Source organism: Trachurus trachurus, assembly GCF_905171665.1.
Source record: "Trachurus trachurus genome assembly, chromosome: 8".
NCBI lineage: Eukaryota > Metazoa > Chordata > Actinopteri > Carangiformes > Carangidae > Trachurus > Trachurus trachurus.
The window spans coordinates 2680707-2752795 of NC_139905.1; the positions used below are offsets into that span (position 1 = coordinate 2680707).

The following is a 72089-nucleotide window of genomic DNA, read 5'->3' on the forward strand; positions in this document are numbered from 1 at the left end:
GGCGACGCCAAAACAGAAACGCTCCTCACCATCTTCTGATCTACGACTGGGACGCCATCGTTAGGACATGACCCCTGACGTCCTGCCTACTACATATTCAATGAGTATAATCTGCATACTGCTGCTTAATTAACATATCATTATGACATCATCAGTTTTGTGGTTCGTTAGGGGGTTACGAAAACAAACATCGTATTTTGAAGAGCCACAATGCATCATGGGAGTTCAGTCTGTCCTCTGTGACATCACTGGTGGGCGTTAGCGCTGTCAATCTGACCCAAAATCAGATTCTAATTTCTAATACTTGTTATGTTAAATATTCAAATTATATTTGATTTTTTAAACGATTTTTGTTTGTATAATGAATTAATTTTATGTTTACGTTTCCATGGTTTCGGTAGTCGTGGTAAATGCATGGATTTTTTTCTTTTTTTCAATGAAAATCTGTAAAACGCATGAATCATCACACCAGCTTTTAACAGTGGATATCACACAAATTGACATCCGTGTTAAAAGCCAGCGTTAATAGATCCATACGTTTATGACAACGACTGAAAACCATTGAAACAAAAACGTACAATTCCACCGGAAATGCAAAATCGGCTTCCGGTTTTTGACCATAGATGACGTTCGGAAACTTGTGGATAGCGAGGTTCGTTGTGACATCACTGGTGGGCGGGGCTTGTTGGCTTGTTGTGGTGAACTTCCCTCTGGTCGTTGTTGAACAGAAGCAGCTCAGCCTCGTCTCTGTTTGTGTTGAGCCTGAACCAGCTGTGTGAAACATCTGGCTGTTGTTGTTGGCAGCGTTCACACCTGTGTTGTTGTGTTGTTGTTGTTGTGTTGTTGTGGCCAAACCAACAGAGGTAAACACCTGTTCACCTGATTAACTTGATGAACTGAGGTTGTTAGAACACTGATCACCATCATCACCTGGTGGAAACACAGAGGAGGTTGTTTCAGATGAAGGAGATGTGAACTAGCAGAGATCTGTAGTTAAAGTCTCCACCTGCTCTGACTCCAGCTTCATTAAAGGGATAGTTCAACATTTTGAGCAAATTGGCCCATTGCCATAATCCCTATAGTCATAGCAGTAGGTTCGTTACCTTTAATTATTGTCGGTGCAAGCTGTTTTTAGAACGGCGGAGCAGAGCCGTGAGCTGCTCAGAGCTACGCTACGGAGGCTCATTATGGGATTTCTTGGTTTCCCTCATCAAACTCATCAAATACACAATCCAACAACTCCACAACGCTCTGGTGGACAAGTTGTGAGCTGCACATTCACCACGCTATGAGATAATAACACAACATTACCAGACAGAGTTGTTTAAGAGGGAAATACAGAGACTGTTGATGAAAAACTGTCCCTGAAGGCAACGTGCATCAGCGGTTTTGCATGAATTTCCCTCTAAAACAACTCTGTGTGGTAACGTTGTGTTATTATCTCATAGTGTGGTGAATGTGCAGCTCACAACTTGTCCACCAGAGCATTGTGGAGTTGTTGGATTGTGTATTTGATGAGTTTGATGAGGGAAACCAAGAAATCCCATAATGAGCCTCCATAGCGTAGCTCTGAGCAGCTCGCTGCTCTGCTCCGCCGTTCTAAAAACAGCTTGCACCGACAATTAAAGGTAACGAACCTACTTCTGTGACTATAGTGATTCAGCATTAGCTCTGTCTCTACTGTTCATATCACATTACTCACTGTTGCTTCATGTTTATTTAAATCTACTGATACATTTATGGTGCAAATAGAGAAAAACTCTGGATGTGATGTGAACCTGAGTTTGTACCCGGGGCTTTTCCCAGCATGCACTGGGCAGGGCAGCAGGTTGGTGATGGCGGGAACTCATTTCCCAGTGTTATATTCCTTGCCGTCCTGCTTCCCTCTCTGTCCTCACTGTGGTCGTGTCCCACAGATAATTAACCACATGTGTCACAGCAACAACAGCAACGAAAGCAACAACAACAAAAAAACATAATCCAATTTAATTTTCCATCCAAAATGTTCTCTCTCTTCTTCTCTGTGGGATTTAAAAAGCTGCGCTCCCTGAAGCAGCAGCACATTATAATTCATCCCCAGCAACGGCTGCATGTAAATCAATACAGGCCGAGTGCTGCTGACACAGAGCTGATGTTGGCGGCTGTTGTGAGCAGAATGAGAGCGGATGAGGCAACAGGACAGAAAGACTCACAGGAGAAATCACTGCTGCTCCTCTTCTTCCTCTTCTTCTTCCTCTTCTTCTTCACTTCCCTCCGTCCGTTATTACCCTGTGGTGACGGTGAATGAACTACACTCAGTCTGCGTTAAGCTGATGGAGCAGGATTTCTATTAGCAGTGGGAAAACTAACTTTGAGTAGCTCTGTTGGTCTAAGAGTTTTTTTTTAAGCCTCTTTTTTGTTGTTGTTCAATTCAATTCAAATTGTCCAGTGTTTCCAGCATGCAACATATTTGTCACTATATACTACAGTGGTGTAGTCTAATTTGGGTACAGTAGCCTATATTGCTTTTTAGGTGGGTAAACTGTTCATACTTGTATCACTGGTCAAGGACCCGAAATTGACACAAATTAGACCACGGACCGACATTGGACAAAACTTTGAAGCAACACCAGAAATACACAAACAATGTACGTTTAAATTAGGCATACATTTTTGTATGTATGGTACAATTTCTCCAAAAAAGTTGAAACATTTCAAGAAAAAAGTGGTAAGATAAAAAAAAAAAAAAAAAAAAGTTTAAAGGGACAACGAGGAGTTTCTATTCGGTTATAAAAAAGTCTCACGTTAATGTGGATGAATCTCCGCTACCCACACTTGTTGATGGCTCCATTTTCGATAAATCTATGGTTTTGTCTCTATCGTTATTTTGTTATTATTAGTGGTGGTGGAGATGCTGGGCGAGCCGACCAGCGTTTTTTACTTACGGTTTCGTGGCGAGTCATGAGAATAACGACGCTGAATCTCCGTTTATGGTGGGAACTACGACGGTATGTGATCGTCTTCCAACCTCTGACTTTAATTATTGATGAATGAAAACATGAGTCTGTCTTGCACCGGTCAAAAGAATTTCACGGTGCGGAGGCTCATAAATGTAGTGTGAAAACGCTTAGCTTTTCCAAAACTCCTCGTTGTCCCTTTAAGAATTTTTTTTGAAAAAAGTGGTAAAATTTGTAAAAAAAAAAAAAATTGTAAAAAGTTGTTTTTTTAAATAGTAAAATTTCTCAAAAGAATTCTAGAAAAAGTGGTATGATTTCGCAAAAGAAATTTAGAAAAAATGTGGTAAAATGTCTCAAAAAATTATAGAAAAATGTGGTAAAATTTCTCTCTCTCAAAAAAAGGGGCAAACAAAAATACAAAATTTCAACAACAAAAAAAAGAAAAATTAAAAAAGAAAAACTGAGAAGAACCTGGTAAAAATTTCTAAAAAAAAAAAAAAAAAAAGTCAAACAATTATTAAAAAAGTGATAAAATTTCAGAAAAAAAAAGTTGTGACCTGCACATTCACCACGCTATGAGATAATAATACAACGTATTACAACACAGAGTTGTTTTAGAGGGAAATGACTGTTGATGAAAAACTGTCCCTGAAGGCAACACGCATCAGCGGTTTTACATGAATTTCCCTCTAAAACAACCATTGTTTTTCTAACCTAACCCCCAGTTCTGCTCCAAGAAACTCTGACCTGTTTGTTGACACAGTTTGCATTAAAAAGGCAGTTTATTTAAGGTATATTATGCTATGCAATGCAATGCAGTGCTGGCGGTTAACCACCACCTGTCAGTCAGTAATCAACTATCAGGTCAGGTGTGAGCCGCCTGACACGAGAGGACACAGACACGAGACGCTGCAGACAGAGATGACAGCAACAAGCCACACAGAGGGAAGAAAGACGGCCGGGGTGAGTGACAGGTGAGATAGGACAGTGGAGAGGAGGAGAGGGGGAGGAGGGGGAGGAGGGGGAGAGGAGGATGCAGAGGGAGCAGCATTATCATACTCCTCTCTGTGCTTCTCCCACAGCTTAACTCTGCACCGCTGAGTTCCACCACTTCTCCCACTGCGTCTGAATATCTCTGGACGAGCACCAGATTTCTCTTTCATGTGGGAGAGAACGGTTGGGTTGATAAACGCTGCTTCTGCTTCTCCCCTGAATTAAACATGACGCCGACGAAGAAGCAGCAGCAGCAGCAGCCAAATCAAACACCCACCCAATAGATGCACATATACCTGCATCGCTGCGGAAAACTGGAGGAGAGACTAGAGCTTCACACAGTTATACAAACCACTGAATGTCCCTGAACGCAACTCAGCCAGATAAAACTAATGCCTTTGGTGTATTCACAGAAGATTTAAAAGTTCTGACTGTGATGAATATTACATTATAACAGAGTTTCAGAGGTTTAGAGTCGGTTTTACAGGATCATCGCCACATTTACAGCAGAGGAGATTAGAATAATAAGAAGATTCAAAGATAAATCGATGTTTTTAAATGTTTTCAACAAATTTACAGCTTCTTTCATTGTTGTTTTACTTTTTAAAATAAGACCTATGACTATGTTGTTTCTGTTGAAAGTCTGATTAAACTTTATTAAATTAAAACACCAGACACAACATGTTGTTTATCTCTCTATGTGTTTTATTTGTAATGATTGGTCACTATATCATGATCACATAAACATCCTCTAGTAGATAATATACAAAAATATACGTTTACAACAACTATAGGAAGATTTGTGATGGAAAACATCTTTACAAGTTTATTAAAAGCAGCGAACATAAAGTTAGTTCACACATACACAACTAATACACATTAGCATAAACAGTCTAGGCAAAGATCCAGCATTAATCTGATGGAAAAGAGAAAGGGAGAAACTGGAGATGAAAGAAGAAAAAATGGAGATGAAAACCAGACAAAAATGAGAGATCAGCATGAACACAGATCAAAGTGTTTTAATGATGTTGTTCAGTGGATTAAAACTAAAAACTAAAAACACACCTGGAACAACAAATATCTAATTAGACAAATAAGTGAAACCTCCAGATCAGCGTGTGGACGTAGAGATTCACATCCTGGGAAACTCGACTCAGACTGATGAACCCAACACATACTCTCACTGGTCTCTTACCATCCCATATTAACTCTTCAGTATCTTTTAATGCAAGTCTCTATCATACGTGTTCAAAGGACGGACTCAGACTGCAGGTTCCCTCTGTTAATACTGGATTTGGAAAAGTCCAGTTTTTCTTGCTGTTGCACCTGCAACTTGGAACAATCTACAAAACCATCTGAAACTCACCATGCTTTATCATTAGGACAATCTAAATCTATAACTGCATCTCATTTTACCTCCAACTGCTCCTGTTTTCTGTTTTCTATTTATCTTTGTCACTTTTACTTTTTGGTATTTTGGATTTTGGATATGCTTGTACGTCTCAAACGTTTTGTGTTGTGTCTTGTCCTCAAATGTTTTGTGTTTTGTCTCGGCTATGAGGTTGCTCCTCAATATATTTCCGAGTTTAAATAAAGGTTTAAACAAAATTAAAATATATAATATTCAGTCGTATAAATCAATATATGTACATTAAGTATGTTTTATGAACTGAACCTAAAACCTTTGTCCACTCAGCGAGGAGTTGTTAAAGAAACAGGAAGGATTGAATGAAAAGAGTTTTTACATCTGAAACATCCACAACTCAAAGACCCATAATTCAGCAGCTCTGCTCTGATTGGTCAATACTGTGTCAGAACAACAGACTGTGTTATTGTCTCTGCAGGCTGCAGCACCGGAGTGGTCGTTAATGCTCCCTCTCTCCTGCTTCCAGCCAACTGTTGCTGCAGTCGTTTATTTTCTTTACTAGAACCCGAGGAGACGATCGCTCACGTACCAACACACTCTCATTAAGTTTGTGCAAAGTATGAAACCGGCGAGTTCCCCAGACGGTTGATGAGCAGAACAGAAGTGATTGATGGTTTGGGTTTCTGCCTCCGCTGGTCCAGCTCGGTGCCTGGTGTGTTTGGGTTCGATCCCCAAATTTTTCCGAATTTTGCGAACTTGACATTGTTAAAGGTGTACAGAAAAGAAAATTGAATTTGAGCCCACTTTGGGTCATAAAATTAATGTGATAACTCATCTTTCAGACGTTGTAGGCCAAACTTTGTGCAAAATTCTATTTTTGAGTAAATCCGGGATGAAAGTGTGTATTTTTTTTCCGCATTGGATAATGCAGGCGCACGGATTATACGTCAGCCTGTACACGATTCACCAGCCACTGATATTGGATCCGTCATCCGTCATTCAACGTCTGAGACACGCACACACACACGGAGCTCGGGCTCGCCCCAAGCTTTGAATATCCCGCCCGCTCGATAACGACCAATCAAATTCGTTTTCCTCACTCGGGTAAACTCGTGTTGCAGCTCGTGACAACTCGGCGCGACAAACAGGACAAACGGCCATTTCTGTACACCTTTAAAGGGACAACGAGGAGTTTTGGAAAAGCGAAGCGTTTTCACACTACATTTATGAGCCTCCGCACCGTAAAATTCTTTTGACCGGCGCAAGACGGACTCATGTTTTCATTCATCAAGAATTAAAGTCAGAGGTTCAAAGAGGTTCACATACCGTCGTAGTTCCGACCATAAACGGCGATTCAGCTGCGTTATTCTCATGATTCGTTGCGAAACCGAAAGTAAAAAACGCTGGTCGGCTCGACCAGCATCTCCACCACCACTAATAATAACAAAATAACGATAGAGACCGAACGATATATTTATCGAAAATGGGCCCATTAACAAGTGTGGGTAGCGGAGATTCATCCACATTAACGTGAGACTTTTTTATAACCGAATAGAAACTCCTCGTTGTCCCTTTAATATATTTTTCACAACTCAGAGCTTGTTTTCTCTGAGTTAAAGCAGAAGTAAGTGGTCCGGTCGTTTTCGCTAATGCTGCGTTCCAGCCAGGCTTTTGAAATCGTAAATTGCAGCTTCAAGTCACAACTTACGACTTTGTAGCGTTCCAGGCAACCCACTCGTGTTTTTCCGACCTGTTTTACCGGTGAAAGTCACTATAACGGCCACTCGTAACTTCTGACCCGTGAACTCGTACCAGATCGAACTGGTACCACTTCACACGTCGGAAAAATACGAGTTTCCTTGAACGCACCATAACAGTCCTCGTCCCTACGTCGCCACATTCACGGCGTTCCTTGGCTGCACACACAGCCCTGCATGCCGTTCTCTCTCCTCATTGGATAAAAACTGTAGGATACGATAAATGTTTTCTCTTCGGCTCAGAGCAGAGCAGAGTGACTGACAGACCCGTGTTTCAGACCAAACACTCTATGTAAGTGATTGCTGTCGGAAGATATAACTATTTAAGACTTATATTAACACAAATATATCACTCACTTCTGCTTTAAGAGTTGTCTCGGACGCAACGAAAGAGAAAAAAATCACACCCTTCAGCCTGGTCCGCCACTTTATTGTGTCCCCAGAAACACTCTGATGAAGTTGTTTCAGACTTAGATAAATATTTTGTCAAATTGGCCCATTGCCATAATCCCTATAGTCATAGCAGTAGGTTCGGTACCTTTAATTGTCGGTGCAAGCTATTTTTAGAACAGCGGAGCAGAGCCGTGAGCTGCTCAGAGCTACGCTACGGAGGCTCATTATGGGATTTCTTGGTTTCCCTCATCAAACTCATCAAATAGATAGATAGATAGATCGATAGATAGATCGATAGATAGATAGATAGATAGATAGATAGATAGATAGATAGATAGATAGATAGATAGATAGATAGATAGATAGATAGATAGATGTTGTTAAACTGAGAGGAGTTGTATCTTGCGATGTTTATATTTTCTGTCTGGACACAGTGAAGCTGTTTTACATCACCCTGCTCTGTGTGTGTGTGTGTTTGTGTGTCTCTGTGTGTGTATTTTGTTGTGCCCACACACCTTTAAAGCTGCTGTGTTGTGGTGGTTAAACAGTCTGATGGTTTCTTTAGTTTCACACTGCGACAAAGCTGCTTTCTCTTTCTCTTTCTCTCTCTCTCTAATATTCAATTTCTTATTTTCCACGTGTCTCACACTCACACATAAACGCTGCTCATTAGATCCGTGTCTGTCGGTGACATGCGGCGGCTTCTGAAGACGCCGTCGGGGCCAAATTGTGTCGGACCTGGTAAATAGGCCCAGAAATAGCTCAGTGTTTCTGTCAGGGTCTGAAATCGAACGGTGGAGTCAGAGCAGCACAGATGACGAGGACCAACTGTTGCTGAGCTGCTCTGCAGAGTCAGACATGAGGCTGAGAGCTGTGAAGAGTCTGTCAGCTCCCAGGCTCATGGTCAGAGTCTATCTTTAACTTCTCCACTCAAAAACCGAAAAAAAGGTGACGAGCAGCGTCTGTGGATCAGAGACGTCTCATTCATGTGAGAGACAGAGAGAGAGAGAGTTTAAATGATGGAGATGACACAGCAGAAATCACCTGCATCCACACTGACACATTAAAACACTGGTTTCTATTAAAGCTCCATACGGTATAAAGGTAGATGTTTGTGTTAAAGCTCCATAGAGTATAAAGGTAGATGTTTGTGTTAAAGCTCCATAGAGTATAAAGGTAGATGTTTGTGTTAAAGCTCCATACAGTATAAAGGTAGATGTTTGTATTAAAGCTCCATACAGTATAAAGGTAGATGTTTGTATTAAAGCTCCATACAGTATAAAGGTAGATGTTTGTATTAAAGCTCCATACAGTATAAAGGTAGATGTTTGTGTTAAAGCTCCGTACAGTATAAAGGTCGATACGATACGATACGATAAACTTTATTGTCCCGTTCAGGGAAATTTGTCTTGGACACTGTAGCTGCGCCATAAATGCCTTAACGGCCACAATGACAAAAACAAACAACAAAAGAACAATACACCTCAGCCATATTAATCCAACAGCATTGCACATATCCCATAACATAGCACATATTCCATAACATAACACATATTGTACACATCCCATAACATAACACATATTGCACACATCCCATAACACATATTGCACTCATCCCACAACATAGCACATACATACACCTCATAATAAGATGTTTGTATTAAAGCTCCATACAGTATAAAGGTAGATGTTTGTGTTAAAGCTCCATACAGTATAAAGGTAGATGTTTGTGTTAAAGCTCCATACAGTATAAAGGTAGATGTTTGTGTTAAAGCTCCATACAGTATAAAGGTAGATGTTTGTGTTAAAGCTCCATACAGTATAAAGGTAGATGTTTGTATTAAAGCTCCATACAATATAAAGGTAGATGTTTGTGTTAAAGCTCCATACAGTATAAAGGTAGATGTTTGTGTTAAAGCTCCATAGCTTTAACACAGCTTTGTGGGTAAAGTCCGGGACATACAAATGGAACCAGATGACACTATGGTATCCTACGATGTGACTTCTCTTTTTACCTGTATTCCAACTATGGAGGCTTCGGCCACAGTAAGAGAACGTCTCACACAAGACAACTCCCTGCAAAACCGAACAAAACTCAAACCCGAACATATTTGCCAGCTTCTGGATTTATGCCTGAACACCACATACTTCCAGTTCAACGGCAAATTTTACAGACAAAAACATGGCTGTGCCATGGGTTCACCAGTATCCCCTATTGTGGCAAATCTGTACATGGAGGAGGTAGAGAACAAGGCTTTAAACTCCTTTGAAGGAACAACACCGAGCCACTGGTTCAGGTATGTGGACGACACATGGGTTAAAATCAAAACCAAAGAAGTGCAAGCTTTTACCGAACACATTAACTCAGTGGACAAAAACATCAAGTTCACCAGAGAGGATGTCAAGGACAATAGTCTGCCTTTCTTAGATTGTGACGTCCATATGAAAAAGGACAGGAGCCTCCACATTGGGGTATACAGAAAACCCACACATACAGACCAATATCTACTTTTCGACTCTCACCATCCTCTGGAACATAAGCTTGGTGTTATCAGAACTTTGCAACACAGAGCTGATAACGTGCCCACCAGCTCACAGGCCCAAGGGGCAGAACACAAGCACCTGAGAGGCGCCCTCACAACTTGTGGTTACCCTAACTGGACCTTTGTGAAAACTACAGCTGCTTCCAAAAAGAAAACCAGCAAAGTGGTTGAGAAAGAAAGACAAAACAAGAGAAAAAACATAGTCATTCCATATGTGTCTGGAGTATCAGAAAAACTCAGGAGGATCTTTAACAAACACCGTATCCCTGTGTATTTCAAACCCAGCAACACACTCAGACAGAGACTGGTACATCCCAAGGACAGAACACCACACACCCACAAAAGCAATCTGGTGTATGCAGTCCAATGCAACGAGGAATGCAAAGACCTCTACATTGGAGAAACAAAACAACCACTGCATAAACGCATGGCCCAACACAGGAGAGCAAACTCCTCAGGACTGGACTCTGCTGTTCATTTACATCTCAAGGAGAAAGCCCACTCCTTTGAGGACAGCAATGTCCAAATCCTAGACAGAGAGGACAGATGGTTTGAAAGAGGAGTTAAAGAAGCCATTTTTGTAAAAGTAGAAAAACCGTCCCTCAACAGGGGAGGAGGTCTGAGACACCACCTGTCTCCAATTTACAATGCTGCCCTTTCATCCCTTCCCAGGAGACTCAACCATCTAGCCTCAAAGAACAACCACTGTTCACAAGTGGCAAGTGACTCCAATGACTGTCGTTAGAACACAATAGGGCACTAACGAAGTCGAAACCAACTTCCCACCAACGACTGTCACTCCAACGACTGTCGTTGGCACTTGGAACACAAAAGGGAACCAGTGACATCATCACCCTTGTGAAACGCCCACACAAGAGGTTAAATAGTGAGTCTCCACACCAGATAGTTGGACCAGTCCCAGCCTGGTTAGCTGCGTACATGAACTGATGAAGCCTCTTGGATGAGAGGTGAAACGTCTTCCTAGACAAACAACTAAGTCCAGTTGCTTTCGATTTAACCTCCTTTGAAATACTATGACCTGGACAAATGAGAATATGCACCGGCTTAAAGCTCCATACAGTATAAAGGTAGATGTTTGTGTTAAAGCTCCATACAGTATAAAGGTAGATGTCCATGTGTAGTGTGATTATAAAGCAGCTCTAGGTTCTATATTAATACTGTGAAAGTATCAAAGCCTCAGTCCACAGAGAAATGCACACAGCCTGTATTCAGAAACTGAGCCTTAAAACCAGCCGTCAGGACTTCCTGTCACTTTATGATGTCACAACAAAGCAGTCTCGAATTTTTCGCGACGTAAGTCGAAAAACTGCGCAAAAATTTTGCATTGACGTCAAAGGGACGGACTTTTCTCTTTCCACACTCCTCCCCGCCACAATTTACACTCTACACTCATGATTCTTTCCTAATTTGTAGACAAACTTGTTCTGTCACTCACAGTGTGCTCAAAATATCAGAGAGACTTACAGAATTTACAGAATCAGCCTCTGAGTGCGGCCACGTCTGTCTCTGCTCCTCATTGACTCCAATACAAATATTTTCTGAGAGAAGCAGAACGGACCGATGTTTTAAAACTGCCAGCGTCTCCAAAATATTTACTGTAGAAACACCAAATCGTATCGAATTTTTCAGGAAGTCCTTACAGCACCGTTGATCTGTGTTTTGTTCTGATAGGAGTTACCGTTTTGTCGCAGTAAGCCTAAATGCGAGACCAGTGCAGAGGCAGAAAATCGCTCTTTTTCTCCATGTTTCTGTCTGTCGCAGATGGTAAAACCGGCAGTAGCCCCGTGGCCCTCTCAAAATTTCTCAGAGGGAATTCTGTTGTTTATATTGCTGTTGTTTATGTTTACGTTGTTGTTGTTTCCCGTTTCCCCTCAGACTCTATGACGGTGCGGAGAGGAAAGAAGCTCAGCATCTCCATCCAGGAACACATGGCCATAGACGTCTGCCCCGGACCAATCAGACCCATCCGACAGATCTCCGCCTACTTCCCCCGCCTGTCCCCCACCTCCCCCACCCCCGTCTCCCCCAACCCCGCCTCCTCCCCCCTGAGCCTCAGCCCCGGCCCCGGCCTCAGCCCCGGCCCCGTGGCCTCGGCGATGGGCGGGGCTCACCTGCTGTCCCCGCTGCTGGCCCACGGCCGGCCCGGCGCCACCGCCTCGCTGTCCCTGACCAGCAGCATGGACACGTCGGTGGAGATCAACAGCTCCGACAGCGACGACTGCAGTGAGCCTCGCTGGTGGCATGTGTCTGTCTGTCTGTCTATGTGTGTCTGTCTGTGTGTGTGTGTGTGTGTGTGTGTGTGTGTGTGTGTGTGTGTGTGTGTGTGTGTGTGTCTGTGTGTTGTGCATCTGTACACATCTGCAGAGTTGGACTGAGGCTGCAGTAGATGTGACCTGTGGCCAGGGTTTGAAATTACGTAACTCTCCAAAACCAACAAGTTGCTTCACTATTGTACTTCTATACTGTTGTATTTAGTTATATCACAGTCATCTTGTTCTTCTCAATCAATTGTGCATGAAGCAGATCAGATTAAAATATATAAACTATTTATTAAAAGAGGGAGAGTAACGGCCACCACAGACTCGTTAATTAATGGGAAACACTGGATGCACTGGTTGATAAGTTTCGTTTTTACGCGCTCAACTGGCATGCATGTGTGGCAAGGTGAAGATTGAACCCACACCTCCCGGGTAAGAGTCATGCGCGCTTGCCATGCGCCAAGTAGCCTGATCAATTGGAGGCATAGTGACAGGACCACCACTGTCACACATGCACGCTTGTCTGTGTGTGAACGAGAATGGCAGAGAAAGAGCATTTTGCGGAGATTCAATAAATAGAACGATGTGATTGTTCAACGACAGAACGACAGCCCCTCTACGGGGTACCTGTACTCACAGGTAGGGGTGGGATTATGCAAATTAGAAACTGATGATATCATTGTCAGACAACAGAGGGAACAGCTGGTAAAACCACAGGGATTCAACCTAAGCAACAGAAGACAAACACCCAGATATACATGTATGTTAAAGAGCCTTCAGAAAGTCATATTTCCATAATATTTCCCCTTTATGGTCTTTGCTCGATCCCGTCATCATCACTACGACCACTAGAGGTCGCCTGGCAACAAAGTCTGACTTTGGGGTCATGAAGCTGCTGCACAGGTGTGAATCTGTCACTCAGAAAACTTCAGACAACATCTTCATCAGCTTGACGACACCTGTTGGTGGACAGTGGAGATGAGAGCAGATGTTTTCTCCAGATGTTTGTGTGTGTGTGTGTGTGTGTGTGTGTGTGTGTGTGTGTGTGTGTGTGTGTGTGCTGGTCTCTCAGGTTGATGAGTTCGGCCTCTAACAGACTTAAAGCTGCTGCTGCTGCTGTGACTCCGTCTGATGACCGGCGCTCGGCTCAGAGGAGCAGCTCATGAATGATTCACGTCTTTATGTTGAAACCACATGAAAGATGCAGCGACACATCTGTATGTACGTGTTTGTTGGTGTGTGTGTGTGTGTGTGTGTGTGTTTCCAGCGGTGGCGCTCCGAGGCTCCGCTGGGTTTGTGTGACAGTGACGGCGTTTGATGCTGCAGATGAAACGGGTCTGAGCCTCAGAGTGAGAGACGGAGACTCGTCGTCCCTCCTCCTCCATCGTCTCTCCGTCGCTCTGAAGGACGGACGGCGATGACTGAGCGAGCGGGGCCGAACGCCGCTGGTCTCAGAGCAGCGCCGGCTTTCAGGCCTCTGAGTCACTGAGTCACATCGACAGTAAAACGGAGACTAATTAGAGGATTTCACCGTTTTAATTTCCTCATTAACGGGTTTCCATTGTGACATGTGTTTTCCAGCGGCTCGGTCGCTGACGAGCTTTTTGTGTGTTTTAATAAGGAGTCGTCAGGAGGCGTCGGAGCCAGCGGGCGGAGCGGCGGCGCTCTGACAGTTCGTCTGTGTAACTAAACCTCAGCTTTGATCCCACATAAAAGACACTTGGAGTAACAAAGGAGGGTTTTTGATGAGAGCTGCTCCTTTTGTGCACAAATGAGTCCTTCAGAGATTTCACCCACAGGCTCAGATTTCATCAGCAGCGCCGCCGCTTTCAGGGCGGAGGACGGAAGGGCGGCAGGAAGTCAGAGAGGAAGTAGAACCATGAGGTCCACTGAGCAGCAGAGTTCCTCTCTCTCTCTGCTGTTAGATGATTGTTTCATAGACGACCTCTGAGGGCAACTTTTGATTGACGACATGTAATATAGAACATATATGTTGCAGTGTCAGAGAGATGTCACATCACTGACATTTGAGCCCAACACGGACAGAATCTGTAAGAAGGCCAATCAAAGACTATTTTATTTGAGAAAGTTGAGGACTTCCCAGGTAGAGAGGTCCCTCATCAGAATGTTTTCTTCATCCTTTGTCAAGTCTGTATTCACTTTTTCTATGATCTGCTGGTTTGGTAACCTCAGTCTAGCTAACAAAAACAGACTAAGCAGTATCATTAAACAATGCCGAAAGATCATCGGCACTGACCTTGATGGTCTAGGTCAGATCTATCAAGTCAGGTGTGTTCAGAGGGCAAAGGTCATATACTGGTAGATCCTGATCATCCTCTGAACAAGGAGTTCAGACTGTTCCCCTCAGGAAGGAGGATGTCCTTTACTAGGAAGGCCAGGTCAAACAGATACTTGAGATCATCATCGTCCCGTTAGCTGTTAAATATTTGAACCAGCTGTAGCTGACGATTTGATGTGACTTGTAGGTAATAATTTTTATGATGTATTTTGGTATTGAATTGCCCCTTGGGGATATTAAAGCTCATCAATCAATCAATCAATCAATCAATCAATCAATCAATCAATCAATCAATCAATCAATCAATCAATCAATCAACCAATCAATCAATCAATCAATCAATCAATCAATCAATCAATCAATCAATCAATCAATCAATCAATCAATCAATCAATCAATCACATATAAACATCCTCTGATATATGAAGAGATGAGTTTATAACAACAAAAAACACATTTGCACATGTAACAATATAAACAAACACAGAGTTACATAAACATAAAGATACAGAGTTGTATGGACGAGACATTTGTCACATTATGTCATTTTATAACATAGTTGGGAGGTTTAGTGACTTTTGACTTGACAAGTCATGATGCAAAGGTCCTCCTTGGTATGGAAGATATTTAAGGCCATTGAAATACATTTATCCTAAGACACAAGACACAAGTGAGATCACATTTTGTATAAATGGGAAAAACGGAAATAAACATGTTTTTTTTTTTTTTTAATGGCCACCAATGCCAAAAATACACTAGAGCCCATATCTTTGCTTCTGTTATAGCTAGTTTTCTGTTCAGATGGTTTCCGTGTGAACGTAGCCTCAGACCGACACCAGCTCGTCTTTGTGGCCGTTTGTCTGACACGTTGACGACTTGTGACTCATTTGATTGTTCAGTGTGTCTTTGTGTTGTGTAGTGTTGTTGTGGTTGTGTTACGTCTCTGTCCTGTTGAATGCAGCTGCAGTGGCTCTGGGTTCAGCAGGAGAAACACAATGCGGTGAATAAACAGTGGTTTGTTATTGATGAGCTGCAGCCTAAAATAAAGCAGTAATCCCTGTGAATCACACAAACTGTATCCGTGCTCTTATGTAAGCACCGCGGAGGAGCAGCCGCGTGTTGGTTTGTGTGTTTGTTTGTTTGTTTGTTGTGCGTCACTTGTATGATCATGTTCATATGTGTCATATGTATGTACGGTTGTAACGCACCGTGACGGACGTGTGTTTGCTTTGCTTTAAGAGGATTTCCTGTGTTGACATGTGATGTGTTGTGTGTTGACATTAATACGACAGGTGCTGCTCCACTAAATTGGATTCTCTGCCTCTTCTGTTCTCTCACGTGTTTTCACTTCATCCTCACTCATTCTCTCAGCAGTGTCGTTTCTCTCTGTTTGCTGCTGTGAAGGTTGTAAACCATGTTGTTTCTTGGTGTTTTGATAGTAACGGCGTCTCTCTTGTGTTTTTCCCGCAGCGGCTCTGGGAACTCTGGAGTTTGAGCTGCGATACGAGCAGAGCTCCAGCGAGCTGCACTGCACCGTGCTCCGGGCCAAGGTAACCGATTCACCGTCCGTCAGAGCCACGCACGGCCAAGCTCTGCCTGTAAACAAACAGAGGGAAATATAGTTTATAGAGTAATTAGACTGTCTGGCCCAGGAGTGATGGTTTCTCCTCCCATCATAAATGAAATCTGTTTTCATCCCGCGTGAATGAGAAGGAATTGTTTTTCCTTTATATTCCCCCTCGGCCTGTGCTGAGTTATGGATAAAAACCTTAATAGTGTTTCAGCGCAAATTCAGATTTATTGATCTGAGCAGACCTGAGATGTTTTGGACTCCTGTGCAGATTATTGCTGTGAATCTGTTCTGTGAGCTTCAGTGGAAAACAGACTTTTATCTGGTTAATGTGGGGAACACCAGGACTCAAATGATGATTTAAAACTCATGAGGCTACAGACGATTGGATGCTCACACAGGCAAACTGAGACTGTGGGTGAATATTAGCATCAACGACCTAGCTTGTTTTATTCTTACTTAATTATACTGGATCAACATGGATGCTGATGTTTCAGACTTATGCCAACTAAGTCAAGCTACTTCTTACTTTACTTCTTACTTTAAGTTTTCAGATGCAGTTTCTAGCTTAAAAGTTGAATAATACACCCACGGGGCGTTTAGAGGGGTACATAATACTTAAATTATATATAGTCTATTTAGTCTACCAATTAATTATTTTAAAATATTTGACGGGTTGGACAGTGACTTCCTGTTTACCTCGTACCAGCCAGTAGCCGTCACTTCTCCGCTGTGTTGCTAACCCTCCTCAGAGTCGTGTGCATTTGTTTTCAATGAAGCCTTTGATAATCAATCGATGGATTATCATATACGATGTGTGAATTTGTGTAGTTGTATCTGTCATAAACAAGAGATTACAGTTTACTGGGCGCTTGTGTTGCGGACTTATCAAATACACAATCCAACAACTCCAACTCTGCACATTCACCACGCTATGACATAATAACAGAACGTTACCAGACAGAGTTGTTTTAGAGGGAAATACAGAGACTGGCTGATGAAAAACTGTCCCTGAAGGCAACGCACATCAGCTGTTTTGCTTGAATTTCCCTCTAAAACAACTCTGTCTGGTAACGTTGTGTTATTATCTCATAGCGTGGTGAATGTGCAGCTCACAACTTGTCCACCAGAGCGTTGTGGAGTTGTTGGATTGTGTATTTGATGAGTTTGATGAGGAAAAACCAACCAAAAACCAAGAAATCCCATGAGCCTCCGTAGCGTAGCTCTGAGCAGCTCACAGCTCTGCTCCGCCGTTCTAAAAATAGCTTGCACCGACAATTATAAAGGTAACAAACCTACTGTTATGACTATAGGGATTATGGCAATGGGCCAATTTACCAAAATTTTGAACTATCCCTTTAAGTAATGGACGCTTCTAACTTAAAGTTACTTAACTAACAGTTTAACGAGCTGATTTCAGATAAATATTCTTTGACAGCAGGTGACTGAAGCAGCTGTTTTCTCCTAGAGACATCGTCGACCCCCTGTATAATTTACTCTGTATAAACCACAGGTGGAAGAGATGATGATGATGATGATGATGCAGCACTATCTGTAGCAGGTGGAGGAAGCAGCAGCCATGTTGTCAGCAGACTGTGTGTGTTTGTTTCCTGCTGAGTCCGAGAGGTCGTGGCTCTCATTGACCTGTAAACAGCGAGTCTCAGAGCAGGTGTTCAGTGTTGTGGGGGGAGATAAGGAGCCTCAGGTGGCTGCAGGTAAACCAGCGTTTGGTGTGGAGAGCAGCTGTCGACAGAAAGCACCGCCGAGCAGACACACACACACACACAGACAGACAGACAGTTGCGGTATGTGTGGTTAACTTTCCTCAGTGAAACAGAGAAAACCACAAAAGAAACAAGACCCTCCACTACGAGTCAGTTTCCTGTGGGTTTCTCCATGACTCCGCCCCCTTTAGGAGACCAGCAGACCGTGACTCCGCCCCCTTTAGGAGACCAGCAGACCGTGACTCCGTCCCCTTTAGGAGACCAGCAGACCGTGACTCCGCCCCCTTTAGGAGACCAGCAGACCGTGACTCCGCCCCCTCTAGGAGACCAGCAGACCATGACTCCGCCCCCTTTAGGAGACCGACAGACCATAGCTGTGTCTCAATTCAGCGGCTGCAGCCTTCGGAGGACCCGGCCTACGCGGTCTCCGGAGGCAACGGCTTCGAAGGCTCCTCCGTCGGCCGCATCAACCGTCGGTAAATGGGACGGTCTACGGGTCTAGCCTTCAGAGCATTTCCTGATTGCATCTGAATGTAAACAATGGTCGAACGTAAACAACAGCGTAACGTTAAACATTTGAAAGTGGCGCCTGCAACGGCTCTTCCGCTTCTCCGCTCCTCACTTTTTTTTTAATAAGTAGAATAAATACACAGGCAGTTATCATTAATATACTACAGTAATAAACAATCCATTGAACAGCAGCCAGGGGGCTAGGCTATTAAGTGAATAGAGAATAAAGAGCAGAGTGATGTGTTTTCATAGCTTTACTATTATTTGAGTCAGATGCTTTGCCTCTGCTCCTCACCTGTGCGGCCAGCAGAGCTCAGCTCGGCTCAGCGGGCGACCGCACCTCCAAGCCGGCCACAGAGCACAGAGCTGCTCCGTTCGATAGCTAACGGGCTAGGTTGCTAATAACAACAACGGTGCGCAAAGCATCTTGGGATACAGGAGGCCGCGAAGGATAGTAACGGTGCATCCTCCGAATGCAGGGGAAAGGAGGACGCTGTAGGCAGCATTTGGAGGAGCCTTCGAATTTGGACGAATTGGGACAAGACAGCCTTCGCGCAGCGCTGTGACGTAATCGGCCTTCAAATGCAGCCTTCGAAGGATGCAGCCCCTGAATTGAGACACAGCTCGTGACTCCACCTCCTTTAGGAGACCGGCAGCAGCAGCAGGTCTTTTTTTTTTTTTTTGTAATCAACTTTTTTATTGATTTTAAACATTAATAACACAGGAACAAAACACATACATTGAATACACACAACACCACTACCCATCCCTCCCCCCAGAACACACAGAACCCCCATCATTCCCCCCTTCTTCCCCTCCTCCCCTTCCCCACTGAACATACCGAACACTCCCACAACCCTTCCCCCTTCCTCGCCTCCTCCCCCTCCCAGCAGCAGCAGGTCTTGAGTCTATTGACTCCAATGGGAGACGTGAACGTGAGCTCAGATTATTCTTTTGCTTCATCGTAACTGAAGTAAATATTGGACTCATTTCTCAGAAGACACATCTCTTCTGAACATTTTGACATGTACAATTTGTACATTACTGACAACATGAGATTGCAATTTAAACATTCCAAGCGTGGAAGGGAGCAGGATGAGGATAACTTATTTTCCCTGCCCCATAATCATTTCCTTTTGAAATTAAACTAAATGGTCTGCCAAATTACCTCGTTTTAGGTGCTTTTCCATCACAGCTGAGTTCTTCATAGTTCCTCCTCAGCGGGGGTGGGGTCGTCATATCACAGTGGTAGTCACCACATCGTCTCTCTTTTTTCTCTCATCTCATCAGCTCCAAACTCACTCATCTGCACCTCAATCACGGACCACAGCGTGGTTTTCCACACAGCATCATTTAACTCACTTGAAAGAAAAACACCAGTCTCAGCACAGATCAGTGGGCGCTGTTGTTGGTGTGTTGTTTAATTTAGCAGGTTTGGGGGCGGTGTTTAGCTCAATTGGTAGAGCATAGGGGTGGGAGAAAAAATCGATTCACATAAGTATCGCAATATTTTTTTGACGATTTTTAAATCTTTTTTTTTTTCAAAAATTGACTTTTTTTTTGTGCAATGTGCATTTGTTCGCCTTTTTCTTTTCTTTTTTTACATACAGAGAGTCCAGGTTTTGAAAAAGGGTTTAAGTTCACTTTATAATGGAGTATGTTAATTTATAGGCTCCTACAGTATTTGTGTGCAGATAAATGTTAAAATGTAGCAGTTTATCTCAGTCTATATCTCATTTTGTCAGAAAGGTTTCAGAAGCCTGACAAAAAAATCGAGAAAACCGGCAATATCATAGAATCGCAATTTAAAATCAAATCGGCATCCAAAAAATCGTAGAAGAATCGAATCGGGAGAAAAGCGTATCGTCCCAGCCCTAGTATAGAGCACCCGCCCCATGTCACCCCCACCTTCTCTGTCTCCCATTTCCTGTCTCTCTCTCAACTCTCCTATCCATTAACGGCGAAAAAGCCCCCCCCAAAAAATACTTTAAATTTAGCAGGTTTGATTCTCGTATCGGACGTTGCGGTCGCGACTCTTCCACTCTTCCGTGGCGACAATCCGGCCAATCAGTGGAAGGCAGTCGGCTGATGTCACGTTTAGTATCCCTTCGGCTCGCTTGGAACCAGGGCTGAAGTGTTACCAAAAAGTACCAGTACCAAGTACTAGTGGAAAAGTAAAAAAGTTTTAAAGTCTGAGTCTTATTTAAAGTAGAAAGGGATTGTTTTGACTTGAAATGAGACATTTTGACAAGAAATAAGACAAATATTCTTGAACGATTTTGAGTTTTTGCAGTGTGGAAAAGCGGCAGAAGTCTGAACCATTTCATATCACTGGTGCAGCTTGTAGTGAGCCATCTTGGCAGTAGTAGAGGATCTTTGCCGACAGTAACAGTTGATGTTGGATATGAAGCCCGAGGCGTTTCTGCTGAACCAGCGGGAGGAGGAGGTGGTGAGGGGGAGAGTGAGGGCTTCAAGTTGTGATGATGAAGATGATGAAGAGAAGAGAGCATCCGGTCCCAGTGAGACCATCAGGCCTCAGACCTGCTGCGTCTCTTCATATACTCTACATGTGGAGTGAAGGTTTATAACCTGTTAGAGAACATCCCATCATCACAGAGCAGCAGCAGCAGCAGCCTGACACAAACATAAGTCAGCTTTAAATTGCTTCATTATCTCTGGGATGGGAGATGATCAGAGCACCTGCTGTCTCCCAGCTTTGTCTCCGTCCTCTCCTCCAGCGTTTCTTCATTCAAGTACCTACTTGAATCTCAATGATTTCCCTCCCGGCATCGACCGGTTGCCGCGGCTGCGTGAGACAGGAGCGGGTTCAGATGGAGGCAGGAGGATTAACTCAGCGCCGCCTGTTATGGAGATGAAGGAGCTCAGATTTAGTTAACGCCGTGAAAGAGAAGAAACATTAAAGCTGCTGTTAGTGAACACGTGAAACGCTCTGCGCTCGTATCACAGACCGTGAAGCTGTTTCAGGTGATTGATGCTGTTTCACTACAGGAAGTCAGTGTTACTGAGGTTTAACTTTAGCACTCACAGTTTAGTTAACCAGTGTAAAGTTATAGTGGATCTGTGTCGGCTAGTTTAGCTTTCACCTCAGCCTGTTTATAGTTGTGACAAAGATCCTCTACTATGACAAGATGGCGTGGTCACTGTCCCCCAAACCTCGTGTTGTGAACGTGTGTGTGGATGTATAAAAGTTGTCAATAGAGGAAAGTGAGCTGTTTATAATTTCTTACGAAATCTTTAAATATTTACACAGCTAACAGTCAAATTTAACTTTAGGAACATTAGTTACAGCAGACGTTCATTTTCTCCTGATTCATCAGAAATTTGTCCATTTTCATGTCAAACTGTTCAGAAGAGATGTGTCCTGTAAAAATTGAATCCAATATTTACTTCAGTGACTCTGGAGCGAAAGAATCGACCATAATCTGAGCTCACGTTCACTTCTCCCATTGGAGTCAATAGACTCAAGACCTGCTGCTGGTCTCCTAAAGGGGGCGGAGTCACGGTCTGCTTGTCTCCTAAAGGGGGCGGAGTCATGGGCTGGTGGTCCCCTAAAGGGGGCGGAGTCATGGGCTGGTGGTCCCCTAAAGGGGGCGGGGTCATGGTCTGCTGGTCCCCTAAAGGGGGCGGAGTCATGGTCTGCTGGTCTCCTAAAGGGGGCGGAGTCATGGTCTGCTGGTCTCCTAAAGGGGCGGAGTCATGGGCTGGTGATCTCCTAAAGGGGGCGGAGTCATGGGCTGGTGGTCCCCTAAAGGGGGCGGAGTCATGGTCTGCTGGTCTCCTAAAGGGGGCGGGGTCAGTCTCAGACCTGAAACCCTCTTCCCTCTTTTTCCTCTTCCTCTTCCTCTTCTTCCTCCTCTTCCCCCTTCTCTTCCCTCTTCTCCTCCTTCTCTTCTTCCTCCTCCTCCTTTGCTTCCTCCTCCTCCTTCTCTTCTTCCTCCTCCTCCTTTGCTTCCTCCTCCTCCTTCTCTTCCTCCTGTGCTTCTTCTTCTTCCTCCTCCTCCTCGTCTTCTTCCTAATTTTCTTCCTCTTCCTGCTCTTCTTCCTCCTATTCTTCCTCTTCCTCCTCCTCCTCCTCCTGCTGCTGTAGTTTCACGTATTCTAATCTTCAGCAGCTACTCAGACGAGCCACATCTGCGTCGTGTGGTCGTTTCCTAACGACAGTGAACAGACCTCAGTCCTAACAAGCTAATTAAAGTCCGAGACCTGAACTCAACTAATCTGAGCGTTCACTCTCTCTCTCTCGTCTCTGGGGCCAAACTTCTTATTCCTGAGTAGAGACGCTCTGTGTTCACCTCTCCACCTCAGAGGAAGATGCAACTGTTGCAGACGTAACTGGAACAAAACTAAAGGGAAAATCTTAAAATGTAAAAAAAAAAAAAAAAAAGTCTCATCCTTCTTTTAATCAGCTCGTCTCCAGCTCACGTGTCCACGGTAACGGACTCGTGCGCGTGCAGACTGGGTGTAATTTAAACACACACACACATTACTGCCTCGCCACCAGCACAGAAATCTATCATGGCCGCCGTCTCTCCAAATGTCAAAGCTGTTGAAAGACATTTAGGAGCAATTTGTCACGATGACGAGTTCCCGCTGACGAGGTCGGAGCTTCAAGCCGAGTGTTTCCTCTCATCTTTTGTCCGCGGGGAGAAATCGACTCGTTCAGTCAGCGGCAGGAGTCACCGGCCGCTGGTTTAATGACATGTCAGTGTGTTTTAAACTCAGATAGCTGATGGATTCATCAGAAACATAAACAGAACAGAACAAACACTCTGCTAAAACAACAGCGCTGTAGAGAAATGAGCTCTTTAACGCTGGGATTTACTGCAGAGATTTCTGGAAACGATGACGATGTGTTTATGGACAAACTTCTTCCAAACGAACGGAGTAGTTTTTTATTCCTCAAAGGTCATCTGGAGACCTGGGAGGCCGGTTCATAGTCCAACGAAGACTTTATATGAGAGTAATAGGGCCTGACACAAAAACGTCCATAAAACTACACAACAACCATTTAATATTCCTCCACACTGCTCGTCCACTGCAATCCAAGTGTCCTGAAGGGAGATAGTCCAGAGTTTACTGGAAACTACCTCATTTAGGACATTTTTACAGCATAAACAGTCCTGGATTGAATTTGCCTGGGGCACTCTCTCGTGTTCATGCGCGTGAACGTCAGAGCGCAACACAGGATATTCAGGGGGCGCATGGCGTCTGTCTGACTACCCATTTCTCTGACCATACATTTCTTTTTGCGTCCATTAGTCCGACCTCCCATTTCTCCGACTTAAGTAACCCTAACCCTTAACCTTACCCTAAACCTAACCTTAACACTGTAGAATGGGTAGTCGGACTTTTGGGCAGTCGGACTGATGTATGCTCCTCCTATTCAGGCTGTAAAAATGTCCTAAATGAGGTCGTTTCCAGTAAACTCTGGACTATCTCCCTTCAGGACACTTGGATTGCTGGACAAGCAGTGTGGAGGAATATTAAATGGTTTTGTGTAGTTTTATGGATGTTTTTGTGTCGGGCCCTATTATATACTATATAATGTTTTGGTTGGACTACGAACCGGCCTCCTAAAAACTACTCCGGAGTATTCATCAGCATGAGGGTGAGTCAACAATGACTGAATTTCATTTTTTGGTGAACTATTCCTTTAATAAAGAGTAAACAGGAAGTGATCAGTGGAGACCAGGATGTAAATGTAGAATGAGTCTATGGAGAATCACTCTAGTGGTCCGGAGAGGAACTGCAGCTGCTGCTTCAGACTCACAGGTTGATGGTTGAGTCAACCTGTGGCACTCATGGTGTATTATGGGTAATGTAGGCGCCTGCTGAGCTGCTGTGATGTATCAATGGACAATAATCATGTAGATCAGGGGTTCTCAACTAGTCTCACTCTGGGCTCCACATGTTCCCATGGTCATTAAGTCACGACCCACTTTTATAGAATTTTTTAAGCCTTTAAAAACTAATTTTGCTCTTTATTGAGCAAAGTGCATTTTGGAGCACATGAATGAAACTGAGGAGTTACCATGACAACTGCATGTACGGAAGTGAATAAAAAAATATCAAACTGCACAAAATGGAGACCAACAAAATGATATATTTGACTTCTAATGCATCTCTGCATTCAGAGCATGTTCACAAAAGTGAATAAATATCAAACTGCACAAAATAAAGACCCACAAAACAAAACAAAATTCACTGCATTCAGGCCACATTAATAAGAAACTGATATCTTTGCATTCAGAGCAAATAATAAGAAACTGAGGAGGACCATTACAACTGCATGTGTTCACGTGACGTGTGCCTTTCAATACAAGTTATTTTTCAAAATAAAAGACATGTCCAACATCAGATGTGCATTAAATATTATTTACTTTTCTGACCAGCTGTCCGCGACCCATCCAGAACGGGTCCGCGACCCACTTATGGGTCCCGACCCACCAGTTGAGAACCACTGATTTAGATATTGATCAGTTTTCCTCCGATCTGGGCTGTGTTTGTCTCCTCAGGGTCTGAAGCCCATGGACTTCAACGGTCTGTCCGACCCGTACGTCAAGCTGCACCTGCTGCCTGGAGCCTGTAAGGTGAGACGCTCCGACCAATCAGATCACTCAGATCACTCAGGCTGTCTCTCCTGTGTGAGCTGGAGTAAAGACGTTTCAGTAGATTCCTGTCTCTGCCTCAGTCGTAGTAACGGAGTCACAGTGAAGGACTCAGCTGCTTTTAAAGAGCCATGAAATTACACATCTCTCTCTCACTCACAGCTGATACGGAGCGTAAAAACAGCCAGTGAATGAAATAAGTGCAGCATCGACTGATCTGTTTCTGCTGAAGGCTGAATCTCTCTGTTAAGGAAATGTCTGTTTTTCTACTTAGAATTAATTTTCTGCCTGTAAAGATCAAACCATCTGAAATGGAACCAGTTTAGGATTCATCTGGAGTCGGTGGTGCAACACAACTGTAGTTTAGTCAAGCATTATATTATTATATTATATTATATTATATTATATTATATTATATTATGTTATATTATATTATATTATATTATATTATATTATATTATATTATATTATATTATATTATATTATATTATATTATATTATATTGTGTTGTGTATTTCAGGCCAACAAGCTGAAAACGAAGACGATCCGTAACTCTTTGAATCCGGTGTGGAATGAAACTCTCACCTACGTGGGGATCACAGAGGAGGACATGCACAGGAAGACGCTCAGGTGTGTGTGTGTGTGTGTGTGTGTGTGTGTGTGTGAGGGGTAACACTTGGCAAACAATGTGTAAATCATAAATGCTTCACGCTGTATTAAAAAGAAAATGAGCAGAGGAATTAAAATATCTAATAAAAAGAGGTAGATTGAGGTGAAAAGTTCAGAGACGTGTCCGAGCAGCAGCAGCAGCAGGAGGGAACTTCTTCCTTCTCGTGATGCAGCAGCATGAAATAAACTCAGCTCCTTCTTCTCTGACTGAAGTCTGGGCTTCACATCCTCCAGACGGTCGCCGAGCTGCAGGGAACTGTCCCCGGGAGTCAGAGGAGGTTTACTGTAGTGGAGCTGATACTTGGTGAAGACTGAATAAAAGAGAAGCTCAGAGAGAAGAGAAGCTCCTGGTGGAGCCGTGGATGGACTGAGGCTCTGTTTACACGGCAACACTCGTGGATGAAAACGGCAAAATATTTCATCAGATTTAGACGGCGACAGCGTTTTGGGGGCTTGAAAACACAGAAAAGCGAAACCAACCTCCAGAGTGGAAATCTTAAAAACGCTCCGCCGTTGCGTCTCCATGTAAAGAGTGAAAACGCAAAAGTCTGCTCTGTGTTTTCATCACAGGCGACAGCACAGGAAAATAACAACAAACACGTCAGATTCCACAGATTTGCCCATTGCCATAATCCCTATAGTCATAGCAGTAGGTTCGTTACCTTTAATTGTCGGTGCAAGCTGTTTTTAGAACGGTGGAGCAGAGCCGTGAGCTGCTCAGAGCTACGCTACGGAGGCTAAAGGAATTTCTTGGTTTCCCTCATCAAACTCATCAAATACACAATCCAACAACTCCACAACGCTCTGGTGGACAAGTTGTGAGCTGCACATTCACCACGCTATGAGATAATAACACAACGTTACCAGACAGAGTTGTTTTCGAGGGAAATTCATGCAAAACCACTGATGCACGTTGCCTTCAGGGACAGTTTTTCATCAACAGTCTCTGCATTTCCCTCTAAAACAACTCTGTGTGGTAACGTTGTGTTATTATCTCATAGCGTGGTGAATGTGCAGCTCACAACTTGTCCACCAGAGCGTTGTGGAGTTGTTGGATTGTGTATTTGATGAGTTTGATGAGGGAAACCGAGAAATCCCATAATGAGCCTCCGTAGTGTAGCTCTGAGCAGCTCACAGCTCTGCTCCGCCTTTCTAAAAAATAGCTTGCACCGACAATTAAAGGTAACGAACCTACTGCTATGACTATAGGGATTATGGCAATGGGCCAGTTTGACAAAATGTTGAATTATTCCTTTAAAGGTTTCAAAAGAAGTTCGATAACGCATCAGTCAGTGCGTGTTTCCCAGCCTTTAATGATGAATTAATGTTTGTACCATGGAAGGCAGAGAGGAGGAGACCGGCTTCATCTCTACTACACAAGCAGCGTGTGTGTGTGTGTGTGTGTGTGTGTGTGTGTGTGTGTGTGTGTGTGTGTGTGTGTGTGTGTGTGTATGACAAGCATCATTTGTCTGAAAACACAGGAGCTCACCAACAACAACACCGACAACAACAAAAGTGAGTGAGAGATGATCAGATTGATTATTGATAAAACACGATCTGAATAAGAGGAAATGATTAAACCAACACTGACGCATGGTTTTTGGCTCGTTGCCGGGATAAATCACCATGGTAACTGATGCTGAATGAAGTGAACACCTCAGCTGATCCGGAGCAGGTGAACTTCATTTTATCAAAACGTTTTATTCATCATCAGACAGACGAAAGGAACAAAAAACACTGAGGAGTTCAGGAGCAGAGTAATAATTCATGATGCGTTGGATCAGTTCAGTCGTAAATAAAACACAAGCAGTGGGGTCACCTTCACACACACACACACACACACACACACACACTGCTTCTGTATTTCATGAATATCTTTACTGTTATTTTATTTATTGCAGATTTTCACTCATCTATTTCTGTTTGTGTGTGTGTGTGTGTGTGTGTGTGTGTGTGTGTGTGTGTGTGTGTGTGTGTGTGTGTGTGTGTGTGTGTTCCCCTCCACATATAAAATGCTCTTTGTGTTGTTGCTTTCATGTGAAGCCTCTCTGGCCGACACCTTTAGACCAATCAGCTGAAACCTGAAGCTGCATTTCCTCCAATCGCCACTAGAGGGAGTCAGACTCACTCTGAGCGGTAGAAACTTTAGGGGGCGGAGCTACGGAGGCGACGCCCATTTTTGTTTTCAGTGGTATTAGAGCACTGGAATAAGAGAGTAGCTAACGACACGCATTGGTCCAATGGAAGCGCCTCCTGGTGGAGGAATATGGGTTTTGCAAAAGCGCCCAAGAACTAACATCTCTGCATTGTTGGTGAATGAGCAAGTGTGGTGTTTTCAATAATTTAAAGCAAGGCAATTTTATTTGTATAGCCCGTTTTTACCAACAGTTTGTCTCAAAGGGCTTTACATCCCATCATCAACATCCTCTGTCCTTAGACCCTCACATCCACTGAGGAAAAACTCAGCAGAGGAGGGATCCCTCACCCAGGACGGACAGACGGGACAGAGATGTTGTTACAGACAAGAAAACAGTTTATAGTTTAATTTATGTAATTTAAGGACATTTATATTTGATATTTATATATATTTTATTTATTTATATCACCCACGTTAATAGCATCATTGAGGACCCTTTACAGATAAATATTAACACATAGGCGAGTAAAAAAAACCAAAAAAAAAACCAGTTTTCTACATGAATGTTTCAATCTATATTTTATAATAAACACGTTATAAGTGTAATTTAATATGACCAAGACATCTAAAAATAAAAACACGGCCGTTTTCATCAATTTACAAGCAAGTGGGCAACACACATACATTGGAGTGAATGGGTTTTCTGGGCGCTTTTGCAATACCCATATCCTGCCACTAGGGGCGCAAAACCCTTAAACCCTTAAACCCTTAAACCCTTATTACCACGGGAGTCAATGGAGGTGTCGTTACTCTCTTATTCCAGCGCTCTAAGTCGTATATAGAGAGTCGAAGCGGAAACAGGAAGTAACGTCGCCATGGGACCTCAATTCAGAAAAAGTCTCCATGTGAGTGAACGGGAGTCAAAGTTTTATCTCTAATGTGAGTGAATAGTGTGATGATAAAACTCTCTGACCTCTACCTGTTTAAAACACCACGGTTCATGAAGAGAAACCAGCAGTAGAAAGAAATAACAAAATAAAATAGGCTAGTAGAAATAAAACTTTGACTCCCGTTCACTCACATGGAGACTTTTTCTGAGTTGAGGTCCCATGGCGACGTTACTTCCTGCTTCCGCTTCGGCTCTCTCTATTCTCTGCCTACGGTGTGTGATCATCCTCAGACCTCACACCTTTTTTCAAACTGTGTTTTTTATTTCTGAAATGTTCCAACTTGTGCTAAAAATATCTTCACTTTGTAACAACTACTAAAAAGACGTCTTCTTTCCAACACGGAGGCGTTCAGTTAAAGAGCTCCGTTCGTGTGGAACAAGAGAAAATCAAAAGTGGAAACTACAGTGAAAAATGAATTTTTATTCTATCAATGATCTACAAACGTCTCGTGATACAAAGATACCACATGTTGCATAATATAATACACACTTTTAACTTTGTTTTCAGACAAGAGTGTTGTGAAAAAACATGAATTAAATGTGTGACAAAACACAAAGTGAGTAAAATTTTAATATTTTTGTCCCATGATCCCACGTTCTTTCACAACGTCATCACAGCACGTCTTCAGCTGTTCTGATTAAGAGACGATAAGTTTTGTTTAACTTATAGATCAACTTAAATTATAAAGAATCTGAATGTTTTCTCTGGTCTAACCCTGTCTCCTCTGTCTGTCCCAGGTTGACTGTGTGTGACGAGGACAAACTGACTCATAATGAGTTGATCGGTGAATCCCGAGTTCCTCTGAAACGAGTCAAACTCAACCAGACCAAACACTTCCACACCTGTCTGGAGCATCCTCCTCCGGTACCTCACACTGCTGATAATACTGTTGTTTCTACTGCTGCTGCTCCACAGTGTTCATCTTCATTCACTTCATTCATTCATTCATTACAATTAATGTTCATTAATGACAGAAGAACAAAGTGACGACAGAAACATCTGTTCTCTCCTCAGCTTCCGTCTCCTACGGCCATGGGAGAAGCTTTGAGAGGAATCTCCTGCTACTTGAGAGAGGTTAGAGTTCATCCATCCATCCATCCATCCATCCATCCATCCATCCATCCATCCATCCATCCATCCATCCATCATCCATCCATCCATCCATCCATCCATCCATCCATCCATCCATCCACCCATCCATCCATCCATCCATCCATCCATCTTCCATCCATCCATCCACCCATCCATCCATCCACCCATCCACCCATCCATCCATCCATCCATCCATCTTCCATCCATCCATCCATCCATCCATCCATCCATCCATCCATCCATCCATCCATCCATCCATCCATCCATCCAGATGAGGTGACCCCAGTCTAAAGGTCAGCAGGTTTGTTCCCATGATCCTTTGCTCCTTGTTGATAATAACCCCTGGGGGTCAGGGTCTCTGTTTGACCTTTGACCTTTGACCTGTTCTGATCAGTTAACTGATTAATTACATCGTCACAAAGAGTGATGTGACTAGTTAGGGCCACGGGCCATCGCACTGGGCACTGGTTGTAGGACAAATTATATATCAAAACGTGCGTCTTGATTGGGATCAGTGTGCTATTACTTTTCTCAACAGTTTACGAATTTTGAAAAACTGCACAAAATTTTATATTGAAGTCAATGGGACGGGCGGGAAAAAAAGAGCGAAAAAGACCAATCATTGGAGTTTAACAAACGTCTACTGCTCAGGCATACTTTCACCTAGAGACTTCATTTAAACTTTAAACGTTAGACAAAAATCTTTTGTATTGGCGTATTACTCCACGTTTTGATAGGTCATATAGTTTTTGATCAATCCCTGATCAATGACCATGATCATTTTTGGAGAAATTATGAGATTATAATGCGTGTGTATTGCAGCTCCTGCAGCTGTGTGCAGATGTGCTGGTTCCTCTGCAGCTGGAGTCAAAGCGGTGAAGGTCGTTCATTAGACCCTAGTGGGTTAATGTGATTTCCCCGTGACGGTGAAACGGAGCGTAGTAATGAATCCAGGGACGCGTCACCGTGTCAACGCCACTCACTCCACATGTGAGTTCAAGACCAGACCGGTGGATCTGGTTCATCTGAGCTTCTCTCTCACTACAGCTCCAACGTGGATCATAGATCAGTCCGCCACTGGAAATAGTCCCCAACAGGAACCAGAGTCACGGGGTTCGTTAGTGGTTTGTGAGGTCATGGTAGACTTGTAGTTCTTGAGACCGGTCTTGGTCTCGTCTCGGTCTCGACAGTGTTTGGTTTCGGTCTTGTCTCGGTCTCGGGTCTCTCGGTCTCTCGGTCTTGCAATGTCTCGGACTGGCAGAACGGTCTCAAAGGGATTTATAGCCTACAACATCCAGGCAGGCATGCTTTTTTTGGGATATTATTATTTATGCGCCCCCTTCAAGTGGTACCAAAAGATGCATTTTGTGATGTGTGAATAGCAAAATATGGTGTAACTAGTTTTTTTTTTTGGTCTCGTTCTCAGTCTTGAGCTCAACTGGTCTTGGTCTGTCTTGGTCTTGGTCTTGGTCTTGTCTTGTCTTGTCTTGTCTTGGTCTTGATACTCTCTGGTCTTGGTCTTGGTCTTGTCTTGGTCTTGATACTCTCTGGTCTTGGTAGTGTCTTGGTCTCGGTTCAGGTGGTCTTGACTACAAGTCTATGTCATAGTGACACCAAAATGTAACAAGCTTATTCTTGAGTTCACGTGGATGTTTGTGCCACATTTGAAGGTCAGGATTTAGCCTCTGACGGGAGAGGAAGAAGAAAATGTTTGATGAGATGAGTGGTGGGAGGAGGAGCAGTGAGAGGCAGCTGGAGGAGAACGGAGATGTAAACTCACCCTGAGGAGTTTAAACCCACAGAGGACCAGACGGTCTGAGGAGGAAGAAGAGAGGCCTCTTACTGCTCTGAATGAACTGGAGATGAGCACTGCAAAAACTCTAAATCTTACCAAGAATATTTGTCTCATTTCTAGTCAAAACAAATCTCATTCTACTTAAAATAAGACTCATCACATTAAAAAGTAGCTTGTTTTTAGACACTTTTTACTTCTTTAAAGCTGATTTTCACTTGAAATAAGTAGAAAAATCTGACAGTTTTTCAAGTTTTTCTTTCTTATTACTGTACAAGCAGATTTTTCTACTTATTTCAAGTGAAAATTTGTTTGAAACAAATGAAAATGATCTAAAAACAAGTTCATTGTTAGGTGATGAGTCTTATTTTAAGCAAAAAGAGTTTAGTTTTGACTGGAAATGAGACAAGATTTTGAGTTTTTGCAGTGAGGTTTTTAGATAAATAAGCTGAACATGTGTGTGTGTGAATGGTGTGTGTGTGTGTGGCCTGTCATGTAGCTGAGGATCCGTCACACTGCTCCACGTGGCAGTGAAAGCTTGAGGGAGCAGCCGACGGAGGAGGAGAGAGGCTTTAAAACACGATGTCGGTGGAGGAGGAGACGCTTCACTGAACAAGAGCAGAATCACACAGGAAGATTAAAAAACCGCTTCGCTGAGGAGAGAAGCTCAGGAAGTCTCCAATTATTAAAAGTATTATTAAAAGTACTAAAATAAAATCATAATTTACTGTTTTCATTTCCTGCCGTCGCTCGGCTCCAGAGTCTTGTTCTAATAATGTTTTTACATTTCCTGGATTCTTCAGAGGAAAACTAGGAAGCGTATTGCTTCACTTGGAAAAAAAAAAGCTCTGTTTTTGGGAGTAGCCAAATGTATTTCTCTCTTTTCTGAGTGATATTTATTCTGTTCTTCAAGTAATTTCCATAAAATCATGTGCAGACCCGACTGCCAAGTGGTCATTGACTTCTTGGCACAGCGGTTTGCATCGTGGGAGACCAGGGTTTGAATCCCACCTGGGGCAGTCGGTACCGAAACACAACGCAGACGGCCAGATAATACTGTGTATACTAGAGTAACCGTGCGTTCACACCAAACGCGATGGACGCGATGCCATCGCCCGTAACGCGAGTATCGCGTCGCTTGACACATTTGTCACATTTTTCACCATCGCTTCATCGCGCTATGATGCAACCACCTCCCGCTATTTTCTTTCTCTCGTCAACCATGGCTGAGAAATATTAATAAACACAAATACATATGTAATATTCACAAGGAGGAAGCTGTAGGTCCTCTGACCCTCTGCAGGCATTATCTTTTTTATTACGACCGCGGTAAAAGTACGACGTCGTGTCGTAGAGCTCCGGGAAACGGCCATGAATGTATATTATTGATCTGAGAAAAACACACACAGCCCCAGTTCTTCTCTGAAGGAGGGTCTGGTGAGTGAGACTACAGCCACAGTGATCTTCTCCACCATGTTTTGAAATGTGTGTCTGGCGTAACTATGGTAGCTGTGTCGGTGACGTGGTTGAATATCAACACTGATTGGATGTCGCGGCACAGCGTCACGCGATGTCGCTTGAAAAGTTCAAATTTTTCAACGTCAAGCGATGGACGCAATGACCCGATTGCCGCGATGGACGCGCCATCGCTACATCGCGTCGCTCATATCGCCCGAAACGCGTCGTCTGACGCGCCATCGCGTGTCATCACATCATATACATTGACTTTGAATGGAAACTCGTGGTGTTCATCGCGTCCATCGCGTTCGGTGTGAACGCATGGTAAGAGCGTATAAAGACGGATTTCAAAATCAATAAAAGGTCACCTTCCAAAATAGATTCAACTGCATCATTTACAAGGTGATGTAGACGTTCAAAGGATTCAGATTGATATTGAAAAGGAGACGACCTGTTGGAGAAAAACAGGTCAAGAAAAAATTACTCTGAAAGAGCTTTTTTTTTTTTTCCAAGTGAAGGGTGAAACTCAGAAGGTTTGGTGTGTGTCTCCAGCTGCTCCAGCTGCTGTGAGCTCCTTGTGACCCAGACTGATCTCAGATCTGATCTCTGCTCCGTCTCCACAAATCATCCTCCAAGATTTCAGCTGTTTGTTGTCAGGAGAGATGCTGGTGGTCAGTGCAAGGTGTTACCATGGCAACCCCGGTCTGAGACCTCGCTCGGCCTCCAACGTCTTAAAAATGAGTCAGTGTTTATTTCAGCGACGGCGTCTGATCAACTGATCTCAGACCGACGTGGTGCGACTCGGTCCGGTCTCAGGTCTCTGGGGTCGGACCGAGACTCAGCGTCGATCGATCGGGTGGAAAAACTAAACTCTGTGACCTCGGGGTCCGACACGTAGAGAGAGAAGGGTTAAGTACATGAGGTCTCACTGGGCCGGAGCATCAGAGCAGCTGAGGTTTGTCTCATCGTTAGTTTGTCCAGACACAGAGGTGAGGACCTGAACGCACCGTCGGCCTCGGGAGTAAACGTCTGGTTTGGTTCTGGTGACACAGAGAGATCAGCGTGGGAGGACATTTAATGGATCATTAGCAGTGGTGTAGTGGTCGTTGGACGCGAGGGTGCGCCGTCCCCCCAATCTTTTCTTTTTTTCTTTTTCTAAAAGCGGAACTAAGCAGGATTTCTCCCGTGGCTGTGCTACGTTTTTACCTTAATTAAAAAGCTCCGGAGTAATTGTGATCGTTAATGACTTGTGACTTGTTTTCTTCCACATGGCGTCTCACTGCTGAGAACCAACCTTACAACATCAGTGTAGTTACCTGGCCGCCACCGCGGTGTCCCAGCTCTCGTCTATGCAGCATCGTGACACAAACGCTCCATAACTCACATCCTTTTATGACGGACACGTCGTAACATTGAAACGTTATTCACCAATTCCTGTATTGATTTTTCGTTGTAAACAAATCCACATGGCCAGGCGGAAAGTTAAAAGTAATGTTTTTTTCCCTCCTAGAAATGCTGCAGATAGAGAAATGAATGCAACTGTTTTTTTAAAATGTATTTAATTATGATGTGTTATATGAAATAACCTACAGGTCATTTAAATAAGTGCTCAATAAACAACCAGTCCGTCCCTCGACTTGTTTATAAATTTGACCCAAGCATATTTGAGTTTGACACCCCTGGTCTAGAGATGATAAAACCAATTGTCTTGGACTTTCAACACTTTGGAGTGAATGATTGTGACAGTGGCATCAGGCGAGATAACAATTAAACATTACAGTCTTGTTCAGTCACACTGAACTCTCAATGGTATTTCAATGACCGAACAGATGATAGTTTTACATGTTTCACATTAGATCTGAATATGAAAAGAGGGAGGAGAACGATGTGGATCAAAGAGGAGGAGCTCCAGGAGAGAAACATTTACGTTTGATTTGTTAGATTTCTGTCCACAGCTGGTGACGGTCCACTGTCCTCCTTCATATCAGTCTAAACTCTGTTAGAGACGTTTCTATAGTTGCTTCAGTCTAAACTCTGTTAGAGACGTTTCTATAGTTGCTTCAGTCTAAACTCTGTTAGAGACGTTTCTATAGTTGCAGTCTAAACTCTGTTAGAGACGTTTCTATAGTTGCTTCAGTCTAAACTCTGTTAGAGACGTTTCTATAGTTGCTTCAGTCTAAACTCTGTTAGAGACGTTTCTATAGTTGTTTCAGTCTAAACTCTGTTAGAGACGTTTCTATAGTTGCTTCAGTCTAAACTCTGTTAGAGACGTTTCTATAGTTGCTTCAGTCTAAACTCTGTTAGAGACGTTTCTATAGTTGCTTCAGTCTAAACTCTGTTAGAGACGTTTCTATAGTTGCTTCAGTCTAAACTCTGTTAGAGACGTTTCTATAGCTGCTTCAGTCTAAACTCTGTTAGAGACGTTTCTATAGTTGCAGTCTAAACTCTGTTAGAGACGTTTCTATAGTTGCTTCAGTCTAAACTCTGTTAGAGACGTTTCTATAGTTGCTTCAGTCTAAACTCTGTTAGAGACGTTTCTATAGCTGCTTCAGTCTAAACTCTGTTAGAGACGTTTCTATAGTTGCAGTCTAAACTCTGTTAGAGACGTTTCTATAGTTGCTTCAGTCTAAACTCTGTTAGAGACGTTTCTATAGTTGCTTCAGTCTAAACTCTGTTAGAGACGTTTCTATAGTTGCTTCAGTCTAAACTCTGTTAGAGACGTTTCTATAGTTGTTTCAGTCTAAACTCTGTTAGAGACGTTTCTATCGTTGCTTCAGTCTAAACTCTGTTAGAGACGTTTCTATAGTTGCTTCAGTCTAAACTCTGTTAGAGACGTTTCTATAGCTGCTTCAGTCTAAACTCTGTTAGAGACGTTTCTATAGTTGCTTCAGTCTAAACTCTGTTAGAGACGTTTCTATAGTTGCTTCAGTCTAAACTCTGTTAGAGACGTTTCTATAGTTGCTTCAGTCTAAACTCTGTTAGAGACGTTTCTATAGCTGCTTCAGTCTAAACTCTGTTAGAGACGTTTCTATAGCTGCTTCAGTCTAAACTCTGTTAGAGACGTTTCTATAGTTGCTTCAGTCTAAACTCTGTTAGAGACGTTTCTATAGTTGCTTCAGTCTAAACTCTGTTAGAGACGTTTCTATAGTTGCTTCAGTCTAAACTCTGTTAGAGACGTTTCTATAGTTGCAGTCTAAACTCTGTTAGAGACGTTTCTATAGTTGCTTCAGTCTAAACTCTGTTAGAGACGTTTCTATAGTTGCTTCAGTCTAAACTCTGTTAGAGACGTTTCTATAGTTGCTTCAGTCTAAACTCTGTTAGAGACGTTTCTATAGTTGCTTCAGTCTAAACTCTGTTAGAGACGTTTCTATAGTTGCTTCAGTCTAAACTCTGTTAGAGACGTTTCTATAGTTGCTTCAGTCTAAACTCTGTTAGAGACGTTTCTATAGTTGCTTCAGTCTAAACTCTGTTAGAGACGTTTCTATAGTTGCTTCAGTCTAAACTCTGTTAGAGACGTTTCTATAGTTGCAGTCTAAACTCTGTTAGAGACGTTTCTATAGTTGTTTCAGTCTAAACTCTGTTAGAGACGTTTCTATAGCTGCTTCAGTCTAAACTCTGTTAGAGACGTTTCTATAGTTGCTTCAGTCTAAACTCTGTTAGAGACGTTTCTATAGTTGCAGTCTAAACTCTTTTAGAGACGTTTCTATAGTTGCTTCAGTCTAAACTCTGTTAGAGACGTTTCTATAGTTGTTTCAGTCTAAACTCTGTTAGAGACGTTTCTATAGTTGCTTCAGTCTAAACTCTGTTAGAGACGTTTCTATAGTTGCTTCAGTCTAAACTCTGTTTAGAGACGTTTCTATAGTTGTTTCAGTCTAAACTCTGTTAGAGACGTTTCTATAGTTGTTTCAGTCTAAACTCTGTTAGAGACGTTTCTATAGTTTCAGTCTAAACTCTGTTAGAGACGTTTCTATAGTTGCTTCAGTCTAAACTCTGTTAGAGATGTTTCTATAGTTGCTTCAGTCTAAACTCTGTTAGAGACGTTTCTATAGTTGCTTCAGTCTAAACTCTGTTAGAGACGTTTCTATAGTTGCTTCAGTCTAAACTCTGTTAGAGACGTTTCTATAGTTGCTTTAGTCTAAACTCTGTTAGAGACGTTTCTATAGTTGCTTCAGTCTAAACTCTGTTAGAGACGTTTCTATAGTTGCTTCAGTCTAAACTCTGTTAGAGACGTTTCTATAGTTGCTTCAGTCTAAACTCTGTTAGATACGTTTCTATAGTTGCTTCAGTCTAAACTCTGTTAGAGACGTTTCTATAGTTGCTTCAGTCTAAATTCTGTTAGAGACGTTTCTATAGTTGCTTCAGTCTAAACTCTGTTAGAGACGTTTCTATAGTTGCTTCAGTCTAAACTCTGTTAGAGACGTTTCTATAGTTTCAGTCTAAACTCTGTTAGAGACGTTTCTATAGTTGCTTCAGTCTAAACTCTGTTAGAGTCGTTTCTATAGTTGCTTCAGTCTAAACTCTGTTAGAGACGTTTCTATAGTTGCTTCAGTCTAAACTCTGTTAGAGACGTTTCTATAGTTGCAGTCTAAACTCTGTTAGAGACGTTTCTATAGTTGTTTCAGTCTAAACTCTGTTAGAGACGTTTCTATAGTTGCTTCAGTCTAAACTCTGTTAGAGACGTTTCTATAGTTGCTTCAGTCTAAACTCTGTTAGAGACGTTTCTATAGTTGCTTCAGTCTAAACTCTGTTAGAGAGGTTTCTATAGTTGCTTCAGTCTAAACTCTGTTAGAGACGTTTCTATAGTTGCTTCAGTCTAAACTCTGTTAGAGACGTTTCTATAGTTGCTTCAGTCTAAACTCTGTTAGAGACGTTTCTATAGCTGCTTCAGTCTAAACTCTGTTAGAGACGTTTCTATAGTTGCTTCAGTCTAAACTCTGTTAGAGACGTTTCTATAGTTGCTTCAGTCTAAACTCTGTTAGAGAGGTTTCTATAGTTTCAGTCTAAACTCTGTTAGAGACGTTTCTATAGTTGTTTCAGTCTAAACTCTGTTAGAGACGTTTCTATAGTTGCAGTCTAAACTCTGTTAGAGACGTTTCTATAGCTGCTTCAGTCTAAACTCTGTTAGAGACGTTTCTATAGTTGCTTCAGTCTAAACTCTGTTAGAGACGTTTCTATAGTTGCTTCAGTCTAAACTCTGTTAGAGACGTTTCTATAGTTGCTTCAGTCTAAACTCTGTTAGAGACGTTTCTATAGTTGTTTCAGTCTAAACTCTGTTAGAGACGTTTCTATAGTTGTTTCAGTCTAAACTCTGTTAGAGACGTTTCTATATTTGCAGTCTAAACTCTGTTAGAGGCGTTTCTATAGTTGCTTCAGTCTAAACTCTGTTAGAGACGTTTCTATAGTTGCTTCAGTCTAAATTCTGTTAGAGACGTTTCTATAGTTGCTTCAGTCTAAACTCTGTTAGAGACGTTTCTATAGTTTCAGTCTAAACTCTGTTAGAGACGTTTCTATAGTTGCTTCAGTCTAAACTCTGTTAGAGACGTTTCTATAGTTGCTTCAGTCTAAACTCTGTTAGAGACATTTCTATCGTTGCTTCAGTCTAAACTCTGTTAGAGACGTTTCTATAGTTGCTTCAGTCTAAACTCTGTTAGAGACGTTTCTATAGTTGCTTCAGTCTAAACTCTGTTAGAGACATTTCTATAGTTGCTTCAGTCTAAACTCTGTTAGAGACGTTTCTATAGTTGCTTCAGTCTAAACTCTGTTAGAGACGTTTCTATAGTTGCTTCAGTCTAAACTCTGTTAGATACGTTTCTATAGTTGCTTCAGTCTAAACTCTGTTAGAGACGTTTCTATCGTTGCTGAGGAACGGAGCGGCTGATGATGAGCAGACAGATCATCAGTCTCAGTGACTCATTGGAGCTGAAACCAGAGCAGACGTCTCTCCCTTCACCGCTTCTCTTTCTCAGACAGTTCTGCTAAATTAACGTCAGGACCCGTTGTCTTTTCTTCTGATCGTCTCGTCTGACTCCTCGTGTCCCCGTCTCGTCGTCTCTAGATGTTTTATCTCTGATCTCAGACACTAATACTACGAACAGTCTCTCCAGTCTCGGTTGAAACCTCGACCTCTGATCCGTTCAGGGCCTGATCGTGTTCTTACCTCAGGACTTGTTCTTGACTTCGGTCTCAGACTGGACAAGTTCTGACCTGGGACTTGATCCAGGACTTGTGGACCAACAGATCTTCACTAAGTAAAAGTATCTTCAGCCTGAATGTCCTCTACAGTCTCTTTCAACAGTGGAACAATGTGTGCCGTTCATGTCCAGTCCATAGACAGACTCATTCTCTCTTCTGGCTCCTGAGCTGAGTCAGCCCGACAAACCCGACCAGACCCCACAAAAAATATGAAAGTGACTCGATGTCGGGTCGGACTTCAGGCTTCCTTTTGTCTCTCTCATAAAACACATTTCTGGTGTAAATTGTTGTTTGTTGGTGTTCGTGTGAGTCTCAGACAAATCTCCCTCTCTGCATCTTGTGCTGCTGTGGCAGAACCACTGAAACATCACTGCCGGAAAAGGCCAACGATCCGCTGACGATACTCCGATACGTGTCAACAGCACGCGCACTGGTTGGTGGATAAATCTCCAAAGGCGCACCGTTCCCGTGGCCGAAATGTAATCAACTGTGCCCGCTGATCAAAGAGCAACTGTAGCCTGCAGCAGGACGTGAAGTCCCACCCGTCAGCGAGCCGGCCAAGACCCGCCTTACTAGGCCTCTGATTGGCTTATCACGATGCCCTCTAGTCTGCCGGTTAGGGTTAGGCGTGTGAAGGGAGTGGTTAAGGTTAGGGTAAGATGCAGGGATAGGCTTAGCCTTGCAGAGGCAGCCAATCAGAAGCGGAGTAAGGCGGGTCTTGGCGTGGCCATAGTAGGAAAAAAAATATCGCGTACCGGAGGGGCCAGATGACGTGAGGCAGGAAACGATGAGTGCTGCGTCACCGACACCGGCACCAACCGCTCCCGCAAAGAAAGCACGCCGCTTTTTTGTTTGTTTGTTTCTGGCCGGGCCGGGTTCAGACAGATAGTTACTGCTGGTGTGTCGGGCTCCGTCGGGTCCGGGCTTAAAAACCTGCGGGTCGGGTTGTAATCTTCAGGCCCGTTGAGAACTCTATCCTGAGCAGCAGCTGAAGTGTTTCTGCTTCAAAGGTTTACAATTTGATTTCAACAACATACAAGTGAAGCACGAGCCTCCTCTTGTTTTAACTTTCTTTCATTTTTTAGGGAACTTTCACTTACTCCTGAGGTTTGGAGACCATCTCTCCACCCGTAGCTCTCAGACTGCCTGTCGGTGCATCTGACCTCTGATTGGTCAGATGCTGCTCTGCTGTCAATCACTGCAGTGTCAGATTACTCGTCTCTTTTTGTTCTCTCCTGCCTGGGGATGACCTGCCATGTGCATCCTTTGCACATTTGCGGAGACTCCCCTGTCTCTGTCTGTCTCCTCCTCTGGTTCTACACTGCAAAAACTAAAATTCTTACCAAGAATATTTGTCTTATTTCTAGTCAAAATGTCATTTCTAGTCAAAACAAATCTCATTCTACTTAAAATAAGACTCACAACATTAAAAAGTAGCTTGTTTTTAGACACTTTTTACTTCTTTCAAGCAGATTTTCACTTGAAATAAGTAGAAAAATCTGACAGTGAAGCAAGTTTTTCTTTCTTATTACAAGCACAAAAAACTTGCTTTCACTGGCAGATTTTTCTACGTACTGTATTTCAAGCGACAATTAGTTTGAAAAAAAATCAAATTATCTCAAAACAAGTTCATTTTTAGGCGATGAGTCTTATTTAAAGTGGAAAGAGATTAGTTTTGACTAGAAATTAGACATTTTGACAAGAAATTAGACAAATATTCTTGGAAAGATTTTGAGTTTTTGCAGTGTGTCACTTCTTTTGAGGGGAATCAGACTCTGGCTCCAATTATCCAGTTTAAACCCTGTTTGTTTAGAGCCGTGCTGTGTGTGTGACGCAGGCGGCTCTGAGCTCTGTGTGTTTCCTGTGTGTGTGTGTGTGTGTGTGTGTGTGTGTGTGTGTGTGTGTGTGTGTGTGTGTGTGTGTGTGTGTGTGTGTGTGTGTCTCCGGTGTGTGTGGACTCATTAGTCACCTGCCTTCACCTCAGCGCTCTCACAGCTGTTTTATCAAAGACAGAGGAGAGGGAGGTTTCCTTTGTCTGTGAAATCCCTGCGGAGGTTTTGGCCGATTGACTCGACACGGTGACAGACAGGAGCTTTACTTAATGACTCACCTTTTCTTTGTGTGTGTTTGTTTATGTGTGTGTGTGTGTGCGCACAACAGCACAGTGTTTGGATGTTGATTTTTTTGTTTATTTCCCTTCACTCTCTCGAGGCTTTAAAGGAAAAGCCTGGTAAAACAGAACACGTCTCATTAGTCAGGCATCTGTTTATTGTGCATCACAGTTAGCTCCAATTAGCATTAGCATTAACATAAATGATGGCTGGTTAATATTCATTATTTACCATGTGAGCAGCTGAATGAGTCAGAGGTGTGAGAGCAACCAGAGGAAGAAATCTGTTCCTCTAGATGACATGTAAACAAACCACAGCCACTTCTACAGCTGAAACCACACGGTGGTAAAAACCACCTGATATAACTGACCATAGTTAAAGTTGATTGTTTGATCAACTGATTTTAGATTTTTTTTTTTGAATAGTCGTTCAATGAAAAAAAGTGGTAGCTACTGCAGAATATTGACGTATTGAGGAGAGGAAACTTGCTCCTGGTTTAGATGAGCTCTCATTCTGTGACAAGGACTTTATTGAATGAGCGGTACCGTTCAATTAAGTCCATTTTCATTATCAATGAATCTGTCAAATATTTAAATGATTAATCACTTAGTTGTTTGGTCAATAAAATGTTGTAAAATATCAGTCAGTGTTTCTCAAACCACCAGACATCGTCCTCAAATGTCTTGTTTTGTCCACAAACCAAAGAGAGACTCAGTTTATTGTCATAAAGGAACAAAGAAACCAGAAATATTCACATTGAAGAAGCTGGAATCAGAGAATTTTGACTTTTTTTTCTTAAAGGTACAATATGTAAGAATGTGGCCAAAAACGGTTACTGCAGTCAAATTCAAAACATGAGCTGGAGACAAGGGACACATGGAGCTGAGTTAAGGTGGAAATACTACAGAGTTCCTCCTTAAAAATGACAGACCTGTTGACTGACGATCGGTTCATTGATTCCCTTTCAGCCGAACGTCCGTCAGCGGTTTATTGGCTGAACTCTGTCGTGTCTTCGTCTCTTCCTGTCCGTCGAAGCAGCTCAGATCTTTATCTCTGTATCTTCAAACATTCCCGTTAAACACGAGGGAGTCTGACATTTCCTCCACGCTTCCTGAGCTCCAGCACAAGCTGAAATCTTGTTGGGGGGGGGGGGGTCCGGCCAAGCTGTGTTCCTCCTGCTTAAAGGGATAGTTCACCCAAAATTGAAATTTCACTCATTATCTCCTCACCCTCATGTGGACTAAGGGCTGGGAGAAGTTTCAGAGTCCTCCGTGGCTTCTCAAAAAAATTCAATAAGTCTATATTTCAAGCTCGTTTTGTAACGGAAGCTTCTCTTCAAATTTGACGAACTGGGAAGAGGAGCTTCGAGGACCTTCCGCTACAAAACAAGCTTGAAATATAGACTTATTTAATTTTTCATTTCGGGGCTTCAATACAAGACGGACATTACATACGAGCAGCATGGAGGTATTTGGATGTTTTTTGGTGTGTCTTTTTGTTACGAAGACAGTTGGTATCCATTTGCAACCGTCATATGGACATGCACTGCTACGCCGAGACCTTCGAGAATTTAAATTTTGGGTGAACTATCCCTTTAAAGCATCGCTCTGCCTCTGCTCTGACCTCGTTTCTCTGGGGTTTTTCTAGCAGAGCTTTTATTGTGAAGGGCGGCGGGAAACAGGAAGGAGGCTGAAAACCAACTGGAGTTTGGAGCCACTTTGAGGAATTCCCCTTTTCATGTTCAAACAGATGAAGATGAAAAGTTTTTGGTGGTGGTGGGGGTGGGGGGGGGGGGGGTGGGGGTTCTCTAGTCTGTAATGATGGACTCACTGAGCTAATAGAGCGGGAACCCTCACTCACCCCGGGGGGAGGAAGGTGTGTGGGCGAGAGAAAGATGGAGGATTAAACCATCGATCTTCTTCAGATTAGATCAGAGACAGAGTTTTAATGAACACCCTCAGTGTGTGTGTGTGTGTGGTGTGTGTGTGTGTGTGTGTGTGGGGGGGGGGGGGGGGGGTAGCTCCATCCTTTCTCTCACCTCTGTGTGGGAATCGTTGGGATGAAATTAAATCTGCAGCTCGACCAAGATAATCCACTGAATTTAAAGCTATAGTACGTAATTAAACCTGCACATCACACCATCAGTTTAATAGACTTATAGAGGTCCTATGTTTTGGGATGGAATCCTGTACCTCCTTCATTAGGATCCATTTCTTCTTACTCACTTTTTAAAAAGCAATTAAAAATACATCTCAACTTCTCTTGAATTTCCCGCTCTTTATTTTTTTCTCATTTCTGTTATTTTGCTCATATAACATTGATTATCTATGCACTTTATCTCTTTTTTTCTCTTTTTTTATATGTTTATTTGTTAGCCATTGAAATTTGTCTTTCTGTAATTTGTTATACTGTAGGGGTGGAACTTATGTACGAGCCAACCGGCTTCGTTCCCTCCTTGCACCATTGAATTTAAATGTGTGCTAAATAAATAAATAAACTCTAATTTATACGTGTCTATAAATGTCCGTTTCAGCCGAGCCGCTACAAGAGGAGATGATACAACGCTGATGAAGCCGTTCGGCTCCTCTAACACCTCGCCGTGTTTTTCAGTATTTGTTCTTTTTGTATTTGGTGTCTTTGGCGACATTCCCGCACTGACGCACAGGAAATAAGGCGTTGTACTGGGTTTTACCTGACAAGGAGAAGGGAGGGGGAGAAGAAGGAAGAAGGAATAACTCAGTAAAAGACGAGAGTAGCAGTAGGCCTGGTTAAACAAAAAAAGAGTGGTAAATAGGCGATCTTGGGATTACGTGACGATCGAGACGGCATTTTGTTTTTTTTAAGAAAGCGTCTATACTGACAGAAAAAAACAACAACAAGAGCAGTAAAAAAAAAAAAAAACGCTGCACAACGACCGGGCAATGATGGAAACTGTTGCACGTCGCCATAAGAGCCTGGTGGGTTCCTGTCTGCAGTGGAAACGCGGCCCAAGAGGTTCAGAAGTGGATCCTACTAAAAAGAAAAAGTCTTCCCGTTCGGCAGAAGGTCTGTTGGCCAAGAAAGAGACAAACGGTAGCAGTGGGGAGGGGAGGGGCAGGTGCCGACCCCATCGTTGTAATAATGCATAAATCCTCTAGGGGGCGAAAGAAGTTACGCACTATAGCTTTAACAATCTATAATCACATTAGATTAATCTGAATTTGAAACGATTGATCATCAAACGATTAATCCACATGAATGAAAATGAAAATGTGACTGAACTAATCAGATTTATTTAAATCTGCTCCACAGTGGGAGAACGAGCAGCTGCACAGTCTGGAGGAGAGAGGACGACTTCTTCTGTCTCTGCAGTTTCTACCTCCGCTCGGTTTGGACGATAAAGACGTGGACGGAGGAGGAGGAGGAGGAGGAGGAGGAGGAGGAGGAGGAGGTGAAGGCCGGCGGAGTGGAGGTCTGTGTGTGGGCGTGAAGCGCTGCGCCCACCTGGCCGCCATGGACGTCAACGGCTTCTCTGACCCCTACGTCAAAATGTAAGTCAGAGTGTTTTAGCAGCCGAGTGTGAAGAGGAATCATCTTCATCCAGGATGAAGCAGAACCGTCGACCCTCCACCCAAATCAGATTCTAATTTACAATGCTCCATATGTTAAAGGGATAGTTCAACATTTTGGCTAATTAGCCCATTGCCATAATCCCTATAGTCATAGCAGTAGGTTCGTTACCTTTAACTCATTGAGTGCCGCGCTCCTTTCCAAAGTTTTAGTCAAGTGTACCGGCAATTTAGACCATTTTTGACTTTTTATGTAGAGCCACAGTGTATTCTATATTATTGCCACCAACACATACTGTGGCTCAATTGAAAGGTTTACCTTAATGCTTCAAGTGGCCACAAACCGTTTGTTTCTACGTGCCTCTGTTCCTGAGAAAAGTCAAGCTAAACATGGCTGGGTTTCACCAAAATCCCTCCTTTTTTTCTAGAAAAGGAGATAGAGCGTCTTTTATGAAAGGTGCTCTGTTTGTGTCTGTCGCTCTTCTGACACTCGCATTTCTGGATCAAAGGGCTCGTATAAGATAAATATATACAACAGTTGTTGTTCTATTCACAAAACCACCATCGGGGGCGGGGGGGGGGGGCGCCACTAAACAACAATAACACAGACGCACCGTGCCGTGTCACAGCTTCTCCCCGCGGAGCGTGAGGGTCTGTCGGCCACCGCGGCTCGGGAAGACCGGTCCCGCCGGTGGTCGCGGTCCTTCTGTGGTACGGGTCGGTGATGCCGGTCTGCTTTGGTCCAGAGACCATCAGATTTTACCGCGGGAGGACTTTGGGGAGGACACGGTGTTGCTCCAGATGAAGACCGGGCGGACTGTCGGCTGAGAGCTTCCTGGTTCAGCTCCGAGCAGCTCGAGCAGCTCGAGCAGCTGGAGCAGCAGCGCGGGTGAGAGCAGAGCAGCTGCTGCATCTGCATGCAGAACTCGTTTGCAGAAGCCGAGTTATGATAAAAACTTCCAGATCATGAACTGTCATGTGACTTTGATCGTCATCTATTTCAGTTCTCCTCGTCGTAGAGTCCCCAAATTTACATATAATGTGTATTAAAGTGTCTATTTTCATAATTTAAAAAAAAAGCAAAAAACGTAAAATTACGTTTTCGGCACTCAACGCATGGGAACGAAAAACGAGAAATTACGTGGTTGGCACTCAATGAGTTAATTGTCGGTGCAAGCTATTTTTAGAACGGCGGAGCAGAGCTGTGAGCTGCTCAGAGCTACGCTACGGAGGCTCATTATGGGATTTCTTGGTTTCCCTCATCAAACTCATCAAATACACAATCCAACAACTCCACAACGCTCTGGTGGACAAGTTGTGACCTGCACATTCACCACGCTATGAGATAATAACAGAACGTTACCACACAGAGTTGTTTTAGAGGGAAATACAGAGACTGTTGATGAAAAACTGTCCCTGAAGGCAACGTGCATCAGTGGTTTTGCATGAATTTCCCTCTAAAACAACTCTGTGTGGTAATGTTGTGTTATTATCTCATAGCGTGGTGAATGTGCAGCTCACAACTTGTCCACCAGAGCGTTGTGGAGTTGTTGGATTGTGTATTTGATGAGTTTGATGAGGGAAACCAAGAAATCCCATAATGAGCCTCCGTAGCGTAGCTCTGAGCAGCTCACGGCTCTGCTCCGCCGTTCTAAAAATAGCTTGCACCGACAATTAAAGGTAACGAACCTACTGCTATGACTATAGGGATTATGGTGATGGGCCGATTTGACAAAATGTTGAACTATCCCTTTAAATATACAAATTATATTCAAATTTTTAGTGTCAATGTCGCTCAATAAAAAAAAAAAGGTGTGTGTGTAGTGTAGGAACACGTAGGCCACCGCTGCAGACAAATAAACAGGCAATTTAAAAAACTCAGCTTGTAAATTTGAAGCCGCAGCTCTACGTCACACAACAACACACAACTCAAATTCTGTTTGAATAGTGAAGTTCATTCTGACATATTTCAACTTCACTGACGACGACGCAGCAGGAGAATGAGAGGATGAGGAGGATGAGAAGGAGGAGGAGGAGGAGGAGGAAGCACCGGGGGCCACCAGTCCTTCAGGCTCCTCTCTGCTTTTCTTTCCTTCCGTTCGTTCATTCGTTCACTCACTCTCTTCCTGTCGTCCGTCGCAGCCAGAATCCAAACCGGGAGGCGACTGGCAGCTGATTGGTCAACGAGCTCACACAGATACATGATCAGTTTTATAAAAACGAGCTGCAGCTTCCAGAATGTGAACGTCACATCGATAGGTCGGAGTCTCCGTCAGGGTCAGAGGTCAAATCTGTCCACTGAGGAACAGACGCCTGAACAGAGGGACTCACTCACTCACTCACTGGCTCTAAACACAGAGTCACCGCCGAGGCTCATGGGAAATGTCTTCTGGAAAAAGAAAAAACAAAGGAACAATAATAATAATAATAATAATAATAATCTTTATTTATATAGCACTTTTCATGCATAGAAGCAGTCCAAAGTGCTTGAACAAAGCAGAAACAACAACAGTTTAAAACACAACACGTCATCAACAAACAAAGCCAAGCAGTAACAGTGATAAAAAATAAAATCAACCCCTATTAAAAGCCAAATTAAAAAGATACGTTTTCAGTTTCTTTTTAAAAATGGCTAACGAGTCCTGCTATTCTCTAGTCCAAGGGTAGAGCGTTCCAGAGTCTAGGACCGTTACAACAGAAAGCTGCTTCGCCAGTTTTCTTGGACACCTTAGGAATGGTTCAAAGACAGGCAGTGGAGGACCTGAGCGTTCTTATTGGGGTATAAAAAGAAAGCAAATCGCCAATATAGGATGGTGCAAGGTTATTTAAAACTTTATAAATGAGTAAAAGAACTTTAAAATCAATCCTAAAAGAAACAGGCAACCAGTGCAATGTATAGCAAGCTGAGGAGTAATGTGATCTCTCTTTTTCGTATTAGTTAAAATCCTAGCTGCTACATTCTGGATAATAACAAAGACGCCGTGTCTCAGTGTGATCTGACTGTCTCCAGTGTGACGGTCCAGCCAGAGAGCGGACGGACACGCAGATTAAAAATGTGCATGAGACAATCCAATTTGTTTTATTCATTAAAGCTGTGACAGAAACGGAGCTCAGTGTGAATCATGCAGCCAGAGGAGGAGGAGGAGGAGGAGGAGGAGGAGATGAAGAGGCTGCTGCAGTCTCAGCTGCTGTCAGCTCGGCTTTAGTCTGAGCTGGACGGAGTTCACTGCTGTGATTAGTCTCTGATTGGCCGGAACGAGCCAAGTCCCGCCTTCCTGTTGCAGTTCTCACCGTCCCCTCGGAGGACGAAGAAAAGAAAGAAACAACAGGAACCGCGGATATTTCAATCTCTGAGTTGAAAGTGGCACCTTCTGAAAAAGATTTGCAGACATGCTCAGTTCCTTTGGTGTGTGACCGTAAAGAAATTTAAAGAGCAAATAAACCCCTAAACCACTTTTTGTCTGCTGAAAACTAATATATTTGGGTATGAAGTAGTGTTGTCGATTGATTCTGGTCCAACTCTTGACATTTTAGTCAAAATATTTCAATTTGGTGTAAAAATGTAAGAGTGATACGTCCGTCTGTCCGTTCGGAGTGGGGGGGTTTCCCCAATAGCCTTTTCGTCATAGCGGGGTCTTTAGAAAAAATAGAAAACCCCGAATGGAAGTCTATTTTCGGAAAGGCGGGATTTCGGAAAGGCGGGGGGTAACCCACTCCAGTGTCCTCTCCTAGTAGTGTACGTGCTGTCAGAGTCGCTCATTATTAGCTCGTTAGCTGTAGCACTAGTGTCAGTGTGTTTATGACTTTTTTTTTTTTCCCTCCTTTGTGTGATTTGTTGTGCCTTTTGTGCCCATAATCAAGGCATTTTTTGAATTTCCAGCTTAGATGCACGACACATCAGCCAAAACTGAGGGGTTTAGTTCCTCTTTAAAGAGTTGGTTTACGCCCATTTGCTCCAAGGAGGACGTTTAGTTCTGGCTTGTTTGCCGACTGGCTACTGCAAAAGTTATATCAAGCTTTGCCCATCATCTTCAGCAGTGATGGGCAAATTACTTTGAAAAAGTAACTAATTACAATTACAAATTACTTCTTAAAAAAGTAATTGAGTTAGTAACTCAATTACTCTATTATAAAAGTAACTAATTACTAGGAAAAGTAATTTTTGCGTTACTAAAACAAAGTAATATGTCAAAGAATTCGGCTTTTTAGAAGCATGTTTCACACGCCAGTTTCATAGAGTAGAACAGCATAGAGAGATAATTAACCTTAAACAAATATCCTTTGCCATGGGGGGGGGGGGGGGGGGGGGGGTATGAACTTCAATAATTCAATTTATTGCTCATCAACATAATATTTATTGAAACTGACACATCAGCAACTGGCATAACAATCCCTTTCAGACCTGATATCTGATACCTGATATTCTCTCAACGATGGTTTAGTAGTGTTTATATTTCCACTTGCTAAACGCCGACTTTCCCACTTTATCCTCCTCTTCTGTACTTGCCATTTCTTCTCTGTCTATCACTTTGGTTTTACCGGTCGAAAGTTGTGTGTGTGCGCCGCACAGAAGCTACGTCGGTTTGTGTGTAAAATAAACTCCTACAAGGATTCGTCAATGACGTCACGCAGCTATACATCGTCAAGTCAGTTACTTCCTTGTTCCATATCCGCAAAACATGACCTGTCTTATCCTTGGTATTTATCGAAACCGTGTTGTACTAGTGTGCTCTCTACTCTGCAGCCCGCTTATGAAGTGAGGAGGAGGAAAGGAAGAAAAGAAAAAACAATAGCCTAGAACTCATGCTGACTGCAGGCTTTTTTTTTTTTTTTACCATGATCGCGCTGGGGCCCCGATTTTAGTAACGGCAACACAAGTCATGGTAGTAACGGAAACGGCGTTAGTAACGCTGGATAAAGTAATTAATTAGATTACAAATTACAGAGGAATGTAACGGCGTTACGTAATCGCGTTTATTCTAACGGCGTTAGTCTCAACACTGATCTTCAGTGAGCTAGCGCAATGTTGCTGTGGCACCGCCCACAACGATTGTGATTGGTTGAAAGAAATCCAAACAGCCAGGGCGTTTTTTGTTTAGTTTTTGTCGGAGCAGCCAGACCATAGCCTCGTAAACCAGCCGCTCCCGGAAACGCATTCATTTCATTTCTCAGAGAGTCTGGCCTCATTCCCCCTGTAAGCGTTTGGGGGGGGCGTTGACAGACAACCCCATTCAGCCAATCAGCAAGTTGGTGTAGTGACGGGGCGTTGCACCAGTCGGTCCCTGATTGGCCAACGTGCTGTGTCAATCACAGCGGCGACGCTGATTGGCTCGGCCTTCTGAGGGTTTCAGGCTAAACGCTTACAACGGGGATGAGGCCAGACTCTCCCTCAGAATGAAATGAAATGAAATGCATTTCCGGGAGCGGCTGGTTTACGATAGCCAGACCTTTCTTCTCTGGAGGAAGGCTGAGCTCAGGCTGAACAGGAGGAACATCGGAGCTGCAGCTTCTTCAGGGACCTCAGCCTCCTCCGCTCATGTTAATATGATGGGGGGGGGGGGGGGGGGGGAAGGAGGCAGCGGAGCGAGTCGGGCTGAGCTTCATCTGCCTTCGTTATTTCTTCATGTCATCTGTTAGAGTAACTGGTCAGAACCAATTACAGCTCAGTGTGTGTGTGTGTGTGAGAGAGAGAGCTGCGCTGTAAAAACCGACTCAGCCTGATGAATTATTAATTACGGCTTCAGATTTGATGATTTTCAGAACTTGCTTTGCTGCAGTTTCATCTGCAGTCGTGTCTGATCTGACACAAACGTTCTAACATCAAACATGGTGTTAAACATCATGTTAAAGCTTTTATTAAAAACCAGAGATCATCTACAGGTCACTGACACCAGGACGTCTCTATCTGATCAGAGATGATTTATCACTGCTGACGAGAGGAAACTATATAGAATACATTAATGAAAATGAATAAAACAGGAACTAAATATATAAAGAATAGAAAAAGAAAACTAAAATCAGAACTGTAGGCTATTCTATTAGACTGAGTTTGTTGGTTTGTTCTTATTTAACCTTCAGTATCTTTAAAGTCTAAATATACTATAGTTTTTATTAATAATATTATACATGATTTGACTGATTTCATGAAACAAGGTCTGTTCTTTTCTTTTGTTCGTTGGATCTTTTGTCTGATCGGTTCCCCTCAGATACCTGAAGCCCGACCTCCAGAAGAAATCCAAGCACAAAACAGCCGTGATGAAAAAAACTCTCAACCCTGAATTCAACGAGGTGAGGACCCCCGAGTAGATCCAAACACTTCCCAGTAGATCCCAGTAGAGGTTAAAGGAGAAAGCTTTCAACAGATCCCAGTAGGCCTCAGTAGATCCTAACAAGCCCCATTAGATCCCAGTGGATCTCAAAAAACTCCCAGGAAATACCAGTAAGTCTCAGTAGGTCCCAAATGATAAAATTAGGTCCTAGTACTTTACTTTACTTTACTTTATTTGTTTATTTAGTCGGGACAGTGCATATTAATGGACAGTGAGTGCTAGAGTACCCACAGTAAATACACCGGATTTAGCACATGTGCTAAATTACATCCGTAGATCCCAGCAGGATGCAGTAGGACCCAGTAGATCCCAGTGGGTTAAAGAAGAGAGCTATCTCAACTGATTACAGCAAGTCTCAGTGGAGTACCAGTAGATCCCAGCAGGACCCAGTAGGTCCCAAAAGGTCCAAGCAGGTCCTAGTAGATCCCAGCAGGTTCAAAGAAGGACCCATTGGATTTCAGTAGGTCCTAGAAGGTCCCAGTAGATCCCATGGTGGGTTAAAGCTACCTTAACAGATTCCAGATCCCAGTAGGCCTCAGTAGATCCTAACAAGCCCCAGTAGATCACAGTGGATCTCAGTAGGTTCCAGGAAATACCAGTAAGTCCCAGTACACTGCAAAAAATCAAATATCTTACCAAGAATATTTGTCTTATTTCTAGTCAAAACAAATCTCATTCTACTTAAAATAAGACTCATCACATTAAAAAGCAGCTTGTTTTTAGACACTTTTTACTTCTTTCAAGCAGATTTTCACTTAAAATAATCTAATAGTGGAGCAAGTTTTTCTTTCTTATTACAAGCACAAACAACCTGCTTTCACTGGCAGATTTTTTCTTATTTCAAGTGAAAATGTGTTTGAAACAAGTGAAAATGATCTAAAAACAAGCTGCTTTTTAATGTGATGAGTCTTATTTTAAGTAGAATGAGATTAGTTTTGACTAGAAATGAGACATTTTGACAAGAAATAAGACAAATATTCTTGGAAAGATTTTGAGTTTTTGCAGTGTAGGTCCTAGAAGATCCCAGCAGGTTCCAGAAGGACCCATTGGATTTCAGTAGATCCTAACAAGCCCCAGTAGATCCCAGTAGGTCTCAGTTGGTCCCAAAAGGTTCAAGAAGGTCCTAGTAGAAGTCCCCAAAAATTACCAGCATGTCCCAACAGCTCCCAAAGGGTCCAAGCAGGTCCCAGTAGATCCCAGTAGATCCCAGTAGATCCCAGTAGATCCCAGCTGTTCCAGACTACAGTCAGCTGGCCGGTCCTTCACCTCCCTGAGTCTCTGCATGTGTCCGATCCTGCAGGAGTTCTTCTACGAGATCTCTCTGTCGGAGCTGGCCAACAAGACGCTGGAGGTGACGGTGTGGGACTACGACCTGGGCCGCTCCAACGACTTCATAGGTGAGTGGGGCGGGGCCTAAAAACACCCCGAACGCACCGCTGGACACATCTGTCGGCCACATCAATCTGTGGTGGAACTCTGAGGAAGCAGCTCTCAGTCCGTCAGAGTCTGGTGGTGTAAATATTAAAGGGATAGTTCACCCAAAATTGAAATTTCACTCATTATATCCTCCCCCTCATGTGGACTAAGGGCTGGGAGAAGTTTCAGAGTCCTCCGTGGCTTCTCTGAGTTACAGGGGGTCTCGGCGTAGCAGTACATGTCCATATAACGGTTGCAAATGGATACCAACTGTCTTCGTAATAAAAAGACGTCTAATGTCCGTCTTGTATTGAAGTCTATATTTCAAGCTTGTTTGTAGCAGAAGCTTCTCTTCCCAGTTTGTCAAATTTGGACAAACTGGGAAGAGGACAGACCCTGGTTCGTCCAAATTTGACAAACCGGGAAGAGGAGCTTCGAGAAGCTTCCGCTACAAACAAGCTTGAAATATAGACGTATTTAATTTTTTTCGGAACAATTTCGCATTTCGGGGCTTCAATACAAGAGGGACATTACATACGAGCAGCATGGAGGTATTTGGATGTTTTTTGGTGTGTCTTTTTGTTACGAAGACAGTTGGTATCCATTTGTAACCGTTATATGGACATGCACTGCTACGCCGAGACCCCCTGTAACTCAGAGAAGCCACGGAGGACTCTGAAACTTCTCCCAGCCCTTAGTCCACATGAGGGGGAGGAGATAATGAAATTTCAATTTTGGGTGAACTATCCCTTTAATGAGTCCAACTAACACATGGTGCTCATTAGCGCTGCTGAAGCTGCTGAGGAGAAGCTTCTGAACGTCTGGGAGAGCATCGATGCATATTTATCAGTCCCACCATCTGTATCACCGATTCCCTTTCTACTCGAGTTATGATAATGACACTGTTTCTGTCGATTGTTAAATTAATATTCTCGTTAGAGGTGGAAACAAAAGAGTGTTTGTGGTCATTAGAGCTGCAGCTCCAGCTCATACAATAGATGACAGGTGTGAACAGGAGATTTCTTTTGTCTTACTTGAAGGAACCGGGGGAAGAAACAGTTCAGAATAGATGCAACAGAACTCTGGAGTCTGCCTTCCCCACAGTCTGGGCCTCAAGTTAACTTTTTTGGCCGACAGCCACTGTGACAGGTGGATTTTGAAATCCACCAGCCACAGTAGCTTTTTGCAGCCAAAATTCTTTGTGCCTAAAATAAAGACACAGAAAAATCATTAGCATGTTATTGAACTTGTTCAGAATACACATGAAAGTGCTGTCCAGTTATTAACCAACTTAATTTTAATAGTTTTGGGGCAGCAGCACTCCTCATTAACAAATAATAGGAGTGATAGGTACAGTATATGCAGCAGTTAATTGGTGCATACATCTTGACAGCTGTACTTTCAGATATAGTAGATCTATAACACACATTCTACATCTCAGAGTCGACGTCTTTCCACATACGAGCTTCCTTCTCCTTTCAAACTGGGCAGAAACACAGCCCGAGGGGCAACATACACGCAAAAACAAGCATGTTGTGAGCGCGCATGACGCACGTCTACATTAAAAGTAAATGGGTATTATCTGTAGGCCTATTATGCAGACTAAACCACCAATGAGTTCAGTTCAGTTCCGCTTCCGCATGATTGAAAAACATTTTATTGACCCGATCCACTCAGTTCTCATTGGCTACTGGCCAACATGGTGGGTAGGTTGACCGTTTCACCCGCAATCTGCAAATTTGGCGTGTGGTAGGGTGTTAATTTAATTCGCCTGCCCCTCCCATCCCATCCCCAGGGATACATATTTTTTGTGCTTTCAAGTTGAAATTATCATATCTATAAAAACTGGGAGAGAGTTTCAGAACGGCACTCTCGACTGAAGTTGACAGCAGCGCTCCAGGCGCTCAAGTTTTGTTTTTATGATGGAAATAAGCACAAATACATGTTTTTTAAAACAAAATAATCTTTCAAAACATGAATAAATCAAATGTTGTTTTTTGATATTTTAAACTGGGCCAGCAGTTGTTAAAGTTTAGGAATCACCACGTATGTTAAAGCAACATTGCGGAGTTTCAGCTCAGTGCTTCCACCATCTGGTTGAGAAGCGCTATCGTCTGGGGGGAAAAACAAAACTTAACGAAAACGAAATTTATCAGCGAGCGCATCCAGCGTTTATTCCCATTAATAAACGACAGTATTTCCCACATGTTTGCAAGGAGACTGTGTGGCGGGTGGTCGGGGGTGTGTGGGGCGGCGGAGGCGACGACGGTAACGACGACCGGAGGGGAACCGTAAGTTTCGCTTTTACCCATCACGTCTCTCCCTCGACGCAGAGGGGAGGGGGGGAGGAGGGGGGCGGTGTTTCGTACCCGTGCAGGGAAGTTACATAGCGCAGTTTCAGCCGACGCGACCCGGCTCAGGCTGCAGCGGCAGCACCGTTCATCCTATTAACCATTTTTCTACCATTGCAATGAGTCTGGAAACATTATTTTAAGGCCGAAAAACTCTGCAATGTTACTTTAACTCTTTCGCGACCACACTAATTCCTCAGCACATCCGCTCAGGACCACATGTTTTTGGCTATTTGTTTACCTTTTATCTCACGTCGAACCGAACTCTGTACGTCACCTAGAAACAAACGGTCTTCACGTGATTGAAGAGTGACTTTACAACGTGCTCCACGAAAAAACGGCGAGTTTTTCCGCTGTTTCGTTCGTGAGGACGATGTAGAAGAAGAGAGCTGGGTTTCTCCAAAAACGGAGCTCCCGCTCTAGTTTCAGAGAAAAACTCACTTTTGTGTCAAGTGGCAATCTGCTCATTTTACCGGTACTCTGCAGTGTGGCGTCTCCTAAATCATTTCTACGGCTAAATAAATATATTTGTAGGCATATCTGGGGGGTGTGGCAGCGTGGAGAGCAGCGGTGCAGCGGTGCAGCGGTGTGGGTCTCTGGCCGCAGCGCAGCAGCTCCGGGACACTGCTGTGTGACTGGCCGGCGATGAGTGCTCTGGGGCGGCGGCGGCCGGTCACAGCCCCCGCTGCTCAGCGCCCGCTCTGCTGCACAGCGCCGTGAAAACAGCCGTGATAACGGGCTTTCAGATCCGAGTCTCCAAACCATAAACGTTTGTAACAGCACCGGTAAAAGTCGCCACATTTGTCGTCGGTCGCTTTTGTCAAAAGAGGGTTTGGAAAGTCGCCAGATTCAGCGAGAAAGTCGCAACACTGTAGCCGACAGCCGCACAGCGCTGCACGCTGTCCCCAGAGCAGCATTCAAGGAGAACGATTACTCAAACAAAACCAAGATCACACAGTTTATAAAAAATATTATGTTTTGATTTTAGTTTAAAACAGTTTTACATATCAGAGGACTACCATATTCACACACAGGGTACCTCAGAGTGTCTATTATCTTAATCTGTAAAAAAAACGGTTTTGACGAGTTTGCTCGTCAGTGGTCGTGAACGTTCGGCAGGCTGTGACGAGTTTACTCGTCAATGGTCGCGAAAGAGTTAAAGTAGCACCAAGATCTCTGTTTGGTTCATCTTTGGCGACCCCTCTGGTCCAGTCTGGTAACTGCAGGTTAGATTCTGACCACAGTTGTGTCTGTTAACGAGCATCGTGTCAGTTTTAATCAACAACATCATCTCAGGTGTTTAACAGTTTCACTGCTGACTGTCTGATGTTGTTCTTGTTTGCCGCTGGCCTTCAGGTGGCGTTTGTCTGAGCTGCCACTCGCAGGGCGACGCTCTCCGTCACTGGATGGACTGCCTGAAGAACAAAGGCCGCCGCGTGGAGAGGTGGCACATTCTGACCAATGAGCTGCCACGAACCTTCAGCCACGACTAAGCTGCTGCAGCGTCCTCCTGCGTGCAGCCGGCTGCTCGCTGCTGGGGATCTAACGCTTCCTCTGGGTTCTTGACGGGACAGATTTGAGCAGCTTCAGTTGGAGGATCAGTGGCAGCAGCAGCGGCGGCAGCAGCGAGGGGGGGAGAGGGGAGGTGAGGGGGGGTGTATTATAATAAAGAGCCACCGTGACGGCTGGAGAGCAGCCAGCAGCATGGTGCTGTGCCTTCGTTATTCAACAGTGAGTCATTCAGAAGAAGCAGCTTTCCAGCTCCATCAGTGTTTCACCTGCACTCAGCATCACACACCTGAGAGGGTCCGACCCCGCCCCCACCTGACGCCCAACAGGGACACACAACCATCACACACACACCTGAGTGACCGTAAATTAAAGGTGGAGTAAGTGAAACAGGAAAAACAAACCCAGAAGCTCCGCCCCCAAAAAATTAATGGACATTCTTTACCACAGCAACTACGCAATGGTTGAATCCAGAACATTTGATATAACTCTCTAGCCTATAAATCTCTCTGCCCCCTAGCGGCAGCAAATCTATTTGCTCCATAGGTGGGTCTAGAAACGAGCCATAGGAACTTTTTGAGTCTGGAACACCGTTTGTGTTCACCAATCACAGCGCTCTATCTGTTTAGAGAGTCGTTGGGCGGCTTAACGCCATGACGACATACATTTTAATTGGCTTGTCAGGCTAACGTCATCCTGCTCTTTGCTCTGATTGGTCGTGGCGCTACCCTATTGGTGCAGAGGCAGTTTGAAAGACAGCCTTCATCCCGCCCCCTGGATTGAGCCGAGGTCTACCGGTCGTTGACACACTAGACATGTTCATGATATAGTCTGGCTTGTCAGGCTAATAACTCTCCCATTAATGAAGCAAAACAAACTTAATACAACGCGAAACACCATTACAAAACCATCAAGAGGTGTTTTTGTAATAGTTTTGTGGCTAAGCTAACAAAGATGGTGATGTCACCATCCATTCAAATAAATGTACACTGCTAACTAACTAAAACTAAATCTGTTACTCAGATAAATACCACGATGGCTACAGCTGCTAAGCTAACTAGGAAGGTAAAGCTACTGAACATTCATAGCAATTTGAATCATGTCTTTAGTTTAAGCCCCAGTACAGAGCTTTTAACTGGATACGCTAAAGTCTGTGGTTTCTGCTGATGTGTCTCTGTTACCTACAACAGCAAATGAGCCCATCAGTGTGAAGATACGCTATTTCTAAGTCGTCTAATTCTAGACCTCTGGAAGGCATGGTCGGGTCCAGTCTTCTTTCCAACGTTTCCAAAACAAATTTACATGTGCCGGACAGACAAACGGGGAAATGCAGACTTCATTCCGGCAAAACACCACCGCTTTCGTCCACAGGGGCCGCCAAAATCAACACTAAATGAAAGGTCTGTACAGGGGCTTTAACTAAAGGTTAAAAAAACACATTAAATTGATACTTGAAAGTGAAATATATCACGTTGTGTAAATCAAACCCCAAAATTTTAGCGTGCTCATGATTTATTGTCCTTGACCTCTTTTCTTCTTCTTTCTACACCCTCCGCTAATACTTGATCAAATGCATTGGCTCGGGTTAGAATCACGTACTCCACCTTTAAACTGCAGCCACCTGAAAGTTTGTTTCCTTTTATGATTCATATGAACTGAAAGAGAGGAATAAATCCTTAATGCATCTAACATCTTCATTTCATATCACCGTCTCCCAGTTTGCGCCTGTCATGTGTCATCACCACTACAAAGCTGAGCATCTGTTTTCTACATAAATAAATACAAGTTAATCTTTGGTTTATTAACACTCACAGCTGAGCCTGTAGAGACTCCCAACGGTGACGGTGATTCACACTGTTTTAGTCCAACATGAGCCAGAACTAAAACATTTAAATATCACTTACATTTGTTCATTCTGCTGTTGCTTTTTTATTATTTTATTTTATCCTCTCATACAGATCAACACGTTAGAATCTTTTGTGTTGTATGAAAAGTGTAAGGATACACTTCCAGAGCAGCAGTGAGTGTTTTAAACCTTCAAAGCACAAACAATAATTTCATTTTAAGCACATTTGCATGATTCCGTCACGTTACTGGTTCCTGTGCACAACACACACACACACACACTCACTCCAAACCTGCTTCATTAGCATGACCAGGACTACGTGTAGTGTTGCCAAAGCATGTTGTACAAAGTTTACATGTGAGTATGATGATTCAGAATGTAACACAAACTGCATTTTCTCTTTGGACTTGTACTATTAGCATGGATGTGTCTCGTGTTGCACCTTGGCTTGTTGAATGAACACTAGTCAAACACACTGTGACCAGTCAGAACCGGTCCGAACCGGTTCGTTCAGACGCCGTTGAGGCTGATCGAAGCTCTGGTCGCATCAGTTAATGAGCCCGGTGCCTCCATCACCACCACGGACCACGAGGACCACGGGAATCTCGGGAATCTCAGGACTTTTTTTGCAAAAGTTGACTGGAGTAGATGTGACGATGTGACGTTGAAATAAAACCACGCGGTTGTAACAGAGCTAATGCTAATGCTACACTAGCTTCCCTGGAAGGTCGGCGGTGACCTTCACTAACCAATGACACAAAAAGACAAAGACTGAAAAACAAGAGATTGGTGCAGACTGACTTCACCCCGTCAGTGTTTACCCAACCAACCAATCAGAGGAGCCCCATCAGTCACTCTTTTAGCTCTGTTTGGGTCTCCACTAGCTGAGCTCCAGCGCTCAGCAGGTCTGCAAAGGTGCTAACAGAGAGAGAGTCCCTGTTACAGGATGTTTACAGCGCTCCACACTGACCACTGATAGGAATAACGGCATTATTAATAAACAGTGATTACTAACGGCACTAATTTTCTCAGTAACGAGTGATTTAAAAAGTTACTGTTTCCCCCGTTACTGACCAAAAAAAGCACCGTCACTTGACTCATGAAATCCGGTCATAAAATAATGATACACCCTTTTAAATATACTGTATGTTAAAAACTTGTTTTTTTCAGTCCATCAACTAGTCAGGGAAAAAAGCTGTGTAATAGCAGCAGACTGACGGTAGCAAACAGATTAAACAACCTAGCTGTAGCCTATAGCTACTTAAAGAGGAACTCTGCAGGATTTCCACCTTAAAGGGATAGTAGCATTTTTTAAAAGTGTGGTTGTATGATCTCCAAATAGCCCCTAAGTACTTTAATTGCAGTAGAAGACTCTCTGCACTCCTCCCGTTAGCAACGCCAGCCCATAATAGCCCTGCCCAGAGATTTACAACGTATACAGTGTTGTGAATGGACCCAAAGAAACGGCCTATTTTCACGGCCTAAAAGAGGTTTTACCTGAAAAAAAAATACACAGTTCCATTGTTCGCTATAATATAATTTAATAAAGTGCAGGAAAAACGCAGTTTTTATTTGGACCTAACCAACTGCTGATCGGCAGGCGCTAACCCTGGACGGAGGGCTGGAAAAAATAATATTATAGCGAACAAGGTAAAACCTCTTTTAGGCCGCGAAAATAGGCTGTTTATTTGGGTCTGTTCACAACACTGTACGTTGTAAATCTCCATTGATTTCTCACCAGCTTCGTTGTTAACAAATGCACCAGGAGGGTTAGAGACACAGAGGAGGAGACACCAGACCTGGAGAGTTCAGGTTTAAATGTGTTGTTATAAAAGAAAAAAACAGTAAAATGTTCTCAGATATGCACTAGATAGCTATGACGTCATGCTAACAGACTGAGGCTAAAACTAGCAGCTCCCAAAACAAAAACAATAGTGTCCATAGTCTGATATGGAAATAAACTAATTTAGAGGGAAGAGTTAGCTTTATCGTGGAAGTGTTTAGCTCATTGATTTGCATTTTTAAGCCATAGAGTTTTTCCTTTAGGACCAATAAAAGCTTTTACAGCTCCAGTCTCTAGACAGTAAACTCACCCATAAGAAGTACAGATAGGTGGTAATGTGTTTAAAATGATTGTTAGAACTGATAAACCAGTGTTTTTAATTAATAAATAAATAAAATTAAAAAACCCACCTCCTGTCACATGTTAGAAAATGTCCCGTTGGCATTGTGTCAGTGTGGAGATCCAGCGTTAGCTAGCTTACCTTGGACATCACTGGTTGACGGGTGGAGGAGTTCAGCGACCAATCAGCAGCTTCCATTCACACTCATACCAGTCAAACCATGAATCCTCCATAACACACAAACCACTCTTCAATGAGACTGTGAAAAAAACTAACTGCATCCTGTTGTTGCTATGACAAATAATGACAATGATGTTGATAATGGTGGTGATGATGATGATGATGTTGATTATATATCAAAACAAGTGGTTCTTCCTTGTCGTTGCATGATGCAATATGTTGTTATACTTCTTTATAGCTATTCTCCCTCTGCCTGTTTTATAACTCAAAGTGTTGAAGTGAGACATGACGAGGCGTTCAGGTGCAGCTCCTGTTTACAGTGTTATATTGTTCCTCTCTTTTGCACGACTGACTGTACGAATGTGGCTTTCTATACGATCCTGTTCAACCGTTGTTTACACTGATCTCGTGCTTTACGGTCCTTCTTACATTTCTATCAGGTGTTTTATGTACGATGCAACAGTAAATTTGGATTTCAACACTGTGAAGTGACTTTGTGTTTGTGTGCTCTGTATCCTGTGGTGGGTCAACACTGCCCCCTACAGCCACACTGCAGCTGCTGCAACTGCAACAACTACTAGAAACACAGAGCTCCCACACCGTCAGCTCAGTGTGTAGTGATGACGTTCCCTCTTGAATACACAATGTGAGGTCACTTTGAAGTCGACCTTTGACACAAACTGTCAGATTCAGTTTAGACTCAGTTCATCTTTGACTGTTTGTGCCAAAGTGGACGGAGCTCAGTCGAGGTGTCATGGCTGCACAGAGACGTTAAAATAAAACTAACCCTGTAAATTTAGGTGGAAGTTAAAGAGGAACTCTTGAGGATTTCCACCAAAAAATGAAATTGATGAATACTCTGTAGTAGTTTTTTATTCCTCAAAGGTCATCTGGAGACCCGAGAGGCCGGTTCGTTGTCCAATGAAAACTTTATATGAGAGTGATAGCGCCCGACACAAAAACGTCCATAAAACTACACAACAACCATTTAATAATCCTCCACACTGCTCGTCCACTGCAATCCAAGTGTCCTGAAGGGAGATAGTCCAGAGTTTACCCGAAACAACGTCATTGAGGCAAGTCCGGTCTGCGTGCGTCGCCTGAACGCAAGAGTGCGTCCCAAGCAAATTCAATACAGGACTGTTTAGGCCAGTGTTTTTTAACCTTGGGGTCGGGACCCCACGTGGGGTCAGCTGGAATTCAAATGGGGTCGCCTGAAATGTCATTGTAATTGATAAAAGAAAATTACTGATAAAAATATTTTTTTTAACTAATTATTATCCTTTTTTAAAATTATGATTAAAAACACCACACACAATCTTGAACAACTATACTCTATACTAAGTTGGCGCATCTTGATTGGCGGCCGTGATCACGTGACTGCATGTAATCAGGGGTCACCAGAAATTTGTGATGTCAGAGTTGGGTCACAAGCCAAAAAAGGTTGGGAACCACTGGTTGAGGCTGTAAAAATGTCCTAAATGAGGTAGTTTCCAGTAAACTCTGGACTATCTCCCTTCAGGACACTTGGATTGCAGTGGACGAGCAGTGTGGAGGAATGTAACGCGCTAACCCGTAACCCCTAATCTCTTGTTGATGACAGATAAGACTACACAGATATACACATGGCAACATGGTAGATGATAAATAACCTTATCCACCGCTCCATGGATTGATTTCTCACCGGCTTCGTTGTTGGAAACAGATGATGCACATGGAGGAGAGGAGGGTTAGAGACACAGAGGAGGAGAGTTAAGGGTTAAAAGCTCCTCACAGAGTGTATTTCCTGAGTGAACATGTGAGTTTAGGAAGGAAGGGGAAGGGACGGAGGGAAAGGAGAGAAAAAGGATTGTGGAAAGAAGGAAGAGAAAAAGGAAGGAAAGAAAGATGGAGGGCTAATTGGATCAAAAGAGGAAGGAAGAAGAAGTAAGGACGAAGGGAAGGAAGGAAGGAAGGGAGGAAGAGATGGAAAAAGGATTGTGGAAAGAAGGAAGAGAAAAGGGAAGGAAAGAAAGAAAGATGGAGGGTTAATTGGATCAAAAGAGGAAGGAAGAAGAAGTAAGGACGAAGGGAAGGAAGGAAGGAAGAAAGGAAGGAAGGGAGGGATGGAAAAAGGATTGTGGAAAGAAGGAAAGGAAAAGGAAGGAAAGAAAGAAAGATGGAGGGTTAATTGGATCAAAAGAGGAAGGAAGAAGAAGTAAGGACGAAGGGAAGGAAGGAAGGAAGAAAGGAAGGAAGGGAGGGATGGAAAAAGGATTGTGGAAAGAAGGAAAGGAAAAGGAAGGAAAGAAAGAAAGATGGAGGGTTAATTGGATCAAAAGAGGATGGAAGAAGAAGTAAGGACGAAGGGAAGGAAGGAAGGAAGGGATGGAAAAAGGATTGTGGAAAGAAGGAAGAGAAAAAGGAAGGGAAAAAAAGAAAGATGGAGTGTTAATTGGATCAAAAGAGGATGGAAGAAGAAGTAAGGACGAAGGGAAGGAAGGAAGGAAGGAAGGAAGGGATGGAAAAAGGATTGTGGAAAGAAGGAAGAGAAAAGGAAGGAAAGAAAGATGGAGGGAGGGAACAGATTCGTTCTAGGAAGGAAGAAGGAAGGAAGAAGGGAGGAAAGAAGGAAGGCACATGGAGGAGAGTTCAGGTTAGAGACACAGAGGAGGAGAGGAGGGTTTAAAAGCTCCTCACAGCTGCTGAGTGAATTTCCTGAGTCAACATGTGAGTTTAGAACCAAAGTGCTGAATGACTCACTCTGGAAACATCGACAGTTTGACTGAACATTTATTTTGGCTAAAAATCTGAGATTTTTCACATGAAAACAAAAAAACTGACGAAGACGACGACACAGAACAGCCTCGTTTCACAGGCCTCAGAGTCCATGTTTCCCATCATGCTTTGCAATCCCTGCCCCCTGAAATGTAATGTCTGCAGGAAGTGAGGTCGTCTAACACTGATTGAATCTACGAGAGGAAAATAAATAATCATATATTACTGTGTTCAGTGCCGCGGCAGCAGAAGCAGGAGTCTCTTCTTCTCACAGAAACAGTTTCCAGCTGCTCACATCTGTCACCTGGACAGGAAGTGGTCGTCGACTCGTCTGCTGCCATGACGCCACGTCTCCAGGCGCTGCTGGACCGTCGATGCTCGGAGAGAAACCAGCTGCAGGTCCAGAGCCTCGATGCTTCTGATACGATCCCAGTCAGACAGACGTCAACTCATCGCTCTTTCACTTCCTGCTCTGAGTTCTGTGATGAACCTTTAATCCAGGCCGGAGGACGAAGCTGCGTCGTGTTCGTGCTCCAAGAGTCGATGTCCACATGAATAAATAGATAAATTAATAATAATATGAAGGCCTGGATGATGTGATGTCGGTCAGTGCAACAGTGCAGCTGCCAGTAAAGCAAAGCTCCATTCAGAAAAAAACATTAAAGGGATAGTAGCATTTTTTTTAAAGTGGGGTTGTATGATCTCCAAATAGCCCCTAAGTACTTTAATTGCAGTAGAAGACTCTCTGCACTCCTCCTGTTAGCAACGCCAGCCCATAATAGCCCTGCCCAGAGATTTACAACATACATTGTTGTGAATGGACCCAAAGAAACGGCCTATTTTCACGGCCTAAAATAAAATAAAAACTGTGTTTTTCCTGCACTTTGAAGGGCTGGAAAAAATTATATTATAGCGAACAATGGAACTGTGTATTTATTTTCAGGTAAAACCTCTTTTAGGCCGTGAAAATAGGCCGTTTCTTTGGGTCTGTTCACAACACTGTATGTTGTAAATCTCTGGGCAGGGCTATTATGGGCTGGCGTTGCTAACGGGAGGAGTGCAGAGAGTCTTCTACTGCAATTAAAGTACTTAGGGGCTATTTGTAGATCATACAACCCCACTTTTAAAAAAAATGATACTATCCCTTTAAGTCAAAGTCACCGGACTCCTCAGGGGGGGGGGCATCAGGACACACTGGAGTAAATCCATGGTGACGACATGAGAATGAAGTGGTGAAGGACAGTCAGTGCAGTTTGTCTAACAACAGAACAGAATCCGTTTCTTCAGTCTGGTCAGAATCCTGAGGCTGATGATGATGATGACGATGATAATGATGAAGTTTCCTGGTAAAACCTGTGCTATAGTACAACTTCTTCATGTTAAAGGGATAGTCCACCCAAAATTAAAATTTAACTCATTATCTCCTCCCCCTCATGTGGACTAAGGGCTGGGAGAAGTTTCAGAGTCCTCCGTGGCTTCTCTGAGTTACAGGGGGTCTCGGCGTAGCAGTGCATGTCCATATAACGGTTGCAAATGGATACCAACTGTCTTCGTAACAAAAAGACACACCAAAAAACATCCAAATACCTCCATGCTGCTCGTATGTAATGTCCCTCTTGTATTGAAGCCCCGAGATGAGAAATTGTTCTGAAAAAAATTTAATAAATCCATGTTTTAAGCTTGTTTGTAGCAGAAGCTCCCAGTGTCTCAGTTCACTGCTCTTCCTGTGTCAGTGCAAATCTCACGTGATTTGCACTGACCGGCGGAACAATTTCTCATGTTGGGGCTTCAATACAAGAGGGACATTACAGACGAGCACTATGGAGGTATTTGGATGTTTTTTGGTGTGTGTCTTTTTGGACGAAGAAAAGTGAGCACCATTCACAACCATTATATGGACAAATACTGCTGCGCGGACGCCCCCGTAACTCCGAGAAGGCACGGAGGACTCAGAAACTTCTCTCATACTGCAAAAACTCGAAATATTTGTCTAATTTGTAGTCAAACTAATCTCTCTCCACTTAAAATAAGACTCATTACCTAAAAATTTACTTGTTTTTAGATCATTTTCACTTGTTTCAAACTAATTTTCAATTGAAATAAATAGAAAAATCTGCCAGTGAAAGCAAGTTTTTTGTGCTTGTAATAAGAAAGAAAAACTTGCTCCACTATCAGATTATTACAAGTGAAAATCTGCTTGAAAGAAGTAAAAAGTGTCTAAAAACAAGCTACGTTTTATGTGACAAGTCTTATTTTAAGTAGAATGAGATTAGTTTTGACTAGAAATAAGACAAATATACTTGGTAAGATATTTGAGTTTTAGTCGACATGAGGGGGAGGAGATAACGAGTGAAATTTGAATTTTGGGTGAACTATCCCTTTAAAGTTTCTGAGTCTAAAACAACACAGAACCTAAAGTACTTTACGACTTTCCTCTGGAACCGTTGTATTTGTCAGAGTCTCCGTCAACAAACCGCTGATGTGTCGCTGCCTAAACTGAACCAATCACGAGTCAAGTTCACAGCAAGTCACTACACACCGAATCGTTCACTTTGTCAACTATCGTCTCAATTAACTGATGAATTAATTAGTTGGTAACGTGTTTCCAAAAGGCCTAAAGTTTATCAGTTTATCGTCAAATACAACAAAGAAAAGCAGCGGCTAAGGATTTTGGCATTTTTACACAAAAACACACACGGACTGATCAACCAGCTGCTTCCTCTCTGCTCTGGTTGAAATGTCTCTAAGGAACCGTTTTCTATTCCACCCCGGCTACGTGGCGTTAGTTACCCTCCTGCTGTCCACATGGGTGAAGGAAGGAAGGAAGGAAGGAAGGAAGGAAGGGAGGCAGGACGGAGGGAAAGAAGGAAGGAAGGACGGAAGGAAGGCAGGAAGGAAGGACGAAGGGAAAGAAGGAAGGAAGGAAGGAAGGAAGGAAGGAAGGCTGGAAGGAAGGACGAAGGGAAAGAAGGAAGGAAGGAAGGAAAGAAGGACAAAGGGAAATATGAGAGGAAAGAAGGAAGGGAAAAAGGAAGGAAAAATAGAAGGAGGGAGGGAACAGATTGGGTCAAAAAGGAAGGAAGGAAGGAACGAAGGAAGGGAGGGAAAAAGGATTGTGGAAATAAGGAAGGGGAAAAGGAAGGAAAGAAAGATGGAGGGAGGGAACAGATTCGTTCTAGGAAGGATGAAGGAAGGAAGAAGGGAGAAAAGAAGGAAGGAAAGAAAGATGGAGGGTCAATTGGATCAAAAGAGGAAGGAAGGAAGGAAGGAAGGAAGGAAGGAAGGAAGGAAGGAAGGAAGGAAGGAAGGAAGGGAAAAAGGAATTGTGATAAGAAGGAAGAGAGAAAGGAAAGAAAGAAGCAAGGATGGAGGAAGGGAACAGAAGGACAACAGGAGGGTTTTAAACAGGAAGCCCTGCGGTCGGTGTGACTCCGCCCCCTTCCCCCTCCCCCTCCCGGCGGCTGCGACCAATCAGGCGTTGGCCAGGAAGCGGCGGCGACCAATCAGATCAGGCGTTGGCCACGAAGCACATGTCCTTCTTGAGGTGTATCTGCAGGCCGCTGGACGTGGTGAAGGTCTTGGAGCACTGCAGGCAGCGGTACGGCTTCTCCCCCGAGTGCGTGCGCTTGTGCTTCTTCATGGTGTCCCCGTCGCTGAAGGTGCGGCAGCAGTAGGGGCAGCTGTACGGCCGCTCGCCCGTGTGGATCCTCAGGTGGCGCCGCAGGTTGCCCCGCTGGCTGAAGCTCTTGGAGCAGAAGGTGCAGCGGTGCGGCCGCTCGCCCGTGTGCGTGCGCAGGTGGCGCCGCAGGTCCGCCGACTGAGCGAACGACTTGCAGCACCACTCGCAGCCGTAGGTCTTTCTCTTCTGCTCCAGGTGCAGGCGCAGGCTGCCGGCCTGGCTGAAGGCCTCGCCGCACCGGGGGCAGCGGTGCACCGGCTCGGGGGGGAACCCGCCAACCGCCACGTCGTCGCCGGAGACCGTCAGCTTCTCCTGAGAGGAGGGACGTCACGATTAGAAATTTTCTTGGTACGATTATTGTCAGAGAAATAATCACGATACTACGATTATCACGATTAGTATGCATCAATACATTTCACAACACTATGAATGTGTAAAATCAAATATAGTCAAAATATAACTACATTACTCATTGTTTACACCAAATATTTCAAGTATCTATTAAAGTGATACACCAACATTTTTTTTTTTTCATGTCTTGCCTCACTCCTGAGTCCATGACCAGCAGATAGACACCATCCTTTCGACTGTGTGTGCAGTAACAAGGGAGATAGAGCCGTATCGCCCGTAATTAGCTTAGCTCAAACACTGGAAGTGTATGGGTAGTGTTAGCCTGCCTCCACCTAAAGTCGCTAACTAGCTTAGCTCAAACACTGGAAGTGTATGGGTAGTGTTAGCCTGCCTCCACCTAAAGTCGCTAATTAGCTTAGCTCAAACGCTGGAAGTGTATGGGTAGTGTTAGTCTGCCTCCACCTAAAGTCGCTAATTAGCTTAGCTCAAACGCTGGAAGTGTATGGGTAGTGTTAGCCTGCCTCCTACCCGAGCCGAAATCAGCAGTCAGAAGCTGATTTCATTTAGCTCTAAACTCTGTAAATATTTCACTTTATCCACATTTCAAACATGTTTAGGTGAGAAAGTAGCCGTTTAGATCAGCAGTGTGTCGTTAATGTGTCTAAATACCAGCTGTTTACAATTTTGTTCGGACGAATTTGGCGCTACTCAAGCTAGCCGTTGTGACCAACGCACTTCCGGTTACTTCCACAAAATAAAACACCCGTTGCCCTTTACATACAGAAAACCATGACGATAGAATTTGTGCTTTTACTTTGAAATAGGAAGCTAACCTACCCTCGATGTAGCTAGCTTGAACCAAAATAAACCGTCTTTGCTTGAACCCTCCGTTGTGACCGATCTCGTCCTGTTAGCGGCATTTGACCGCTCAAGATGCCTTACCGGAGAGTTTTGTCAGCTCTGAGACGAAGATCGGCCCGCCGGTTTCCGTTTAGAGTTGCTGAAGAGTTTCTCTGATGACTTTAGGTGGAGGCAGGCTAACACTACCCATACACTTCCAGTGTTTGAGCTAAGCTAATTAGCGACTTTAGGTGGAGGCAGGCTAACACTACCTATACACTTCCAGTGTTTGAGCTAAGCTAATTAGCGACTTTAGGTGGAGGCAGGCTAACACTACCTATACACTTCCAGTGTTTGAGCTAAGCTAATTAGCGACTTTAGGTGGAGGCAGGCTAACACTACCTATACACTTCCAGTGTTTGAGCTAAGCTAATTACGGGCGATACGGCTCTATCCCCCTTGTTACTGCACGCACAGTCGAGAGGATGGTGTCTATCTGCTGGTCATGGACTCGGGAGTGAGGCAAGACATGAAAAAAAATGTTGGCGTATCCCTTTAATATATGACCAACTCTTAATCCCCAGGGGAAATGTTTGAAATATTCAGGTCATAAATTGTCATCTATACCAAATGTTTATGTTTATTTAATTCGTTTTTTTATTTTTTTTATTAAAAATGACACGCTAACATTTAAATTCCTACCAATTCAGTGTTACGTTAGTTAAATGGACCAGTATCTGAGCATTTACCTTTATTTTTGCGTACATCTGCCAACACGGTCAAATTATCAAATTTTTGTGAAAGTAACGGTATTTAGGAATCTTTACGATTAAATAATTGTGGCGTTTAAATACCACGATGAATTGTGAAAACCAATAATCGTGACCTCCCTACCTGAGAGGACGCCGATGAGGTCCGATGAGCGTCTGTCTGTCGCTCCGCTCGCACCACCACCACCGTCCTCTCGCCGTCCGTGCTCCTGAAGCTCGACTCCTCCGCTGCGCCGATGTGAGCGTGTGCGTGTTGCGTCGGCGCCGTCGCGGTCACGGTCGTCGTAGCAGCGTCCGTGTGACCTTCAGCAGTCGTGGTCACTTTGAAGTCCTCTGGTTCGGTTTTGATCACAGCAGCGGGAACCCGGGGGGGCTCGTCGTCTCGGAGCGCCGGCACCTCCACGTGGACCGCGGGGGCGTGGAGGGAGGAGCGGGCGGGGAGCGGCGACGCCCGGTTGATGCTGATGACAACGTCCGGCTGAGGTTCAGGCTTCAGCGCCGGCTCCCATGAGGCCTCGGCCGGCGGCCCGGGAGGAGGAGGAGGAGCAGGACTCTGGTTCTGGACTGACAGCAGCTGCACCGACACCACCTGCTCATGAGTCTGGTTGGTGGCCTTGGTGGCGTTGGTGGCGTTGGGCGCCGGTTGCCGTGGTGGCGGCGGCGGCTTCAAGGTGGAGTCTGGCTCCTCGGAGTCGGGCCTCAGCTCCGGGTCACTGGACCTCTGCTCCGGGACGGAGAAACCAAGACTGGACCTGGTGGACCCTGGAAAACAGAGTGGAAAGTGACGGTTAATTCACTTATGTACCTCAAACATGACCAAACATGTTACAACATGAGAGTCTTCTACCAACAGGAGGTTAAGGGGAATTGAAACACAATGATCCAGTCATGCAACTAAACCATGGACTGTATTTAGAAGTGGAGGTTGGAGAAGGTTTGATGCTTTATTGACGAACTATGCAAGAGTTTTGCCTTTATTAAAGCAGAAGTGAGTGATATATTTGTGTTAATATAAGTCTTAAATAGTTATATCTTCCGACAGCAATCACTTACATAGAGTGTTTGGACCGAAACACGGGTCTGTCAGTCACTCTGCTCTGCTCTGAGCCGAAGAGAAAACATTTATCGTATCCTACAGTTTTTATCCAATGAGGAGAGAGAACGGCATGCAGGGCTGTGTGTGCAGCCAAGGAACGCCGTGAATGTGGTGACGTAGGGACGAGGACTGTTATGGTGCGTTCAAGGAAACTCGTATTTTTCCAACCGTGAAGTGGTACCAGTTCGATCTGGTACGAGTTCACCGGTCAGAAGTTACGAGTGGCCGTTATAGTGACTTTCACCGGTAAAACAGGTCGGAAAAACACGAGTGGGTTGCCTGGAACGCTACAAAGTCGTAAGTTGTGACTTGAAGCTGTAATTTACGATTTCAAAAGCCTGCCTGGAACGCAGCATTAGCGAAAACGACCGGACCACTCACTTCTGCTTTAAGTTTAAATTATTCATTTATTAAACAGCTTGGAGTAATTGTGATGGTTAAATGACTTTTCACGGGGAGAACGGGATCTCTGACTTCCAAAATAAGTCAACCTCACAAGATCAGTGTCTCCGACCCGATGTCCCAGATCTCGTCTCAGCGGCACCGCAACATGTATAGTCTAGTACGAAGAGGGGGGTATCATGCACCCCCCGGAAATATACTTCTAACCAGTGTTTCTAGATTGGAAAAAATGTGTAGAAAATGATGAGCTATGTTAAAAAGTTGTCAGAATGTCCCATGTATCATTTTTATGCAAATTAGTGCCGCCATTATCGAAAAAACCTAATTTCACTATATCTCAGCCAATATTGCAGATATCTGAACAAATAAGGTGTCTAGACCCATGTTTTGGGGGTCAGAGATCACAATAAAACTATTCATAAAGTGATCACATGTTGGTGGCATGCTAGTAAGCCAACCTAACCCTTTTACCAATTACAAGACGCCAATATTGGAGATCAAAGACCAAATAAGGTGTCTAGACAGAGGTTGTTGTGTGTTTAACCAAGGTTTATTTGGATCAAACATCACAATAGGACTCTTGTTGATGTGACCACTCTTCTCTTTCCCATGCCAGATAAACAGTCAAGTAAATGGTTCTCCACTATGCATCACTCATCATCGTTTTCACTGAAATCATCAGAGTTAAACTCATCCTCTCCTTCCTCTTTCTCCTCCTCTTCCTGTTCATGCTCTCCAGTGTCATGGGGATCAACCAGTGAAGTTGGTAGGATAGGACCATAGAACCACACCGGTTTCAACACTCCTTCATCAGTCTTCATCCATCCCTGCCCCTCATCATAGGGTTTTGGTTTTTCCAGAATAGGTTCATCAGCTCGCTAGTACAAGGTCACGTCAGGCATGTGGCTTCAGAGCAGAGTGGCATGGAGGAAGGTGCGCCAGGTCAACCTTAGACTTGCAAGTGAGTTTCTTGTCCTCCCCCACCATGTTGCGTAGCAACTTGGCACGGACAACATCCACTGAAGACTCACAACTCTGTCCAGACATCAGACTGGTGAATTGCTCCAACTGCCTCAGCATCTCAGGCTTGACACTCTAGCAGTCACTGAGTTGTCTCCCAGGGATTCTGCAATACTAGCCTACTACTGCCTGGCTTCTGGTGCACCTGTCCCCATTGATGTTGAGATGGACGTGTTACAGTACGAGCAGAAGCTGTGGGCAAGGCTGCTAAAGCTGACTTCATCAGACCCCTACAGTGTGAAGATCCAGGAAGCTTCTCAACATCTCTGAGCTTGCAGAATCCCTGGGAGAAGACCACCACACCACTCTTCTTGGGTTCTATGTGTTCAGTGGAGAAGACTGTACCAGTGCCAAGTATATATTTTTGGCTTTTTCATGCCTTTATTAGACAGTACAGTTGAGAGAGACAGGAAATAGGGAGGCAGAGAGGGGGGGAATGACACGCAGGAAAGGGCCGTCCGATGTGGGATTC

At 43.6% G+C, this 72089-nt stretch overlaps 2 protein-coding genes across 2 annotated transcripts in view; one reads left to right on the top strand and one right to left on the bottom strand.

The window, feature by feature from the left end:
- Window positions 1–11889: 11889 nt before the first annotated feature.
- doc2a (double C2-like domains, alpha) lies at window positions 11890–56537 on the top strand (the record flags this gene model as incomplete). The annotated part of the gene is made up of 10 exons (XM_083976528.1): window positions 11890–12232; window positions 16037–16116; window positions 24907–24981; window positions 25520–25629; window positions 29493–29619; window positions 29770–29829; window positions 44692–44930; window positions 51155–51236; window positions 52578–52674; window positions 56401–56537. 10 exons carry the CDS (start codon window positions 11890–11892, stop codon window positions 56535–56537), a joined length of 1350 nt encoding a protein of 449 aa, XP_083832654.1.
- Window positions 56538–66795: 10258 nt separating this feature from the next.
- Window positions 66796–72089, bottom strand: part of LOC310989448 (uncharacterized protein) — a 9777-nt gene continuing 4483 nt past the window's right edge. The window contains exons 2-3 of the mRNA XM_083976521.1: window positions 69224–69861; window positions 66796–67450 (exon numbers count right to left, since the gene is read on the bottom strand). Of these exons, the coding sequence (XP_083832647.1) occupies window positions 66968–67450; window positions 69224–69861 (1121 nt within the window). The 3' untranslated portion in view covers window positions 66796–66967. The remainder of the gene's footprint in view (window positions 67451–69223; window positions 69862–72089) is intronic.